Source organism: Scleropages formosus, chromosome 17, assembly GCF_900964775.1.
Source record: "Scleropages formosus chromosome 17, fSclFor1.1, whole genome shotgun sequence".
NCBI classification, from domain to species: domain Eukaryota; kingdom Metazoa; phylum Chordata; class Actinopteri; order Osteoglossiformes; family Osteoglossidae; genus Scleropages; species Scleropages formosus.
Genome location: NC_041822.1, coordinates 17,296,243 through 17,364,897, shown reverse-complemented (window position 1 = coordinate 17,364,897; position 68,655 = coordinate 17,296,243). Strand labels below are relative to the sequence as shown.

The following is a 68,655-nucleotide window of genomic DNA, read 5'->3' as shown; positions in this document are numbered from 1 at the left end:
ACTCCAAGGACTAATTCTTCAAAAAAGGAGTTTAAACACTAACGACGATTCATTCGTTTCACCCGATGCTTCCGAGTCATCCGGTTGTCTTGTCTCTGCGTTTTCGGCAGCTGCTCGCCCATCGTGGAGTCAATCCCAGGTCACATGAGGTGTGAGTTGGGGAACAGCGTAACCAGAATACAGACTGCAGCGGAGCAGTATCGGACACACAAAAAGGCCATTTACAGTCACCAGTCTCCCTCATGTCTTATGGAAGGTGACAAACAGGTATGAACTGAAACGGCACAGAGAGATCTGAGATTGCTTTTCATTCGACGGCTCCAACGTCCTGTTGAGCCGTCACACCACCGCTATTCGCATTCATTCGTATAAATTCCTCCTGCGAATTACTTTCTTTCTGAACCGCTTGTCCCATACGGGGTCACGGGGAACCGGAGCCTACCCGGCAACACAGGGCGTAAGGCCGGAGGGGGAGGGGACACACCCAGGACGGGACGCCAGTCCGTCGCAAGGCACCCCAAGTGGGACTCGAACCGCAGACCCACTGAAGAGCAGGACCCGGCCCAACCCACTGCGCCACCGCGCCCCCCTTCCTGCGAATTACTCTTTCAGAGAATTCTGTTAATAAATAAATATTATTGGGCAGCACTCTTCACCTACAACAATGATTACCTAAATCGGGGACAGCTGGTGGTGCACTGCTTAGATGTGTGTCCGGATCCAAAGGTGGTAGGTTCGATACCCACCTCCAGCTGCAGTACCCTTGAGCAAGGTACGTACCCTAAATTGCTCTAGTAAAATTACCCACCTGTGTAAATGGTTGTAAGTACCTTAACATTGTAAAATGCTGAAGCACAGTTCAATATTAGCCCAGACCTTCCTGGGTAAGCAGCTGATTTCTGTGTCCTATATTAGTCTTTAACTACCGAGTTACAAGCCAGGAGCTGAATTTCACAAGACATCATTCTAGTATAACTGGTGCAGAAAATCTCACCTTTTCTTTTCACTAATGAGCTGGCCAAGCCAGTTAAAGGTTTCTTCGAGAGCAACAATAATCAACTAGGGACAGTTGGTAGTATAGTACTGAGAGCTACTGCCTTCGCACCCAAAGGTTATAGGTTTGATTCCCCCCTCTGGCTGTAGTACCCTTGAGCAAAGTACTTACCCTAAAATTGATCTTGTAAAAATTACCTGGTTGTATAAATGAGTAAATAATTGTAAGTATCTTAACACTGTAAGTCACTTTGGAGAAAAGCATCAGAAAAAATGTAAATCTACTTTTTTGCTCTGCTTCACAAAATACTCACAAGCACAGACACCTAATCTGATATAATTCAGGTGAGCTACCTCTCTCAAAGGTACAGCGGTGATTTTCCCAAGCACTGGCTGTATGCCCTTCTGGGGAAAAGCTCACACAACGGTCCATGATATACCAACCAGATGCACACAGGTCTGACCAGCTCAGCACAACAAAATTACATTAATTCAGGGTGTAAGGAAGGGGATGCGGATCCATTGTAGGACACGCGCATTCACAAATTAAGAGCAACTTTACAGTCACAAACTCATGAAACACAGGGAGATCATACAAATGCCACTGACCGCCACATTCTTTCCTGTAAATCTTCAGTAGGGAGAAGATACCAACCGAGCACCAAGCTGCCTAAAAAATGTAAATAATTGATCATTTAGAAAATATATTGAAGCTGCCTGACACGTCGCAGAGGTGACTGTGTTGTCAGTGTAACTGAAGAGTATTTCATTTACATTTCCATCTACTCCCAGTATGGTGTTTGGTGTGAAAAGATTTTGCCTGAAAGTCTACGGAAGTGTCTACTTAATTTAAAATGACATTAAATGTTTAACAATGTGATAAGTCTTCAATGTGTTATTTAAAACGGACAGCCCATGCACAGTGAGTAGTACTGTTGTCTTACAGCACCCGGGTGGTGCGAGAGAATGTGGGTTCGATCCACACTTAGTCTATATGGAGTTTGAATTTTCTCCCCATGCCTGTGTGGATTCTCTCAGGGTGCTCTGGTTTCTTCCCACAGTCCCAAGAGCTGCTGTTCAGGTTCACCCATTGTGTGAGAGAGAGTGTGTTCCACTGATGTAGGGATGAGTAATGTAGTGTACCTAGCGGTGTAGGTCACCTTGGTGAGTAAAGTGTGTGGGCTGGTGACTCTACATAGAGTTCATCTGGAGAAAAGCATCTGCTAAATAAATAAATGCAAAGTAGAGCAAGTAGTTTCATTGAAAGCTCCTGAGCTGTTCCTTTTTGTCTGAGTTTGACAATAAATGCTTTGAATTTAATATGAAGACATATATGGTATACATATATACATGTCTTCCTAAAGGCACATAGATGAGATAACAATACTTCCAAGTTTATTTTGAACTACATTTTGTCTATTTTCTAAAATTTCTCTGTTGAAGAGCAAAAATGAACTGCAGTTCTGGTTTCTGCCCCTAGGGGCAGCAAAATGCTCTCAGACAGAACCGAAACCGAGAGGCTGGAGGAAAGTGGGGAAGCAGACGGCTTCATGGAGCGCACAGAGTCGGCGCATATTTCACCGATTATCTCTGATTACAGAAACTCCCCAGTGAATAAACGTAAATTAACAGCAAATGTAAATTAACCAGATTCTGGCACACATGTTTATGTAATGCGTTGGTTAGATTGGCTAGATCTGAGGTTATCACGAGACACATGGTCCATAATTAAGTTGTATTGCAAATTTTAAATTAACTTTTAGCTTTATCTGGTGGTTTAATAGCACCTAACCGGTGAATAAATTGAAGAATTAAGCTTTTACTGGCTGTGACACTATAAGCAAACATACGAACAATTCAGAGACACGAACCAACTTCCAGTCCAATTATGTATAGTCGCAGTGGAGGTCAATGGCTGAGGTTCTCTCCCCTTCATCGCTCACAGGTACACCTGAGCTGGACCATGGACCAAAAGGTCTGGGAATGAAACAGGAACAGCTGGTAGAGTCGTGATAAGACCTACTGGCTTTTGACCCAAAAGTCGCAGGTTTGATTCCCACTTCCAGCTGTAGTACCCTTAAGCAAGGAGTTTACCCTAAATTGCTCCAGTAAAAATTGCCCAGATGGGTAAATAACTGTAAGTCCCTTAACATTAATAAGTTGCTTTAGAGAAAAGTGTCAGTTAGATGAATGAATGTAACCAAGTGAATGTTTCTCTCCTCCAAGCTCATCACTCAGTGTGATGATGGTCAAGGATAAAGAAGCAGGAAGCATGTCTGGGTTCCATACTCCAAGGTGGAATTACCAGAGTTGGGTAACTTGCTATTAATACACAAATTGGCAAAAGCTGCTTGTCCCAAGCGGGGGTCGCGGGGAGCCGGAACCTAACCCGGCAACACAGGGTGTAAGGCTTGGGGGGGGGGGGGGTTGGGGACACACCCAGGGTGGGGCGCCAGTCCATCGCAAGGCACCCCAAGCGGGACTCAAACCCCAGGCCCGCCAGAGAGCAGGACCCAGCCAAACCCGCTGCGCCACCGCACCCCCCCCCTTCCTATTAATAACTTGGAAGAAATGGGAACAAACTTCAATAGAGTCCTTAGCCATGGAAAAAACATAAACTACAATACTGGTGCTGAGCCTTAACACCTGGGATCGGGAACATTTAAGGGACTTGTGATCCCTAGATACTCCGAACACCGTTTCAGGCTGTTTGCAGAAGATTCCCACGCGCCTCTCCCTTTGCCGAATGAAAGGACAGAGCGCCCTCGTGTGGCCACATCTGTGGTGTCCTGTCATCCACGTGGTGAAGCCCTTCTAAGCGTTGCTAACTGCACGACGTGTTTGCTTTATTATAATGCTCTGCCTACTAGCCTCGAGCACTAGGAATTCAGCCTGACAAATGGGAGTCAGTCTATCTATACTCCAAGTGCATGCAAATAGAACCAGGACATTAATGCCCAATGCATTTACATGTATTCATTTAGCAGACGCTTTTCTCCAAAGCAACTTCCAATGAACTCTATGCAGTGTTACCAGCCCACACACCTTATTCACTAAGGTGACTTACACTGCTAGCTACACTACTTACAATGGGTCACTCATCCATACATCAGTGGAACACACTCTCTCTGTCACTCACACACTATGGAGGAACCTGAACAGCATGTCTTTGGACTGTGGGAGGAAACCAGAGCACCCGGATGGGAACCCACGCAGACACGGGGAGAACATGCAAACTCCACACAGACTGAGCGGGGATCAAACCCATGTTCTCTTGCACCACCCAAGCCGTCCCTGCAAACATGATTAATATACAAAAGTGTACATAGTTCTTATCATTCAGCTGAGTCTCTAGAAAGATAACTAACATGAAATATCCCACTGATGAACAAAAGAGAACATGCATCATACTAGATAGATGTATATAGACATAGGTGCAGATGTGTTATTTTTAAGTGCAGTTAGTTTCTTTCCATCATATGAAACAATGTTCATCATACAAGTAGCTGCTTAAAACTTTATCAGAATATACTGTACACGAATCCTGATCACCTTCCTCGTAATTTTTTTTTTGAGATATACATAAACATTTACATTACATTACAGGAGAAGCTGCGTAAAGGTTTCTCCAGGCATGATCAAAAAGTTATGGTGCATGAACATTTACACCTTACATGAGCTTAAGAGATCATGGGCAAAGTGAGTCTAGAAGAGGTGAGTTTTCAAACCCTTTTTAAATGTGGACAGAGATTCAGCAGTTCTGAGTGAGAGGGGGAGGTCGTTCCACCAGAATGGATCCAGAACCAAGAACCTCTGTGCTTTACCTTTCGTGCACGGGACCACCAAGTGAGCAGATGTGGAAGAACGTAGCAGTCTGGTTGGCATGTAGCGAATGATCAAGTCTTGTAGATATCTGGGAGCAGTTCTACTGATGCATTTGTAGACAATAACCAGGGTCTTACATTTGATCTGGGCAGCTATAGGAAGCCAGCGCAGAGAAACGAGTAGAGGAGATAATGTGAATGCTTCGGCAAGTCAAACACAACTCGGGCAGCAGCATTCTGTATCAGCTGTGTTGGTTTGATGGCAGTAGCAGATACTACTGTATATCTATATATTTTAAAACCACACACACATTTTCAGAACCGCTTGTCCCATACGGGGTCACGGGGAACCGGAGCCTACCCGGTAACACAGGGCATAAGGCCGGAGGGGGAGGGGACACACCCAGGACGGGACGCCAGTCCGTCGCAAGGCACCCCAAGCGGGACTCGAACCCCAGACCCACTGGAGAGCAGGACCGTGGTCCAACCCACTGCGCCACCGCACCCCCTCTCTATTTTAAAACCAATTATGATATTTATTTTGCTAAGATTTGTTATTTATTTAATTGGTTTAACTGTACACTAGTACACAGTACTTAAATGCCTGGAGGGAAATTCACACACTGTGTCACTTTCAGCTACTGTGTTTGAATTTCCCCGCAGGGATTAAAGTACTATCCTGTCCAATCCTTCCACAAATATTTGTTAAGCAGGTGGTGTAGTAGTTTGAGCTGCTGCCTTTAGACATAGAGGGCACAGGTCTGAATCCCACCTTCTGCTGCAATACCCTCAAGCAAGGCATTTAGTATAAATTGTGACAGTTTAAAAATGAAAACCGCACCTATATAAATTGGTCCAGTCCAGCTTTATAAGCTGCTTTGGAGAAAAAGCATCAGCCAGATAAATACACACACACACACATACACACACACACACAATGTCTACAACCACTTGTCCCAAGCAAGGTCGTGGCAAGCCGGAGCCTAGCTTGGCAGTGCAGGGCAGGACACCCCCCGGGTGGGTCGCCAGCCTGCTGCAAGGCACCCCAAGGGGGACTCAAACCCCAGACCCACCAGGGAGCAGGCACAGGCCAAACCCACCGTGCCATTGCACCCCCCTAAATATAAGTAACAACCAGTTATTCATAGAGGTGTCGGAATTTTGGACACTTTTCCACCCAGCGAATACTATATACATACTGTGTTCCTGTGGTTCCAGCTTGGCATTCTGGTCTTTTGCTGAGAGAGCTATGTTCTGAAAGCCGAAAGAAAAGCGATCACATTTGTCTTGAACTGTGGAGGGCTTTGTTCCACTCTTTATATGCTTACACTCTTTTAGCTCTGCAGATCCTGTCGGAACAACAAGCGCCATTCACCCGTTGTGTCAGTGACAAACTGAGCGTCTGCAGTGGAATTTTGTTAGAGAGGTGAGCCATGTAGGGGGCACAGTTAGTGTGAGAGACACATGCACATGATTTTATGGATTGTCTTTGTGCAAATCAGATTTTACCACAGGGCTTTGTTATTCGTCTTTCCAGCAGCGCCTGAGGTACGTAAACCCCACCCCGGGTGACAGCTTGAATGTGTGTTTTTCTCTAAAAGGCATATTAGTTCTGAGTTTCCCACAAGGCCACATGCTGTATTATTAAACGGTGCCATTCTGATCTCTGACATTTACGACTTCATTGGTGGAATAGCTGAAAGGTTCATGAGTTGCCAACAGGTCAAAATAAGTCAAAATATGCCTTTGAAAAGTTTGAAAACCTAAAGGAATGTGTCAGTTACATGTACATAACGGGTTGGGTGGACTGGGGTCACACCCATGTGCTCAGCCCTGTCTATCAGTCCTGTGTTATCACAGTTAGCCCAATGAGTTCAAGCCCCAAATACTAGAACAATCCAGCTAATAAAACTCATCCCCAGATTCCAGCGTTGATGTCACTGGCCAGCTGTCCTTCACGTGTACAGACTTTAGCAGCTTTACGTTGCTTCATGAGGCGTTGTAGCCCATAAGGGTCTCGACACTAACATTTACCACCGGACTCCTCGTTTCCACACCAAACAAGGTCCCAAAAAGGTTGAGCTGGATTCCAGATACTGCTACAAACCTGACTAGCACAACATCTGGGAACATGGAGAGAAAATAATTATTTTTGGTGAATATACAGTTGGTCCCTGACTTATGAACTTCTAAATAACGAACATTTCACCAATACAAACTTTGCTAAGAATTTTTTTTTTAATTAAAAAGACAGTTGGCATACTAATGTAAAGCACACCCCAAAATGTCATGCAAAGGGCCAAAATATAGTGATAGTAAATGCTTTAAGATTTTCAAGAATGGAACATGTGTGAAGGAAGCAAAGAGATGGTGGGAAAAGCTGTAGATGATCCTCTACCGTCTCCCTCTACCAGTTGTGATCCCTCTGCTAAGTGCCACCTCTCTATCATCCTCCACCTTCATGTAATACTTTTGGCTCCTTTTTCAATATTTTTTTTATTATGCTTTAATTTCCCATTATTACACTTGTATTGGGTATTAGTGAATTTCATGAGATGTGTGGGGTAAAAGAAGGGATCAAGGAGCCATGGGTGAGCACCAAAATGCTGCTCTAGCTCTGCACTACAATTACTTATTGGGTTTACGGTATTCACAGTGTTATAGATACTTCTACCAGGGAACGCTAAATGCGCAGGGTTGCGCACGAGTCATCCTGGCTCACAAAACGGAAGGCAACAGTTTACTTCTCTGTTCCCATCCAAAAAAAAAAAACCCCGTTGTTGTCTCTCTCCTTGCGGAATTCTCCGGGCTTGCTCATGTTTACATTCAGTCATTTAACCAACATTTTTCTTGCAATTGATGTACAACTCAGAGAAAAGAAAATTGCATTTCACCAACAGGCAGAGAGGTATAGATGGAGACACATGATCCTTGAGGTACAGTCAATTAATCCAATAGCATAATTTTTACCAACACACATGCTTGAGCAGCTGCACGTAGGACTGATGACAAGCCACTCGTTCTGTGTCACTTTCGACTTGCGAACTTTGAGTAACGAATCAACTCTCAGTCCCCAGTTGGGTTCGTAAGCAGGGGACCGGCCGTAGCTGCGAATGCCCGGGTAGAAAAGTATTCGCAACTCAGTATTAATAACCACTTGTCCAAGTCAGGGTCCCAGTAGTCTGGAAACCCGCAAACTCCACACACATTGAGCCAAATTCAAACCTGAGGCCCGAAAAGCCTAGGACCTGTGAGTGGCCTATCCACTGCAGCATCATAACAAGCTAAGAAATTAAAAGCATTTATTCACAACAATGAAAAAACGTGCACATGTCACAGGTTGACTGATAAACGACTCATCTAGCTTCCTGTGCTGAATATACTGCATTTATACAAACTGTGCCACATACAATACAGCATCACTGAACATGATCAGGGGATGTCTATCTGCACAGCAAAAACCACCTCAGGAATGACTGAACTAGAAGTTGCTTCGTTAAACAATTGTTTACATTTGAAAAATGTGTATTTGTGACAGACATTTATATGAAAGGGGAATACACGTTAATAATAATAATAATAATAATAATAATAATAATAATAATAATAAAAAAAACAAATCTAGCATACACAGTTCTTTGTAAACACCTAGATTTCTAGCTCGAGCCAGCAGCAGCCGTTCACTGTTGAACTACACTACCCAGAAACTCTTGCACTCCACCAGACACGCGCCTCTTTAATTACTTTCACCGCTGCACGCCGTCGCAGCTGTCGACACACATAGCTGCCTAAAACATCGCATCTGAACTGTTTAACTACAGTGAGCAACGACGATTGGGATTCGACTGGCAACATTCGCCGCGTTTCGGCTGAGACCAAGAGAGCTACGAGCCTTTCTTGTACGCAAGTAATTTCCCGCTCTCCGCGCCGCTGTGAGAAGAGCTGTACGCGGCTGAGCCTTCGTTCGTACGTATCTTTTTCAAACCCTTCTTGCCAACTTATTTCTGATGACGCGGCTCAGTTTGTCACGTGACGCGGTACACGGAACTGGTACTTCACAGTTCGGACCCTTCACGTGATGCGCCCAACACACACGCTCGCTCGCTCACTTACTCACTCACTCACTCACTCACACACACACACACACACACACACACACAAAACCGGTACAGCGCTGGGATCCGACTGGTCACGTGAAGCAGGACGCGGAACTGGTCCCGCTGAGGTCGGGCTGGTCACACGCCGGTGTGTCAGCGCAGTTAGCACGTCGGCTAGCGCGGAGGCGCGAGAGTGGAAAGCCGGAGCCCTGCTCGGCGAACCCGGGCTATTTTTCTAGACTAACGGGCGCGGCGCGGTCATCTGTGCGTAGCACCTTCTCCCCGGTCGCCTGCTGCGTCAGTCGCTTGGGTTTGTTGGAAAACAACGTAAACAGGGGCGAAGTGAGGGGCCGTGCGGGGCGGAAGTGTCAGCGGGACTCAACGACAACGGGAGACTGACTCACTCACGCGTACCGGGGAGGTTTCTGCTCGTAGGGCCGGAGAGCAGGCGCTTCCTCCCCGCACAGCGATCCCGAGCGCGACTCGCCGCTGTGACAGCGCTGTGTTTTGTAAGCGCACCGGAGCGGGCCGAGCGGTGAGGCAGCCCGGCGCCCCGACTGTGTGTGTGTGCGCTGACACAGGACAGGACTCGGGAGCTGGGCTGCAGGTGACCTCCCCAAAGGAGCACTTCGGCTTTTTTTTAGTTAAAAATACCCACGTTGCGATAGATTGCTGCCGGTGTGTGTGATGGTGAAGAGCTGAGGCAGTTTCTCCTGCGAGGGACACATGATGATGATGTTCTGCACTGTCTGCTCCCTTTCTGCCTCTTTTACATCTGTTCGTTTAGCGGACTCTCTTAAAATGTTAAGTTTGCAGTTATTTGCCTGGTTAGCTGGGTAATTTACTGGAGCAATGTGGGGAAGTACCTCACTCAAGGGCACTATAGTTGGAGGTGGGATTCGAACCTGTGACCTTCGGGTCCCAAGGCAGGAGCTCTAACCGCTGTCTTTCTGTTCTTTGTCTGGCTGCGCAGGTGCCGATCCCCGCTCAGGCCGAAGAGCCTTGTGCCAGACACGCGGGACCGCGATGGGATCCGACCCGGTGACCTCCTGTCCTGCCTTGCGCCAACTCTGAGCCCCCTGGTAGCACAAGGACAATGAATCTCCACCAAGTCCTCACAGGGGCGGTCAACCCTGGGGACAACTGCTTCGCTGTGGGGAATATCAATGAGGAGCCCTTCACGGTGAGACCCAAGCTCTTCTTGGTGTGTGTTTTTTTTTCTTTGGTTGAGGAAGAACTGCGCTTGTCAGAATGAGACTGGTTCAGTCCTGCTGGGTCTCTTAAATAAGATGATCATGCAAATACGTGACGATTTGTTGACATGCTAATATTATTTACAGTACCAGTGAAAAAAATGTGAACACACCTCGGTAGTACCTGTATGGCACAAACTGGACGGAGAGCAACACGCAAGTGTACGACATATGTCACCTGCTGCACAACAGCTGGGAAGACGGCTGGTTTCCTGAACAAACTTGCTAAATGCAAACTTCTCCCTGCTACTTTTAGTGTAAAATGAAAGCTTTGATGGAACATGTTTAAATTTTCTTACTTTCCAGCAGAAAGTTTGATACCACTCTCAGGCTGAGAGATACCACTGTCCTAATTGGTTCCAGGATAAAATATGGCATCTTGGGTATAACAGGAAACTAGTTAGTACCCATGAGCAGCACAATGGTGCATCAGGTGATGCTGATGCGTCACAACTTCTAAGCTGCTCGTTTGGATGTAGATTCGAATCTAGCTCAGGGTGTACAGAGCTTGCATATTCTCCCCACATTAGCAGCCCAAAGACGCAAAGAAGATGCAATAGTAAATCACTTCCATGCCTTCCCTTGGCAAGACGATTACAGCAGTGGTCACTAAGATTCTACTTCAACCCAACAGCACTAATCCCCTTACCCTCGTTTTCCTAACTGTACGGGGTTGAGTCCATGGCCTAGAGCACGTTTTCAAATGAGTAATGCAAGACCTTAAACCGTTTTCTATCTGGGAATAAAGAAAGGATTTAAGGTGAGCTTTAACAGGTATGGATATTTAACATTATCTGTAGGTGAAGTGATGGAGGATTCCTGTGTAAAGAATTTTTAAGAGAAGTAAGAAGTGCTCGTCATTTTCGTTTGTACATTTCCGAGGTCTCCATATGGATGTGTCTAACACCTGCTGAGCCTGTTGGGGTTGTGGGGCTGGTGTGTCATTCCACAGCTCGCTCTCTATTGTAAGCATTTGTTGGCTGCCCCCCCCACAGGCCTACGCATCGGGCTGTGACATTGTGGTCCTCGGCAGTGACTTTGAGCGCCTGCAGATCATTCCTGGGGCCAAACATGGCAACATCCAGGTGGGCTGCGTGGATTGTTCCCTGCAGGGAGGCCAGGTAAGAAGCACATTTGCTATCATGGTAACTGGTGTGGTTTTTTTCATGGTCTCCACTGGAGTGACTGCAATGGCTGCTGTGGTTCCAGGCTGCTCTGGGTAGCAGGTTATCTTAAATCAGGCCTGGGGCAGTAGGTAGCGTAGAGATTTCGGTATCCACTCAGAATAAAGTGATTCAGACTTGTTAATCTGCACACCTTCTACAGCCTAGGAGAAAAGATATTCGCCCTAAACTGATTGAGTAAAAATTAACCCACGTATAAATGAGTCAATAATTCTAAGTACGTTGTTACCAGAGTAAGTCAGCAAGTATCCACGATATTAAAAATCTGACCAAATCCAAATTATTACAGATATTTTCACTTTAATTTTTTGACATGCTCTTGTTTATAAACCAAAGTTGCTTTGTAGAAGTGTCAGCCGCAAGAATTATTATTGTTGTTGTTATGTGATGGTTAAGGAAATTAACTCTTGGCACAGAAGTTGCTGGCTCTGACTGTTATCATATCTTTATGCACGGGTTTACCTTGAACAAGTTAAGGCTTTATCAGTAGTTAAAATTTGTGGGAAGAAATTAGCCGCGCGCTGCATATATTGTGTCACAACTGAACCTGAGACCTTTAGGGCTCTTTAAATGCTGCGCAGAAAGGTGCAATAGCTGGGTATGTGGGAGGATATTCTCGAAGGAGAACAATGCAGTTTGTCACCAAGGTGGTTTGAGTGGAGCGGTTTGAACTGGTCTGGAACTGAAACCAACCTGTTGGAGGACAGCTGTGTTAGTCAGTATTGACCCATCATGCTCTACTTTTCAAAAGGTGTTGTCTTAAGGTGTTCTCAACAACCCTCAAGGTGCAGTCGATGGCTAGTGAAGGATGAGTTTGAAAATGTCTTGCAAGAGCTGTCTCTCGTTGTCATGGTACTGTTTAAGGATGAAGATGGTTTTTTTTTTTTTTTTTTTTGCACAGAAACCATTAGCTGGTCATGTGAGGTCTTGCTTTTTATTTTTTAAAAAAAAAAAGGAAAATTAAGATGCTTGAAGGAGTGTTGAAAAATTAATGATTTTGCAAAGGATTGAATTTGTGTGTGAAGTTCTGGAAAGCTCATTGATGTGAAGCTTTTCAGACCACAGTGTGAATTGCAGCACGGCAGTATAGAGCAGCGCTAAGCTAGTGGAGTATGTGCTGTTGGGGGGAGGGTTGACCTCCCGTACGTGATGTAAACTTGCACGTGACAGCGCGCCAAAGTGTCAACGGGTTTCCAGCAGTCATAGGCTGTTTACTGTTTAAACAGCTGGTAACTTTTTTTTTCTTTTTACAACAAATATTATAATGCACTGTGCACACAAACAGCATAATATTTCAGATAATTCTGATAAAATTAAACATTAGTGGTCAGGGTATTCCCCAGTAATCTTTTTGGGGTGGTTTTTTTTTTTTTTTGCTATTAGGAAGTTGAGTTCAGCTAGAGATGATGTCATGATTTACTGATGGGAGTTTTTTTTTTTGTGTGTGTGTGTGTGTGTGATGCAGGGCTTTTCTGAGACTTTACACCTGAATTTGTTACTGGTATGGCAGTGCATATCCTGTTGTACCCTTTCCACCATGCCTTTTGCATTGTCAGGGCTTTGGAGGGGTGCTTGATCAAAATGCGAGCCTTTCTCGTGCATTGTTGTTGAAAAGGGATTTGGGTGTGCCATATGTTTGAATCAATACTGTAAACCTTTTTGAACATGGAAACCAGAGTTTTAATGGATGTACAGATGACAATGTTGTACTTAGGCTACATTGTGCACTGTTCGACAAACTAAACTTACTCGTTTTTCTTGTTACATGAGGCAGCTAAGTGATAATTTAAACCTTCTGGGTGAACAGAAGTGTGAGGCAAAGGAAGTCTTCAAGCATCTCTGTGTTCAGTGTAGCCTAGGTATTGGTTAGCTGAACCGCTCTTATTGTTAGTAGATCATTTAGCAAACAGGTTTTATGGAATGATGATGGTTTTTTTTTTTTCTTTTCTTCTGGTTTGGAATGGGCCACTTGCAGCAGAGACATCAATTGACTTCATCACTAATCTGAGAATTGATGCAAATAAGTTGCCAAAATTGGTTAGCCTTGGAATGCTTCATGGCCAAACTCTCCTGCGCCCCAACACATAACCGTTAACTGGCTGGAATGTTATTTGCATTGGCCGCACATACTGCTGATTATATGTGGAACTGACGTGGGCGCAACTCATTTTATAATCAAACTCGAAGTTGCAAAGCCTTTTGACAGTGTGGAAAATGGGTCTGCATGAGGTGAAACCCATCATTGCAGGCGTTAAATGGAAAATCTTTTTTTCCCTCCACTTTGTACATTCTTTAACTTTCTTTTTGCTTCACTGCCTGTTTTTATGCTAAACACGTTTTGCTCTTTAATACTGCAGGATATTTGACTGTACTTAATTTTAAGTACATCAGTGGTTACAGGAGTAAGCCCCCCCCAGAATCATATCACTGCACTTTATCTCGGAGTGTTTAAGTTCTGTAGCTTGTTATACATTTTTGTAGTAGTGATGGTATATGTTGTCCTCTGTGTTCACACTATGGTCCAGGAGAAATGCATTTTCATTCCTATGTACTGTATGCCCTAACATATTGTAGGAATGACAAAACTGACTTTGCTGTGAACGGGCTACACATCCCTAAGCATAACTCTGCCTATTGCTGTCTATGCTTTTGCGGAAGTTCTATAGCGAAGATCCCCATCAGTAGTGGGTGTTGCTCTTCAGACTGACGTGTGCATCTCGCACGTTCTTCAGAAATCAGAATCATCATGTTGGTGAGTTTCGAAAGGTGTTTGTGGCTTAAATTCCTGCTTGCTCAGTGGGAGAGCATTTAAGTTACCCCAGATCACTGAGGCTCCTGCAAAAGCCTCAGCTGCAGATCTGGGAGGGCGATCGTGCGGAGCACCACTATCTAGGCTGCACTCCACTCTCTCGTCCTCATTGACGACAGTATTAGCGGCTGACTGCCGAGAAAGCTTATTTTAAGCTCAGGTCACCTAGGACGTGCTTCCTTCCACTTGCATCCGCAGATCAGCTTGTGTCATTCGCAATGGAATTCACAATCAAAGGCCCAGCTTGCTTCGGTGGCTGCGGGGAAGATGGGGAAACTTCACACTGTGCGCATGCAAAATAAGGCATGCTCTCCTTTGATCATTCACATAGTTGGTCTATTTTGATCTCTTCAGCCTTGTTAAAAATGGTAGCAAGTATTGAAATCTAATGTGGATGTTTAATAAAGTTCCACAATCATATTTAAATTTTTGAGGCCTGTCTGAAAATAGCCTGTTTTTCGTTTTTGTTCATTATGGCAGGATTTCAAGTAAATCGCAGTTTGAATGCAAGTTACTGATGTTCTTGAATAAATAAAATATCACTGCAAATAGACACCCCATTACACTGCTGATTATATATTATAAAAGGCCACTTGGAGATGTGACTCATACTTTGAACACTCATTGTCAGCAGTGCAGGACCCTTATCTGCTGCAAGTTGCTCCTTTGAGGAAGTTTAAGAACATGTACTCATTTAGCAGGCAGCTTTTTCTCCAAAAACATTAGGTTTGTTTACAGAATGACTTGCAAAGGTCTGCCAGTGTATACATCTGGGTAATTTTTGCTGTATCAGTTTTGGGTACTTTCCTTAAGCCTACTGCAGTAGTGGTAGGGATTCGAACCCAGATCCTTTGATTCCTTGTTGATGTCTCCGAGCACTATGCTAATCGCTACTTCATTGTCCAGCTAAATACACTCGATGAGTAAAGTAATGCTTTGGTATTATTGCTTTCACAGTTTCACTTGCTGGTTTGGTCATAAATTCAGTTCAAGGTGTGTGGAGTTTGCATTTTCTCTCTGTGTCACCAACCCAAAGACCTCCGTGGAGGAAGGTAATGGGACACCACTTCCATACCTTCATTTTACAAAGGAAACTACGCAAGAGGTCGCTATAAAAAGATGCCTGCGGGGCTGCACTTGCTCTGTTGTTGCTTTGCACAAGAGTGTGAACTAAGCAATGTAACAGTTTTCACCTGTTTAAAGAGCTGGGATCCTTAAATTGGACAATTTAAGTGGAGCACCTTGCATAGCAGGATTCAAACAGCAACTTCTTGTGCCTAACCCGTACCTATTGTACTATATAGTTGCACTGAATGGTGTCACTAAGAAGCTGCACACTGAGTGAAAAGTTGCCATTTTAGGAATTTGTGAAAGGCAACCTGTGGGTTGTTGTCATGCTGTCTCAGTATTTTCTCTTGGGCTGTTGACAGATCGCAGCCTCGTATGGGAACGTTGTGTGTGTCTTTGAACCCGTTCCTCTTTCGGACCCGAAGGAAAAGACACCACCGGTATGTTCTTTTTAAGATCAATCATTATATTCCCTATGCATGTTGTTAGCAGGGTTTGTTTGTGTTGCTGGCACTAAAGATATTGCAGAGTTTGTGACTGCCGGTGGATCTGTTACTGATAATTAGTCCATTTGTTTTGATTCAGACATTTCGCTGATTTTTGTCTTGTAGAAGCTGAACTATCAGTGGCAGAAAAGCGGACAGTTCATTTTGGATTCTGCTGCGCTCAACCTAGCATGGGACCCCTCAGGTGGAAACCAATGAGTCCTTTTATCTCTATAAGCACAAATGCAATGAACTCCTGTCTCTTTTCCAAAGTTTCAAAACAAAACTTTTTTTTTTTCCTTTCTTTTTTTTGGATGCAGGTACATATCTTCTGACTGGATCCACTAGTCTCCAGTTGTGGTCCATTGACCGCGCCAGCGTGAATTCTGAAGCAAAGGAGTCCTTGAGTTTTGAAATTCCCCGAAGCTCCTGGAAATGTGTCTGGCAATGCAAGTAAGATACCGACAGAATGGTAGCTTTAGTAAGGGTTAGATAATAGCAAGGGTCCATAAATGATTTCTTGATTTTTCGTTTCATGAGGTTGCTTTCCCTTATGATGCATCACATTTGGCAGTGATGTCACATTAATTCCCACCTGTACTGAACATTGTACCTGCAGAAGCTTCAGATTTTTTGTGCTTGTGTTTGATTTTTACAGTTGTTTGTTTACTTGATTTACCCGCAGCCGTGTGTTTGCTATAACCTTTGTCTACTCTGGCAGGACTGCATCCCCCGTTCATCTGATAAAGTTTTCTCCAGGCGGGGATTTCTTTGCTACAGCTGGGCAGGTGAGCAGCCTTGGTGTTTTGACAGCTTTATGGCTCTGGAACAGCCCCTGCAGGTGCATTAAACCTCATAATAGCTGTAACTGACAGGTTGCACAGTTATGTACATGTTCACATGTAAGATCATGGCATTCTTGTATTTTTAATGTCCCTCACTTATGTAGGTCTTGTAGAGTACACACACTGGAAACCATGTTCATCATAGTTGTTCTTGAGAATCCACAAGAGGGAGGAACAGCATGCAGGGTTCCCCTGCAGGAAAGGATGTGCTGTTCTGCAGACAAAATGCCCATCTAAATGCAAAGTGCTACAAGCTTCAATGCATTCCTGGAATGCAGATACTCTTTAGGTCTAAGTTCAGCAAAACCAAAGATTTTTTTTGTGTGTGTGTTGAAGTTCATGGTAATCCTTGGACTTTCACTTACGGTCTGTGTAAGGGCACAAAAATTTCAAAATCAGATTAAATGTTAAGTTGTATAATCATAAGTCAATTTGTAAGCCAGTGAATTTGCCAGTGTTTGCAAGGGGAAAAAAAAGAGCGTTTTTATGGCTGATTATGAACACTTTATGCCACTGAAGCACGTGCTTCCCGTGAGTGAGGACTCTGAGAGTAGTGCAAAATGGTGACATGGTTTATACTGCATGGACCTGTTTGCTCTTCCAACTGTCTTTAAAGTTACCTTTCCTGAGCTGCGGTCCCTGCAGCCCACGATTAGAACCAGTTCTTTAAATAGTGCTTTTTTTATTCATAGGCCATCCCCTCAAGCCACTTGGCTATTTGGATTAAAAAATTTTGAGATCTTGTCAGCGGGCCAAGATTGGTTTGAGCTGAAACTGTGTTACGGAAAAGTCCCTTAATAACAAGACCCTTATTTCTGCATTTGTGAGAGGGTGGTGAGCCCCCTGAGAACCCTGGCTAATGTTCCTGCAGGACGACTGCTTGGTCAAAGTGTGGTACAGCACCAGCCGGTGGCAGTCAGGCGGAGCCACGTTGTTCACGCCCCCAGAGCCGTTTTCACATGGTGAGATGGACTTCTCCTTCATTTACCTGGCCCATCCACGGTCCGTCACTGGTTTCTCCTGGAGGAAGACGAGCAAATACATGCCAAGGTGAGGATGAAGAAATGCCTGGGTCTTGGTCACACTTGAGGTTTGCCAGCAGAGGGTGTAGTCATAAAGGAACCTAATTTTGGCCTGAATGATTCAAAGCTCCTCTACCTTTGCAAATAGGATTTAAGGCTTGGCTTTCTGTGCAGTTATAAATAAACTTTTTGATATACTGATTATTTTGTGATTTTTTTTTAAATTACTTATCTACAGCCATGTATAACATGATTTTCTCACTGTGGCACGCGCACACACACACACACACACACACACACACACACACACACACACACACACACATTTTCAGAACCGCTTGTCCCTTACGTGGTCACGGGGAACCGGAGCCTACCCGGCAACACAGGGCGTAAGGCCAGAGGGGGAGGGGACACACCCAGGACAGGACGCCAGTCCGCCGCAAGGCACCCCAAGCGGGACTCGAACCCCAGACCCACCGGACAGCAGGACTGCAGTCCAACCCACTGCGCCACCGCGCCCCCCCCCTCACTGTGGCAAATTTACATTATATTGTACTCACAACCTTAAGCTGTATAGTTTGCTGGGTATTTTTTTGTATCAAAAGAGGGATCTGAGAGATCACCTGCTGAGATGAAAGGAGTAACCCCCCCCCCCCCCAAATAGTATAAGCAAGTGCATTGTTTACATAGTACTTGTGTAGCTTAGACTCATTCTTTCTCCGGGGGGGGGTGGGGATGTTACTGTGCGAGATATAGGAATGTGGAAACAGAAGGCTATTGTATGTGTAAACTCTGAGCCTGTCTTGTGCCAAAGAACCTCAGTAATTGCAAGACATTGGCATGCATCATTTAAAGAAAGCATCTGTGTCACAATTAATTGTAACAGCATCTTGCTTAATGCGGAGCTGTGTTAGAATGGGGTCCAGTTGGATGTGAGAAGGATGGAGTGACGCATGTGTCTGAGAGTAGCACTGGTACTTCCAAATTTATACATTAACACCGATTAACATTTCCAGGGGTTTAAGCCACTTTATTATGTTGCAAAAAATAGGCAGCATTTAATCTGAAAACAGCCAGTATTGGGCAAATAATTGTTCAATGATAAAGTAACAAAACCGTTTAATACTTTCCTTTAATCTTTATCAGAAACAAACTATGACAATGTATCATCAGTACGGTTTGTGTAATGTAGAGTTTAGGGAAAATCTGCTACATTTTTTTTCTGTAGTGGTTTTTTGTTGAGCCAGTACGTTGTGGGAAAGGAAGCCGACTGTATTTTAATCTCATTGTGAGTATGTGTTGATGGTGTTTTTTTTTTTTTTTAGTTTTATTTATTATTTAATACTTGTATAAGACCTTGTGAAATACAGCCTGTTGTTTCTTTGGCATGTGCATGGCTGTAAAGCCAAGTTTTGGGGTCAAAAACCAGTGTTAAGGGTCATGTGTGCAAAAGATTCAGTAAGTTGTTTCGGTCTGTTCCAGCTTGAAGAATTGTTGTAGAATTATGGACATAATTGTCACTAATGTCCCATAGCTGCTGGTGGTCATGTATGTTTATTAATTTAGCAGATGCTTTTTCCAAAGCAACATACAGTTCATAGGAAACAAAAGTGTGTTACACTGATAGCAGAGGGATGGAGATGCAGACATGAGATTTGCAAAGTACAATCCCTTCGTCCAGTCCCACCATTTAGCAGATTTAGAACCAGGCTATATAGGGAAGGATACAAGTCTTAGGGACACCTGCATTGGGTTAACATTAATTCTTCTCCGCATCACTTCTGTTTGCAGTATGTTAAACGAACGTGAAATAAGTACATTGGTAAACTCACTGTAACTCACTAGACCTAACACTTTGAAATGAACACCTTGATTGTTTTATAAAGTGGTTTTAAAGACCAGCTTTCACACTCCAAGTGGGGGGAAAATACCCCAGCCCCCCATCCTTTTCATCTTTCCTTTATGTATATGACCGCCTACTACTGCAGTCACCGAGGCAACTTCTTCACAGTTGCCATGGATAAGAATTAAAACCATGAGGACACATCAGCAAACTCCCACCAGACAGAAACCGCCCCCTGTTGTAGGAGGAGAGAGTGAGGATGTGAACAGTTGAATTTTTAAAAAAATTTCACACTTTTTAAAAAAAAAAAAAAATGTAGAAATTTGGTTTCTTCACCAAGGGCCCAGCAGAACCCTCCTCGTGGGTTTAAATCCAGTGCAAAGTCCTATTCTGTGTGGAGCTGCCATGGCTAACTATTCTTCATCACACCTGCAAGGACCTGGACAAGTGCGGAGAATGCATTTCAATACGTCAGTGCACCTTGCTGTTTAAAACATAGCTTTTTTTTTTTTTTTTGTCAGGAGATGGCTAATTGTACCCAGCTTAGCACGATGAAGTAGATAACTTTTGTATGGTGGATAAGTTTTGAACAAGCAGAGAATATGTAGACCTAAAGTTCAAATGCATCAAAGAACAAAGTTAATCAGTTAGGAAAAATATATCTTCCAGGTTTGTACTAGTTTTTAAATGAACCCTGTCACTGGACTCGCTCAGACTGACCTCATGCTGTACTGTTAACCTTCTGCTAACTCTTAATTGACTCTTCAAGGTCGTGGTGCTCTGGTTGGCCCACCTGTCTGTCGTACACGTCACTGACCATCATTCGCTCCCGCAGGGGTTCCGTGTGCAATGTCCTGCTGACCTGTTGCAAGGACAGCGTGTGCCGCCTCTGGGCTGAGACCCTGTTGCCAAGCGATAGCGTGCTGTCACGGCCAACCCGCAGCTATGGCAACAACGCAGGAGTGGAAGCGCATCGATCTGCAGGCATCACCGAAAAGCTGTCCTCCAACATCCAAACGCAGAGCAGGAGCACCCTGGAGGTAAGAGTCACATCTCCCGTCTCAAAACTTGGCTTAATCTCCGCTGGGTTTCTGCACTTGTACTCTTGTTTAACATGAGCAACTTCAGTGAAACATCTGTGTGTATAAGTGGTTCGAAGTGTGTGCTGTGTAAGTCACTTGGGGTGGAAGTGTCAGATATAAGAACAAAAACATCAACAGGAATGGAACTGTAATAAAATGGGTCAGAGCAGCTCTGAAGAGAATCCCTCTAGTGCAACATCAGTATGTTGCCATGCTCGCTTTGACAGGTACGGTCAACCAGGCTCCTGCAGGGCTGACGCAGGAACTGGGCGACTAGTGTCTCCTACAGGCTGGTCACGTCGCAAGATGAAGCCTGCAGCCCTTAGAGAAATAAGCTGGTGGTTGGCATCCTGTCTTCACCACTCACAAGCTGGACAGGTGTCAGGTTTCCAGTTGGAGACATAAAAATTAGGTAACTGACTTCTCTTGAATGGAAGAGAAAGGGATAATACACCATTAATGAACTATTTAAGGAAGGCTAGGCTTCACCTGCTGGTGGTCGGTATTTAAAAAGGGAAAACATGCCATGTCCTTTGGGCTTTTATGTTGTCCTACGTAGGTTATCTGAATTACTCGGCTCATTCAGCGCTCTCCACACTTAAAATCTGCTTTAGTGCAAGTCAAATGTTTCACATTTTCATAACACTTCATCTCCTACTGTTTAATGTATGGTTTTGAGAAAATCTATTGCCCTTCGTGGGATAGCACAGCAGTGATAATGAATGAATTGAGCACTAAAATGCAGGGCGGCTGTCGCAGTTATTATATTGCACCTTTGTCGAAGTAACACCCACACCGTGTCCTCTGACTCACTCTTCCACGGCTGTGCCTGGCTGCCAAGCGAGAGGCTGTGAGGAGGGTTTCGCCCTGAGTGGGAAGAGCCTGCAGGAATGTGAATATATCTTCATCATATGGTTAATTTTTCTCAGAATTCAACAGCAACAAATTCAGTCTTTCTCATAAGAGCTGGTGTGCTTTTTGTTTTTGTTCCCCCCCCCCCCCCCCCTGTTTTTTGGTGGTTTATTTTTGTGCAGCATTTCAGTGACACGATGTTTTCAGCAGGGAGGGTAATAGTTAGAGCCGTTGCCTTTGGACCCAAAGGTCGCAGGTTCGAGCCCCCATATCCGGCTGTAGTTCCCCTGAGCAAAGTATTTACCTAAAATTGCTCTACTAACATTACCCCATGTGCTAAATAATTGTAGGCAGACTAACATTGTGAGTCGCTTCGGAGAAAAGCATCAGCTAAATGAATAAATGTAAATGTAATAATCACACGGATGGTTTCTGAGGGGCATTGGCAAGGGGGTCCGAGTGAGGTACGCTTGAGAAACATGATGTAAGTTGTGATGGGTTGAAGTGTGTGTGTGTCTGTGTTAGGGTTGCCATCTGTCTCGTACAATACGGAATCGTTCCGTATTTAAGGGATAAAAGTTGCGTTCCGTATTAAAACCGTACGGAATGCAGTTTGTTGTCCCATATTTTAACCTTTTGCACCCAAAGACATTTAAAAGTATTTGTTATATACATTTACTGCATACATAAACTTCGCAGTTTGCATAAAAGTGTTAAAAGATTAGGAAAACAAATAGCAAAAATGGATGTGAAACAGAGCTGTGTTGCATGTGTGAGTCCGACTGTTGTTGGGCATTGCTACGTTACCTGGATGCTACATTTGACAATGGGACCCCAAGACGGTCAAGGCAGGTAGCTACTAACTAGATGTCATCATGGCTACTAATAGGCTACATGGAGAGGATATTCTCCATAATGAAAAACAAGTGGAGTGACTCTAGGAACAGATGCTCTGTTGAACTCATGAAAAGTGAGCTGTTTGTGACCATGAACTTTAATAAACCATGTAGTGAATTTTACAAAACTGTACTTCGGGACAAAGAAATTCTTGCTGCTGTGAGAAGTGAGAAGTACTACTCATGGAAAAATAAGGAGGATCTAATAAGAAGGAAAGAGAAGGGCCTTTTTTGATTGCACTTTAACCTGTCAGAATTGCACTTTTGTTCATAAAAATTTGTGAAATGCAGTCTACTTTCAATCAGTTGCTGTGCTTAAAGATGAGTTAAGCTTATCAAAGCATGTGCTTTTCGTTGATGCAAATTTCACTTTTTTTGAATTTGTGTCTGTTCATTAAAGTTTAAAAAAAAAAAAAAAAAAAAAAATCACTCAGAAGGACTGTGAGTCTGTTCCTCATCAGTTGTGTAACAAATATTATAAATGGCCTAGGTAGATGCTATAGTGTTATGTGTGAGACTTTAGCATGACAATTCATTTTTTACAGCTGACATGTCAGTGAGTTAAAAGCTAATTAAATGTGTCTCATTAATTTTAGTATTCAGTCAAGCAGACACTTCTTTTTTGCACATATCCATTTGCTACAAAAAAATTCCAATTGTACCTTATTTTCCTATAAAGAACCCCAAAAGTGTCCTTGTTTTCTTCTGCAGGGTTTGGCAACCCTAGTCTGTATGTGCATGTTTATGCATGCATCTGTGTAACAAGCGTTTGTCGTTTTATCTTGTGATTATAGGTAAATGTTCCAAAGATGCTTATTTGACACCCAGCAAAAATTTTTGGATTCAGATTTTTATGTAGATGTCCAAATCCCATCTCCATACGTGTGGTATCTTTTAAAATCATAGAATGTTCTCTGTTAAGGGAGTTGGGGCTTAGGGTTGAACCTTATAGTTTTGGGCGGTAGATTTAAAAAATGTGTGTGCTCTTCAGTAGACAAGAATGAATGGTTGTGTCTCAAGAGGATATTTGGCCTTGCTTTGAATGCATTCTGTATATTCTGTAGAAATAGAGGTGCCCCTCTAACTTCAAATATAATGACTCTTACATTTAATGTAATAAATACCCATCCGTCCATCCATCTAAGCATTAACGTTATGCCCCCTTCTGCTCTCCATTGATTTCAAGATCTGTGTTTGTTCTCGGCTCCTTAGTTGAACCTGAAGGACACCTGGAGAGGTCCAGAGAGAAGCCTAGGCCAGCCTGCACACACAGGCTTCCTCCCACACCAGCAAGACCGGCACCAAGCCCATCGGGCCAACATGACTCTACATGCCAATGCGCTCTGCCACTTCCACATTGCGGCCAGCATCAACCCTGCCACAGGTGAGTGTGATTTGACATCAACCTCAGCAACAGTTCCACCATAAACTGGTCCATGATGAAGCTCAGCAGTTGTACCATTTTGTTAGGCCAATGGTAAAGCTCCACATCGGTTTTTTGCTGCATTGCGATTTGAACATTTCACTGTGACGAATGTGTATGCATCACGTTAGCCAGATATTTACAAGTAGCCCAAAAAAAAAAACACTGGAAGAGTTGTGACACAGAATCTTAGAGCTAGCGCAATATGACATCCATTCTAGCCATCCATTGCTGTGTTCATGATGAGGAGGACGTTATCAGTTAGCGACATGGCATTGTCATGTGTTGCAGACATTCCGCTTCTCCCATCCATCTCTTCTCTGAGCACGGCAGACGATGATGAGTTGGGTGGACCTTTCACCGTGCATTGGCTTAACAACAAGGAGCTTCACCTGACTCTGGCTATGGAAGTCTTCCTGCATCAGCTGCGCAGTACTGTTGAGCAGCAGAGCCAAGAACAGGCCAGCCAGTCAGATGAGGGTGAGGGAGCAGCACTTGCAGGCAGACAGTTGTTGACACCTGAATGATTGCTACCTTTTTATTCCCTCACTGGGGTCTGCCTGTTAACACTTGTCGAGTGAAGTTTGACAGGTGAGTAACGGCCTGTCTCTGCAGAATTTCGATCTGATGAAGACGAGCTCCCGATTTCCCCTACGAAGGAGAAGAAGGGAAAGGGACAGGGGGCTCTGATGGGCATCCCACTCCCTGCAGCTGCCGTGGACCACCAGATGGCACTCCTGCTGGAGGAATGGAACAAGGGTGCTGACATGCTCTTTAGCATCCACCCCATGGATGGCTCCCTGCTGGTGTGGCACGTGGACTGGCTGGATGAATACCAGCCAGGGATGTTCCGTCAGGTGCAGGTAGGCCAGCTAACTTGTAGCCCGGCTCAGTGGCACCTTGGCAGAAATTTAGTTCATTCCCTGAGTACTTACACAAATGTTTATTCTGGCTCCTCTTGTTACAAGTAGTCAAAATGAGTTTTCAAAGATACAATTAGAAGCTGGAAAATGTGGAAAACTTCTTTGTTGCACTTATCTATTTTCAAAAATATATGCTTGAGTGAAAAGTCAGCTAGCCATAAATTGAGGGACATCTATGCTAATAAACTTTTGATTGAACAGACTTTGGCCCCAATTGCTTGTAAGGTGAGAAGGAAGTGAATGCTGCAAAACTATACTTTGAGCCAGGTTTCAGTCAATTTTCATAGTATGACAAATGTTAAAGTAGTACTCTATTAGTAGTTAAGTGGGTAGACAGAGGTTTGTTAATTTGACATGAAGTTCTGAGACTGTGGAATAAATAGGACAGCACATCTTCTCAGCTATTGCAGTCACTTTCACAGGAAAAGATTGTCCAACTGTATGGCGTCATCTCTCTCTCTCTCTCTCCCTCCCCCCCAGGTGTCATTTGTGTCTCGGATCCCTGTTGCCTTCCCAACGGGTGACGCCAACTCGCTGAGCCGCAGCGTAGTGATGTATGCCTGCAACAAGAACGTAGATCTGGCCATCCAGCAGGGTCGCCAGCAGGGGCGCCATCGGCCCACCCGTCTCCCCCACTCCTCCTCAGCGCTGATCAGCTCTGGCCACAGCAAGAACTCGGGCCTGCGACTCAGCATCTTCACACCCAACGTGCTAATGATCTCCAAACACGCTGATGGCTCACTGAACCAGTGGGCCGTCAGCTTTGCTGAAGAGTCGGCCTTCTCCACCGTGCTCAGTGTCTCCCACAAGTCGCGCTACTGCGGCCACCGCTTCCACCTCAATGGCCTGGCCTGCCACTCGCTGCTGCCCCTGCTCCTCACCACCTCACACCATAACGCGCTGCGCACTCCTGAGGTGGACCATGCCCAGAACGGCTCCTTCCCTGGCTGCCCCAACAGGTCATCTCTGGAGGCCGTCTCCCAGGACCCCAATGCCATCTACAGCGAGCTCATCCTATGGCGGGTGGACCCTGTGGGGCCGCTCTCCTTCTCAGGGGGTGTCTCTGAGCTGGCTAGGATCAACTCATTACATGCCTCTGCCTTCTCTAATGTGGCCTGGCTGCCCATTCTGATCCCTAGCCACTGCCTGGGTAAGACTTTACAGGTGGCGTATGTTATTGTGACTAAGTAGCTTCCTTTGTACCGTTGAACTGCTTTTCAAGTTCCAGTTGTATAGTATAAATTTGTGAGAAGCTGAAAACTGTAAACTAGATGTATCACTAGAATAAATATATAATGATGATAATGTAGGCAATGAATGAACGATCCAGGTGATGAATAGAAGAATTAGTAATGAATGATTGTCAGCAGGTGGCTTCATGGTCGTCTTCTAGGTGTGTATGGAAACTCGCCCAGTGCCTGCTTCATAGCTAGCGATGGCCTCTCCCTGCGGCTGTACCAGGCTGTCATTGAAGCCAAAAAACTGCTGAGTGAGCTTTCCAATCCTGAGATATCGGTAAGCAGAATCACTTCACTGTCCTTTCACATTTATGAATTCAAAAAGTAGCTTTTGCAAAAAATGCAGTCTTGAAAACAAGCTATTTGTCTTTTTAAAAAATATAACGTATACAATTTCTGTATTTTTGCAGTTTTATTAAAATTTTGTCCTGTTTTATTTTAGAAATATGTTGGCGAAGTGTTCAATATCATCAGTCTACAGTCAACTGCTAGGCCTGGATGTATCATCGCACTAGATGCCATTACAGATTTTGTACGTATACATTTCAACATTTAATTTTGGCACAAGGGTTTGAACATCTTTCCCTGTGTATTATTGTACAAAATAGCTTAAGCATATAAATAATTTAGTAAATAATCTTGTGCATATATGACCATTTTCATATATCCGGTATAGTTCGCTAGGGTGCATCTCTGCAGGGATTTTACTGAGCAGGATATTGTCACCAAGCTAAACTGTGTTGCACATACACCTATATCCATGTGAAGTCTGTTTATAGACAAAGTCTTTGTCCTGTCAAAGTCCTCTCCAGTTTGTCATAAATTTAAAACCAGACAACCTGAACAATTCATTCTTTGTGTCTGTCCATTTATACTTAAGACTTTATACTGCAGGTCACAATGATCACATGAACCACGCATGCTTAGTGTGTAAATAATTTTGTTTCTGTGAGGAAAGACACTTATGTTTGGACACTTCTGCATCATTTTGTTACTTTTTTAAATGGCAGCAATGGCAATCTCTGTGTCTTGCTGTCAACATTTTATCTGAGTCTTGCTGTTTTATCTTTAAGTGTCTTTTTGGTTCCTCTGCAGCAAGGGAAGAAGACCCAGCTGCTGCACGTGTTTGAAGAGGACCTAATCTTGAGTAATGAGACCCCTGACCCCAGCATCTCAACTTCAGGCCGCATAGGTATGCTGCTACCGCCTCACCTTTTTGCAACCATTTCTGGGGTGGGTTGTTCTGGGGTCTTGTTGGGGTTAGGTGAGGTTCATTCCAAGATGCGTAACCTTTGTTTCCTGTGTTCTTCCTTTTCCTAGCCTCAGGTCAGTCTGGTTTCTCTGCACGGTTCTTCCTGGTGGTGATGGAGTGTACGCAGAGTGGACGAAGCCTGCTACACATGTGGCACCTGCAGCTGGCTGCACAGCAGGTCATCGTGGGTATGTAGTTGAACCACCACCTATTCCCAGAACTAAGGCTTCCTCTGCTCTGATCAAGGTTTCAGGTTCTTTTTATGTGCCATTTTATTATTTTATGACAATTCCACACTTATAAAAAGTCCAAGAGGGAATGATGAAATGCAGTTACTGCTGAACTGTAGTGCAACAGTACACTTGACGTAATTTCACAAAACAAACGGTTCAGTAACAAATAGTTAGCAGCCAATATAAACCAAGATTTAGGTGGTATAGGTATATTTTGTGCAGATAATGTACTGTTGAGGGGAGGAGGGATGACAGAACTCAAGTGATCATGGTTTAGCTTATGTGAATGTCTGAGACCGTATATCTCATAAGTGTCTCTGGAAAGAAGGTAATGATTAATGATGTCACATGTTGTTGGCACAAAGTCACAATCTTTGTTTTGGTCAAATTCAAAAACCTTGAAAAGCCAAGTCCACTATACTTGGGTAACCCAATACTTCTGCAACTTTTGCAAAAACAGTGCAAGTTTTGATGACTTTATTCACTGATCTTCTGAAGTAAGACATCTAGGCCTCTCTTAAAAATATATTCACGATTTGTCCTGCTATGTTCTAGCACAGCTGAGTAACTTCTTTATTTTCCTATGGTGGCAGATGAACCCCCGGTCTCCTCCAATAGGGATAGCACAAACAGCTCACATTTCAGCTTCTCCCCGGAGAGGCTCAGCACCCTGAAACCTGTGTCTAGCACATCAAACCTGCAGACAGCCTGTCGCCTCCAGCTGGTCTCCCACAGGGTGTACAGTCAGGAGCTGGAGCTACCAGAGGGCGTGGAGGTCATCCAGGTCACCCCCTCGGCAGGTCAGAGGAATTTGCTGAGCGAGGCAGCGCATCTCTGTTTTTGACACTTTTGCTGTTGTAGCACAGGTGTGCGCAGTTTAAAAATGTTTGATTGGGACTTCTCATTCCGTTGATTACAGGGCATCTGAGCTCTTCCTCCTTACAGCCTTCGAGCCGTGCTCCTTACCTACTTGCAACTTCCTGCTCAGACCACAAGGTGAGGTTTTGGCGATGCCGAGTGGAGCTTGGCGACCCAGCGTATGTATGGGAGGAGTGGCCTCTCCTGGTGCAAGCAGGCTTGGACAGCGGCAGTGCCCTTAATGTGCCGGGGCGGCCTCTTCACGTGAGCTGCTGCCATACCGGCCGTGTGGCGGTGGCTTACCGAAGGGATCCTTCCACATCGCTGGGCCTCAGGGACTCTTCAACATTGGTGAGCATCTTTCAGTGTGAGTCTACTGGCGGGTCGCAGTGGCTGCTGGAGCAAACACTGAGCTTGGAGGACACAACTCCAGTGCATCCTGACAAGGTGACAAATAGGCACGGGGTCCCGGTGCTGCACAGTAACCAAGAGATGATCATGCAGACAGAGGTAAGCCCTGAGTCCAACACCAGGAGTCTGGTCCACCTGGACTGGGTCTCCAGGGAGGATGGATCACACATCTTAACAGTGGGCAATGGGTCCAAGCTGCAGATGTATGGACTGCTGTCTGGAAAGCCTCCGGAGCTGGGGCTGAGAGAAGGATGGAGGGAGGGCTCCTCACAGCAGAACTCCTCCCGACTGGTGCTTTTACGTTGCGTGGACTTGGTGTCCTCGGTAGAGGGGGCCCTGCCCATCCCTGTTTCACTGTCCTGGGTGAGGAACGGCATCCTGGTGGTGGGCATGGACTGTGAGATGCACGTCTATTCCCAGTGGCAGCCCCCAGCACTCGCCAAGCCCCCATCGGTGGCAGGTGATGTGGACACAGGTAGTGTGATCTCCCTCATAGCTGCAGTGCGCCAGGGTCCAGAGGAGGCGCAAACTGCCCCACCACCCAGACGGAACCTGACCCGGTCCATGACTAGCCTCGCCCAGAAGCTGAGTGGAAAGAGAACGGCATACGACCTCCCACCGGAGATGGAGGATTGCGGGTTGTTTGAGGCAGCACACCACCTGTTCCCAACCCTCCCACAGTACCATCCTGTGCAGCTAATGGAGCTGATGGACCTGGGCAAGGTACGCCGGGCCAAAGCCATTCTCTCTCACCTGGTCAAGTGCATCGCGGGTGAGATCGTGCCGCTTCAGGACAACTCAACTAGCCAGGAGCGTCGGCTTCGCTCGCTCTCCATCAGTGCAAGCGGCAGCACTGCGCGTGACCCCAAGCTCTTCAACAACACTGAAAACCCCGACTACACTGAGATTGACTCTATCCCACCCCTGCCCCTCTATGCCTTACTGGCAGCTGATGAGGACAGCTCTTCTAAACCTAAGGACAAGGCACCCGTCACCTCTATGGGAAGCACAGCTCGCGGCTCGTCAGAGCAGACTGACACTTACAATGAGCTCTTCCAAGACAACAGTGTGGTGAGCGAACTGGATCCCCTGGACAGTGACCAGGAAGACAGCGGACCCAAAGTAATCGACCTCTCTCAGTACGGTCCCACATTCTTTGGGCCAGAACACACCCAAGTTCTGTCCAGCCATCTCCTGCACTCCAGCTTGCCGGGCTTAACCCGCATGGAGCAGATGTCCCTCATGGCCCTGGCCGACACCATCGCCACCACCAGCACTGACATTGAGGAGAGCCGAGAGAAACACAAAGGTGAAAACTTTGCCATCACACGTTGGTCCTTCCGGTGGATGTTTGTGCTCATTTCTTGCTAAGCATCAGAGTCTGTTTGTCCATTTGGTAGGTGGAGAGACCCTGGATGAATGTGGACTGAAGTTCCTCCTGGCCGTGCGCTTACACACCTTTCTGCTCACATCCTTACCGCCAGCCCACCGCGCACGACTCCTTCGTCAAGGTGGGCCACAAGGCAGCTGCTCACGGCAGGCTCCCACTTTAAGCAGGATGTGGTTCACTTCCCATTTCAGAACACTCACCATGATTTCTCTTTGACTTATGAATTGACTTGCTTTTAAAATCCAAATTTGGCCTCTCTATGACCTTCCTGTGACCCTGCAGGCCTATCCACGTGTCACTTTGCCTGGGCCTTTCACTCCGAAGCTGAGGAGGAGCTCCTCAATATGCTGCCAGCCCTGCAGAAGGGTGAGCCCACCTGGCCGGAGCTGCGGGCCATGGGTGTCGGCTGGTGGCTACGCAGCACCAGCAAGCTGCGCAGGTGCATCGAGAAGGTCCGTCTACACACTGCCCAGCTCCTCTAACACCACTGGCTCAAACGCTTGCATTGATACCTATAGAAACAACCTTAGTGTCATTTGTGGTCATAGTGAGCATATTTTGGGTCATTCCCACAGTAATTTCACCTCGCTTTGTGCAAATTTTTTCATTTGAACTGCTCCTATTTGCTTATTTCAGATGAGAACTGAAGTGACCAACATCTACTTGATCTTGTTTTTCATGTGTGTTTTGCACCACAGGGTGCAACTTTATAAGTGTTTTTTTTTTTTTTTTTTTTTTTTTAAATCCGTTTCTTGCAGTTTAATTTTAATATTTGTAGAAAGTATAAAAGGTGCCCCGTACTTCAGATGTGATTTCAGAGTAAGCAGCATAGCCTTGAGACTATGTCCTCCTTTAATACAGGTAGCAAAGGCAACTTTTCAAAGGAACAACGATCCCCTGGATGCAGCCATCTTCTATCTGGCGCTGAAGAAGAAAGCAGTGGTCTGGGGATTATATCGGTGTGTGCTGGAGAATGTTAATTGCAAAATTTTTTTTTTTTTTTTTGTTATCTGTTGCATGTAAACTCAAATAGCACACATGGCAAAAAGACATTTCCCAGTGTGTTTCCCAGCTCATCTTTTGATGAGAAGTTTAATAAGAGTCCATCTCACTGCATGCAGGTCCCAGAAGAACGCCAAGATGACAGCATTCTTCAGCAATGACTTCAACGAGGACAGGTGGAGGAGGGCAGCCTTGAAGAATGCCTTCGCCCTTTTGGGGAAACAGCGGTTCCAGCACTCAGCTGCCTTCTTCTTGCTGGCTGGCTCCCTGAAGGATGCCGTGGAGGTGAGTGCCACCACGGAGTCACGACTCCAGCAGCCGCAGGCTGCAGAGCTGTCCAGCTTGGCTTGACCAGAGATACCACTCCTATCAGCACACTGCTTGTACTTGACCAAAATCAAAAAAGGAAGTTTCTTCAAAAAATATTTTTGACTGTTTCCAGAGGAATGGTTGGTCATGCTTTTCCATGAGTGCTGATTTTCCTTGTTACCCTTCAGTGTAAACTACATAATAGGCTCTCAGTGCTTGGTCACAAGTGGTAGTCCACTGCAATAACTCATCCAGCTAAGATGTGATGTGTTTTGAGGGAAACAAAAACCACAAACATTTTCCTTGATTGCATAACCCTCAGTGTTACAGGCACCCTGCCTGTTGTACTTGCTGCCTAATGAAGCACATAAGAGTACCATAGTCATTAGAACTTCTCAGTTGAAGGACCTAGGTTATAATGCCACTTCCCACTATAGTATCCTTGATCATGGTATTTACCTTAAATTGTTCCAGTAAAAATTAATAAATGATTGTAAATTCCAAAATTGGGTCACAATTCAACAGGTCTGTCTGGAGAAGATGCATGACCTCCAATTGGCACTGGTGATCTCCCGACTCTACGAGTCAGAGTTTGAGGCCTCCTCCACCTACAAGCTCATTCTGCAGAGGCACGTTCTGGGTCGTGAGGCCCCTACTGAGATCCACCAGGACCCTTTCTTGCGCAGTATGGCCCATTGGATTCTGGAAGACTATGGCTTGGCCCTGGACACCCTGCTGGTGCAGCCAAGCCCACAATCTGACATGATCCCAGGTGAGTGGCATGAAAATTCTCTCATCTGACAGCAGTGTTCAAAGTCACTCTGATATCTGTGGTGCAAGCAAAAAGTAGGCATTAGCGCTAAGGGCCTGATGATCATTTTCTTTGAGTTACAGGTCATTTCTGATGATGTAACTTGTGGCTTTGTTGATAGTTATGGTCCATTGTGAATCTTTTATTCTTTTAAGACATTCTTCACTGTTGATCCAAGTAACACACCAATTCTTCCTCTTCCCATTTCTTTAGGTAGCATAGCCATTCTGTCTCCAGGTCACCCTGAGGTCTTCAACTTCTACACCTACCTACGTACACATCCTTTGCTGCTGCGGCGGCACTTCCAGTCCTCTGAGTCAAAGTCATCCTCCAGGGTTGGCCTGAGTGCGGAGGGCAGGCTTGCTGACTCAATCAGCCTGGTGGAACGTAGACTATTTTTCACAGCCGCCTATGCCCATTTTCAGGCTGGCTGCCCTATGCTGGCCCTTGAGGTCCTCTCCAAGATGCCCAAGGTGGTAAGAAAGTCCAAGCTGCCACTGAGCCAGGAGGACCCAGTTGTTTCACCCGGTACCAGAGACTCCCTGCTATCTGCAGATGCCAGGCAGGATCGGGCCTCGGACTTGGACTGGTCCCACCCAGTGGTCAACGGGTACGAGTCAGTCTCAGACGGCCTGTCCAACAGCCAGTCTGACTCGGCACTCAGTTTTGACTGGAGCCAGCCCTCGTTGACTATGCAGGATGGGCCCTTGGAGCTCAAGTGGGACAGCGAGTCGGAGGACGAGGAGTCTGGGCTGGCCATGAAGAACATCCACATGGAGACCGCTATCGCTTCCAAAGACATGACAGATTCCTCTTCGCCAGCGGAAACAGGCAGTGGTTTCACGGACGCTGATATCGTCGCTCCCTCAGAAGACATCCTGACGGCTCAGCTGAAGTTCATGGCTTGCCTAAAAATTCTTACAACTGAATTACGGACGCTGTCAACGGGCTATGAGCTGGACGGCGGCAAGCTGCGCTACCAGCTGTGTCACTGGCTGGAACGCGAGGTGGCAGCACTCCAGAGCAGCTGCGGCTATAACGCCGATCTGCAGGGGGTGACAGAGGGAATAGTAGGCGACTCAAGTTGCGACGGGCCAGTGGAGGAAATGGAGAGTGGGACAGGAACAGCAGGCGGATTTGCAGAGCTACAGAGGCGGCGGCGACACTGGCTTCGTCAGAACCAGCCACTGCTGCGCATGTTCCTTAGCTACTGCAGCTTGCACGGCTCGCACGGTGGCGGCCTGGCCTCCGTCCAGATGGAGCTCATCCTGCTCCTGCAGGAGTCACAACAGGTCAGCCTTGTGACGGACTGAGATGCCCCTGATCGCACTCGCTCCTATCACACACGCCCACTGAAGGACACATTGCTCATTCATGCCCATATGCACCTCATGCAGGATTATTGTGGTTTATTTATGAAAGGGAATTGAAGTGTTTTGGGATGGTTGTTTGTTTTATATATGTAGGTCTTTGAGTAGAGTAGAAATGTACTCAGAGTTTTTTCAACCAAAAAATACCAAGGGGATCTTGTTTGATCAGAGCCCTATGGCCAAAAGTGCTTGAACAGAGGGAATTGGAATAGTAACCTCAAAATGTCAAAAATTCACGAGATATGTTTATAAACATGGAATACCGTTTAAAGCCAAATACTTTGGAAATTGCTCATATGTGCAGAGTTGCTTTTCCTGAGTTTTAATCCACAGAGATACCTTGCAAAGTACCTTTTTCTGTAATTTTTTTTTTAGTTTTTTAACCTAGTTCTTGACCACTTGCGTGTGTATGTATGCATGCCCAGTTTCAGAGTAACTGACTAGCGGACCTGCTGTGTTCTGCGCTCCACAGGAAGATCCACCAAAGTCAGCTGCTTTCAGCCTGCTCCAGCCTAAGTCCTCCATCCCTCTCCTGCTAGCCTGCACAGCCAGCGCCAAGACAGTGGTGGCCAATCCCATCGTGCACCTGAGCAACCTCACCCATGACATCCTGCACACAATCAATGCCCTGGACTCACCCCCCCACCCCAGCATCATCAACAACAAGGTCAGCCACAGTTTGAGCTTCTGCCTCTTCATGTGGGAGGATGGGAAACGCATATCTCCAAGGTCACAGGGCCTGCAAGTCTTTAAAGTCCCAAATCACCTCCAAAGTGCGTAACGGAAGTTATTTCAGCTGGTTGCGATCAGCAGAAACGGCCATCCTGGTGCTCTGGATTTCTCCCACACTGATAGTCAGACCTGTACTTGAAGTAACATGAACAGATTTGAGTCACTGTCGTGAACATGCAACGGCAGGAAAGGCTGTGATGTTGTGGACAGAAGGAGATTTTCATTGACAGCCAACGTCTCTCTCTTCCAGATCTACGTGATGCACACCCTAGCAGCATCTTTGTCCGCTTGCATTTACCAGTGTTTGTGTGATGGGCGCAGCTTCAGGTAGGTCTGTGCGCTGACCTTCCCCCATGTCCCAGGGCCCTACAGCACAATGCAGTCAGTGTTCCTGAGCTGAAGGCTCTACCTCAGTATGGTACACACGTAGAACTGCACACCTCTGTGGTATTTCACTCCTTTGTCTAGGAAGGTGTTCATCAGACCAGCTGAGATTCCATTCATTTTTTCCATTCATGTATTGTTTTACTGAGCCGTTTTATTGCAGGTATTACAGGTCATGCATGCATGGTAGTCATTATTGTAATTGTGTTTTAAAAAAAAAAAAAGGTGGAATATATGTTCCAACAGCATAAATTAGGTTTTATTTGACTGCAGATATTGATTTAACACCTGTTAGCAGTTGCAGTCTATTTTTTAAAAAAAAACAACTCTTCTGTTATGTCTAAAGTGAAGGTAGTTTGTGCTAATAAATCAAAATAGATTGCAATTGAATTTAGATCATTTTACTTGTACCTTATTGTCATCAAAAGGACACCATATCACCAAAAAAAAAAAAAAAAACCTCTTGTGATATCTGTAAGTAGCTTATCATTGTAAGTCACTTTGGAGAAAAGAAAGAATGAATAAAAAATAATGAAACTGGCCAAAGCCATTGCACAACTCTGCAAGCTGAGAGTACTGATGCTGTACCCGCAGCACATGCCCCTCGTGAGCTATGTTCCACTGCACTCCGCATGTCAACACGTGCCGTACCACGCAGCTGCCGGCGGCGATGCTGCAGTGTGTGTCACAGGTTATTGTTGTGATGATGTGGCCTCATGAGCCCGCCTTCCTAAGCAATTCCACGGAGGCTAGCTGCAGAATGAATCACTGCGTGTCTTTGCATGTCTTGTGGCTCCATTCTGCGTTGGGTTTTCTTTTATTGAGTTTCTGCATTCTCTCAGCCATTGTAATAACTCTTCTTCATGCCCTCTGGGCATCTGAGTTTACATGCCACATTTTGTATATGTTATTAGGCTGACAGTTCTGTTTTTCTGTCATGCAGTGCGGTGCTTTGTATACGTTTGTGCTGCGAAGTGCTCTGTATCAAATCTTCTGAAATGGAGCGCATACAAAAATACACTCATCTCATTGGTGTTCATCCCCTCTAATGGGAGCTTTGTTGTGATGGTCAGACAAGCCAACCATTTCACCGGGACCGTGTACCAGAGCTTCCTGCTCTCCCAGCAGCACCCGGCACGAACCGTGAGCATGGACGAGGCCGTCCTTCCGAACACGTCCCCAGCACAGTGGCCAGGTATGTGTACACTCATTACTTTGCACATGTGTGCATATACACAGACTGGACTTGTATGTACACATACATACTCATTGACAAAATGTAAAGCAGTTATGATAATCCTCCCGCTGTGCCCCCATACTGCCATTCTAGTTTGCCAACTGGGTAGCTGTAACTCCAAGGGCCATATTTGGGTCGCTGACCTGTCATTGAGATGGAAGAAAGCATGTATGTTTTTGTAAGCCCTTAATCTCCAGCCTGTACTGGGTAGGATTATATTGCAGATGTGTAAATACTGAGGGGCATTAAATCATACCACTTTCACTGTCTGCTCGATTAAGAGCAGATACTGTGTGCATTCACCAGCTTTTTTTTTTTTTTTTTTTAAAGAAAATAAATCTGCTTGTCTTTGTTTTGGGAACTTAGATGCACTCTATTCATTTTCTGATAACCGCATGAATTCTCAAATCCCTAAGGAGCCACATAACTCCTAAATAAAAAGGGTCTTGGACTGATGGGTTCCTTGATGAATAATGTGGTGGCTTTGGACCCTCCAGGTATATTGACACTGGTGCGACTGCTGAGCTCGGCGGGGGAGGAGACGCAGCCGGGCCTCACAGTCCTGCTGTGCGAGGTGCTCACAGCCGTGTACCTCAGCCTGTTTGTGCACGGCCTTGCCACGCACTCCAGCAACGAGCTCTTCCGCATCGTGGCCCACCCACTCAACAGCAAGTTGTGGGCCGCTGTATTCGGGGGCGGAGCCCGTGTGCCCATTGCAGACAAGCGCAGCCCCTTCAGGCTGCCATCTGGTGGGTGTGTCTCCCGCTTCTAAGCTGTTACTCCATTTTTGCTTCATGTGCTGTGTCTGCCCAAAGCCCCCTCAGGTGGGTGGGTACAGCTCTACGTCCAAAACTGTAGCGATATTTAACTTAATATGAGATGAGATGTGCTGAGCCCCAGGGTGCGTTTTGTCTAGCAGTCCAAAATAGAATTATGTAATTACATTTAACTTACTATATGTCTGTGCTAGGCCCCTAGCAGTGTGTCTCACAGTCCGAAACTGGGACTGGTTGTTGTGTAATTTAACTTGCTAAATGTCTGGATGCAGCCCTTGGGGGTGTGTGTGTGTGTCTCTCTCACAGTTGCAGCTGCTCTGAATGTGAATTTGTGTTTAACCTCAGGAGAATCTGGTGCAATTCAACAGTGCATTTGTTGGCATGGTCACCTAAAGTCATTACTGCCAAGGCATTTACAGAGTACATTGTATTTGAGATTTGGTACTTGGTTATATCATTTTGCCTGCATTAAACATTAAAGACTGGTGATTTTTTTTTTTTTTTTTTTTTTGGATACGGTTTTTAATGTAATGGTATAATAATTGTCGTCATAGCAGGAAGCTGGCACAGTAGCGCTGGTGCTTTACAGCTCCTGTGCTCTGGACTTGGGCACTGGTTCAAATCTAGCTGGGCCTGTATGGAGTTTGCATGTTGTCGCTACGTTTGTGTGGGTTTCCTCTGCATGCTCTGGTTCCCAGCCACAGTTCAGACATGTGTTTTGGGTGAACTGGCAATTCTAGATTGCTTGTACTGTGCAAGAATGTTTTTTTTTTTTTTTTTCCCCTCCCTCCCCCCCCCCCCCCTTCTCTGACGGATTGGTGACCCATATGGTGTCTGCCCTGCCTCAATCTATGCTTCCAACCCTATATTGGACAAGAGGTTCCTCAGTGGATAACAGTGAGAAGTAACAATAGTAATAATAACTGGATAATACCATGAATCAGAGGATACAGCTATGGCTATCTGTTTCAGGCACCAGGTTTCAATCTCTATAGCTCAACTGTCTTAAGTTTGAATATTTTCCTGTGTACAGAATATTGTGTTTTATGGCCTTGCTGATAAGACACTGACATAAGCATTACTGGAAATGAACAGTAACTCCTTTAATATAAGAAGATGCACATTCATGGCATGGTGTTTTGCATAATTAATCTTTGTCCTCAGCAGGCGACGACTTGGACAGGAAGTCCAAGCGCTTCCACTTGCGTTCATCGAGGAGCACCTCCGCAGAGAGTCCCCAGGGTCCCCCAAGCCCTGTTGTGGAGCAGGAGACCTCCATCTTCAAGGAGGAATTTGTGCCCCCTGAGCTCAGCATCTGGGATTACTTCATTGCAAAGGTACCGTCTCAGATAATCTCGTCGTGCAAATCTCAGAGCCTTCCTCAAATTCCAGAGGACATGTCCTTTATCTGCCAGACTCTGTGTTGTTATTGTAGTGGGAAATGCATCACAGTGGTTACTCCCTCAGTTTGAAGTGTTCCTGTTTGAAGGTGCTTGTTATGAGCCCTGGGGCTGCCGCTACCCTTGTATTTTTCACTTTTTTTGACTCCCATCCAAGTGACTAACAGGACTGCCAGGGCCAAAATATAGTAAATTAAGACATTGACATTAGGCAATAAACAATATCATAATCTGTGTTGTCATAACAATAGCTAGGTGTCAAGTCATTCAGTTGATGATCTTTTTTTTTCTGCACTCGTTTTAGTGTTTCTGTTAGTGTTGGATCTCTCCTTTGTGGGAGTTCTGTCATCTCTCGTGTCCTCGGCTTCATTTGTAGGGTCTTCAGACCTCATATCTCTCTCTTTCTTGGCATATTCATGTTTCTTTTTTGTTTCCCTGCCCCATTCTTTTTTACCTAAAGCCGTTCCTTCCGCCCTCCGAGAGCAGGGTAGAGTATGATTCTGAGGAGAGTCAGGGCAGTGAAGGTGAGGAAGAGGAAGAAGATATTTTTGATTCCAATGCTCTGCTTCAAGAACATTCCAACCCCAACTCATACAGGTACAGAGTTTTTACTGGCAGCATTCCCTTGCGCTGATCTGGTTCACCAGTGAACCAAAAGCTTCAAGCTTGAAATGCATAGAGATGACCTCTCCTGCAGTCCTCGGAAAATATGAGTTTTACATAAAGCTTTATTACTGGTGCTTATTTATTTAAATGTAATGATGCACTGCATTGAGTCATTTGTGAGTTGTCCTTTTTCTCCAGCTGGTGTCTAATGCGATTGGCCATGGTGCAGTTGGTGTTGGTCAACCTGAAGTCCTTCTACCCCATGGCAGGTCACGACCTTTTAGGTAATTCAACTCACGTGTGGTTGTTGAGATTGCATTTAGACCTGAAATAGGTTTTAACTGGGACGTGGTTAAGAGAGAACAAGTGAGAGATCATTTCTGTTATAACGTGTCAATCTCTAAAAGAGTTGTTGGACCATATTATATGATGATGGCTTAACTGCTGGCCTGTGTGACCTCACATCTGGACACGAGATCTGCTGGATCCATGTAGTGACAGTGATTCAGATACATACAATGTGTAGCCGAGAGGAAACAAGTTGGCAGCAAAAAAGTTGTCTGCTGTTGCTGGTTCCATTGGATTATTACTCATGGCCATTGGATTCGAGATCAATGGTTCTAATGTTGTTGTTGTTGTTGGCCTGCAGACCTGCCAGTATGCTCCCCACTGTGCCACAACGTGCTCAAGACTCTCCAACGTTGGGAACAGTTGCTGCAGAAGAGGCTAGAGATCTTTGGTGGCCCACCACTTAAGTACATCTCGACACACCCTCTGGATGAAACTCCAGCAGCGGGTCCTGCCCTCCTCCGCCACAAAGCCCTTTTTGAGCCAACTAACACCCCATTCAGGTAGTCCTCATATGAGCTCAGAAAACACATTTACATTTATTCATTTAGCTAACTCATAAATTATACATAATGTACATACATGCACATTTATCTTGAAAATTGCTTAAAATTCTCACCCTCTGCAATCACTAATATATTTGATTAAAATACCTGTGGTACACACACACACAAATGTACACAAGTCCTTTCAAGTATAATGAACATCCTGCATCTCTGATGCTTGCTGGTTCAGTCTTACAGTAGCCAAGCTTAGCCACGTCACAAAATCTGTTCTGCTGACGAGTACGATGCGGACAGGGTAGTATCCGTACAATTACATGATTATGGCTGATTGACCAGAGCATGTGTGCCCCACGTGTGCAGGTCAAGTCACCATTCGGCACTGGCAGTCCGGAGGCTGTGGCAGTATTTGGTCAAGCAGGAGGAGGTGCAGGAGACGTTCATCCGCAACATATTCACCAAGAAGCGGGATCCGAACGAGGTACATGCCGAGTGTCCTCAGCAGGACGGACACCTAGACACGGGCAGAGTGCTTAAACACACCTTATTTCAGCCTATTATGAGTGGCAGTTTGGCAAGTTGAACTGGTCCGAGTGAGTAGCTTTGGGCTCATACACACTAGTAGCATGCAAATGCCAGTGACATGTACCATTAGCACAAGCACTGCCTGCAAAATTGGGTTTTGGTGAAAGGAGGTGGTGATGTTTTTCCCTTTCGGCAACCTGACTAATCCTTGCCATTCTGCCATGTTGCATGGATGTCCCTTTTCATATTTAATTGTTCTAATTTCTGTGCAGTTCACGTGATTAGTATGTTTTTTCAGTTTAGTAATTGTTTCAACAGTAAGCTGTTGCTCTGAAGGTTCCACTGGAACGTTTATGAAGCACTTTAAGGTGCCCTTTTAAACAACACCTGGACTGTATAGGTGCTACTTAAAGGGGAAGTTGACATTATTATTATTATTATTATTATTATTACTTTGTAAATATAAATCTAAGTGCTCTTACTTGTCACTTAGTTACTATAACTCTTACTTTGACATACCGGTACCCCAGGCCACTTTTTTTTTTCTCTGATTCTCATAAAGATGCTTAATAACCTTACCCCCCATGGTGAGACAACTCTATAACCCATTTTGCATTCCTTTAAATGCTTTTTTTTTTCTTATACCTCTTTATTTTGCTCTCAGTAATGGATTGTTAGTGTCGTTTTTAAATCCAAATGGAGACCTTATGTCAGTATATGAAAGTTATCCCAAAAAGTACCACCACAAACAAGAAAATGGAAAAATAAGGGAAAAAAAAAGAGCCTAATCTGACTTAGGTATGTACTGAAAATGTTTTGACAGTCTTTATGAAAATATTTGTAATATGTGTAATTGTAGCACATTCTGGCTCCTTTTGAGATTAAGCATTTTTCATTAACAATGCTAAGATAATTAAAAATGAAAGTGACTAATCAAAACATCAGGGGTACACACAGCACGGTAAAACGCCATGCTATTCCTCTTAAAGAGAACCCCAACCTGATTTCTATGGCAGATCGGATTAGTCAATGAAATTTCCTTTGGCTATGACAGGAGCTGTGTTATTGACCATATTTGAGTAGGTGTCTAAGGACAAATCTTTGTGCGGGAACTTGCGCATTATTGAACGTCTCCCTCGTCCTGTTTCGACTCGGACGCTTGATCAACTTTGGCTGTACCTGATTTCCACTTATGGGTTTACGCTGCTGTCTAATTGTGTATTAACAGTCTGACTTTGCATTTTACATGATCTACTGACTTGCATGATTCACTCCATTTCTCTGTCTGTCTCGTGGCAACTTGATTGGTTAAGTCGGGTGAGGAGCACAGTGAAAGTAACAAAAATTTGGAGGAGCCTAGCTTCAATCAGGTACTGCTTTCCTCACACCCAGCAGGGGGGAGGACGTCGACTCGGCGCCATTACTGTAAAACCATGCAGTTCAGGTCCCCTGTGGTAACTGTCTTTTGGCTGGAACATCTGACACACATCATTTTTGCTTTTTCTAACCCGTTTCAAGACCTGAAGTTCAAAAAAAATACATGTGTACATTTTGAATGATCAAAACCACTGCATGGTTTTATTGAAAAAGCTGCTTAGCTGTGGCATACGGTCATGTTCACATGAGGTTATAATTTAATACCTTGACAAGACAGGTTTCAGTTTTAAAGAAAAATCTTATAGATCCCGAAAAATTCATAGGATCAAATTGGCACAAGCGATTTGTGAATTTCAAACCGCACTTAAAACAATTTTAGTTTCAGAAAATGCTAAATTTATTTAAAAATGAATTTTAAAACTGTTCCTGCATAACTCATAGCTATAAATACATACACCATTCATGCAGTCTTGATTAAAATTTTAAGCTTCTTTTATTATAATTGAATTAAACTCTGCTTCTGTTATTGAAAGTTTTTGAACACTTGTGGGTTTTTTTTATTGTAAGCAGTTAGTCTTGAAGAATGCATACCCACCAGGCCGTTTTTCCCGCAGAAGCAAGGTCACGTCCCCAGCACTGTTACGTGGCAGTAACTGGAGTCCAGGTCTTCAGAGGCCAGATTGTACTCCAGTACAAATAGATTCTGACTGACATTGTTTCATATGTCACTTTGAATTTCCAAATCAGGGACACTGACTTGCATGAACATAGTGAATTGCCACAAATAAGCCCATTGTTTTTGTGTGTTGTTGTTCTTTATATTCCATGTGCAGTAGATTGCCTTTTCCGTCCCATCAGACCCGGTGTTTCCCTGTGTAAATGCAGCTTCATGCTCAATCAAGCTCTGAATGCTTTGTGGCTCATTCTGTATTTATTTGCTGTCTGTATGCTGGTGCTTCGCTCTCTGTGTGCCATTGTACATACTAACATTTAGCACTGATTTTTTTTTTTTTTTTTGGAAAAAAAACTTCTTTGTGTAATTGTCGCTTGTTGAATTGAGGCTGCGTCCATCAGAATGAGTATTTTCGGAGGATGCTCCTCAGTCTGTGTAACATGACAGTACTTGAGCGAGATTGTGAGTGATCCTGGTGCCTTTTCTGCCATACAGGTGGAGACTGATCTGGGATACCCTGGGGGCAAGGCTAGAATTATCCACAAAGAGTCCGACATCATCACGGCCTTTGCAATCAACAAGGTACCGCTGAAAACTCTTGACTCAAGGGTTGGGAGGATTAGTGTCAGTCTCAGAGCTGTTTATATACTCGTTTGTTTGTTTGTTTTTCATGCAGGCTAACCGCAACTGCCTGGTGATTGCCTCGAGTCATGACATCCAGGAGCTGGATGTGTCCTCCATTCTGGCTACCCAGATACTCACTTGGGTGGATGATGAAGCTGAGGCAAAAGGGTAGGTGGATGGGTGGGATGATGATTGAGGGAATCAGGGGCTCTATTACATACACACACTAAATCCTCACCTCAACCAGTGAGGGAATGGGTGATCCAATGTCTGATCATGTCCAAATGGCCCTTTCCTCCCCCCTAAACACTTGCACATCAGAGGAAAAACTGCTTTACTGAAATTTATAAAATACATAATGCGTAAATAAGAATATACGAATGAACAAATGGTTCTTGTGTATCTAGTGAGTATTATAGCGTTCTATGCATTGATGCACAGCTTTCTCATTATGTACAGTGGCTGTTCAACTTAGGAACGCCATTGGAACCGGATGTCTTTTCATTTTGCTCATTACACCAAAGTCACAGGTGTAGGATGAGCTGCCTTGAGTTTCACTCTTTTTAATCTTCTTCCTAGAAGTGAGGACTTCCTGGTTATCCACGCTCGGGAGGACTTTGGTACCCTGCAAGGCACCACCCCATACACTCACAGCAGCCCCGGCACCCCCATCAACATGCCCTGGCTGGGCAGCATGCAGACGGGCCGCGGAGCCTCTGTGGTGAGGGGTCCAACGTTAACGCTCGTTCCTCTGTCCTCTTCATTCTTTATTCACACTCATCACATTTTAAGGTTAGGGTTATTCACTTGGCATTGTAATTCAGAGTGAGTGTTTTGGCTGGGTCATTGTTACTCTGGACTTTGCTGTTCTGGGTCCAATATCTGCATCTCGTTCCCGAATACTTTAAATGCGTCACTCCTGCTTTTATTCTTCACAGCTGATAAAAAGAAACATAAACAATGTGAGACGGATGACCTCCCATCCAACCTTACCATACTGTAAGTACATATATAATTTTTCTGCTCAAGCAACAAAATCAAGTCCTCCAAGCCACGGATATTGTTTGCGATGTTTTATCATGCTCCCTCTATATCTTTGTTCACAACTTTTATTGTAGTAATACTGTTGTCTTTGTCAAGTAACTAATAAATTCCATAGATTTATTGTACTTTTTTAAAAAAAAAAAAAAAATTTTCTTAAGTAGAATTTCAATACATTCTGATTAGAGATTCTTTGGAATTCTGAACTTAAGTTTCTTGAATTCCAAACAACTGGATGGTTATGCTATGCTGGAGGAATGAATGTAATGGGGAGAATGCAGAGGAGACTAATGGAGGACACACACATTTCCCACGTCGCCCCAGATCTCACAGGTGCCCAGGATGGCAGCGTGCGGATGTTCGAATGGGGTCATTCTCAGCAGATCATCTGCTACCGGAGTCCAGGCAACTCCAGGGTCACACGCATCAGGTTCAATCACCAAGGAAACAAAGTAAGTTTTTGTTTAACAAGTCAGCAGGGGTGCACACCAACCAGGAGTGTTTGTTTAAAAAAAATTCAGTAGCTCTCTGTGCCTTTGTATGCATGCATGAATTGTGTAAGTGACTACTGCTCTCCATCTGACGTGACCGGTCCTGTGCCACGTTTCGTGCTTTGCAGTTCGGCATTGTAGACGCAGATGGAGTCCTCAGCTTGTGGCAGACCAACATGACAGGGAACACACCTAAACCATATCTGGTGAGCAGGCAAATTCTGTCGTCTTCACCTCATCCTCCTTTTCCTCATCGCCAAAGGCCCACCGAACTCCCGCTTGAAATCTGACAAGTGTCTGCTCTCCGACAGACCCTGCAGTGCCACAACAAGACGGCTCATGATTTTGTCTTTGTGGGTTCTTCATCCCTGATTGCTACTGCTGGACTCTCCTCGGACAACAGGTGTGTGGAGAAGAGTTCGGTCAAGCAGAGGCGCCATTTGGTCGATTCCTCAAATGGCAGCATTTTGACATTGCTGAATACCTTACTAGCCCCCCACCTGCAGCAGGACCATCAGTCTCTATATATCTTCTTGCTACTATGTAGAGTTACATGTTGGTGGAGTAGGTAGTGCTGGGGCCTCACAGCTCCTGGGCTCTATATTCACATATAGGGTTGAATCTCTGTGTGGAGTATGTATGTTCTCCCTGTGTTCATGAGTTTCCTCCTGCCGCTCTGATTTCTTCCCACAGACGTGTTTGAGAGGGAGTGAGAGAGTGAGAGAGAGAGACCTTTGTTGGACTGTAGATGATGGATGAGAATTGTTATACATCTGCCAAAATGAAGGTGATCTGTGTTCCCACAGAAACGTGTGCCTTTGGGATACCCTGGTCACACCTGTCAACAGCCTGGTTCACGGTGAGTCAACCCTTCAATTCTGGAAGGATGTTTTATGCTTCTAATAATTTTTAGAAACTTTATTTTTTGTTCCTTTGCTATCAGTGAATAGTAGCTGTGTGTCAGATTTGACTCGGCGGCACTTTCTCCCTACAAGTTCTAAAATGTACTGACCTCCTGTTCACTAGTTTGTGCAGCTATGAATCCATATAAAACGAATCTTCCCCTCCTGCTCTCCCCCCCCCCAGCCTTCACCTGCCATGAGTCGGGGGCCACCGTTTTGTCTCTGGCCTCCAGGCAGCAGCTGCTGATCTCAGGAGGCCGGAAGGGTTGGATCTGCGTGATGGACCTGCGGCTGCGCAGCCCCCGGCAGAGCTTCCAGGCTCACGACTCGCCCATCAAGGCACTGGCGGTGGACCCCACGGAGGACTGCTTCATCAGCGGCTCTGCAGAGGGCAACATCAAGGTAAATCCGTCTTCCCGGAGAGTCGGTCAGGTTGGTTTCCACCTTATCAGTATAACATGCCGAGGTCCCTTTTACACCACACCAGATCGGACCTTCCCATTTCTTCTCACTTGAGTACCATGTAAAATCATATCATCAAGATTAGAAAACCAAAATTAGCTGAATATCTAGTCAAGTCTTTTCAAAATCCATTTGCTCATCCTTGTTAAACTGTCTGTTTCCATGTGATGCTTTGCTCTGCAGATCTGGAGCCTGACCACCCAGGGCCTGCTGCACACTTTCTCCAGCGAACATACTCGGCAGTCCCTCTTCCGGAACCTGGGCACGGGCGTGATGCAGATAGAGTCCGGTCCTGCTAACCACATCTTCTCCTGCGGTGCCGATGGCACCATGAAGATGCGCATCCTCCCTGACCGTTATGGCACTGGCAACAGCAACCCAAAGAACGATATTAAGTTCATTATGTAGTGCATTTGTGCCGTGGGCCGTCTTGCCCACCCCCTCCAGCTGTAGCCCTTGGGTGGTGGCATGCGATTGGCTGCCTGGACCACAACTGTGCTGTTTACGTGACTGCCGAGGTTTCCAGTGAAATGGACCTTTCTAACAGAACTGTGCTCTTAACAGTCATTCTCATTCTAGCAAAATGATCAATTATAGATTCAGCGAATATATAACAACTTTTTTGGAACTTGTATATAAAATATGTATAAAAATCTATATATTTTTCCCCCTCAGTAAAAGAATGAGAACAGGTACAGGCCTGGGTGGCTCACAGAAGCACACATCACAGAAGAAGGAAGTTTGTACAGTGTATATGTATAGAGAACAGAGGTCCGGAGGTATTGCTCCATTTCTGCCATTGTTCAGCATATGCCAATGCGTGTACCCTTCCTGCCATGGCCGCAGCACTGTGTGGGAGGTGGAGAGCAGCTCTTGTCCCAGAGGCAGGGGCTGTGAAGGGTCCCTGCTCTCTGAAAGGTGCCCACGCTGCTGTCACGTGCTCTGGACACCCCACACACTGTGGTGTAAAATTAATGTAAATAAATGACAGAGCAACTAGAACTGCAGACCTGCTTCATTGGGTATTCATGTAAAGGTAAGAATTTTAATAGCATTTGTGTGAAATACCAGTGATATTTATTGTCATAAGCATAGGAGGTGTTATCTTCAGTAATTATAGAGGCAGCATGCTTTAGTCCTCAGAGTTCAGAAATCTGAATTTCCCCCCCCCATCCTTTGTTGGATTCAATGACCTTGTGCCATCTGAATAAGTTGCACATTTTTGATGTGCTTGAGATTAAATTGTTTCAACATTTAATTTTTTTGTGAGCATTTTCAAATGTAGAAGGCTAATAGCCACAAAGGGTTAATCTGTAGTGAATTAATCTGCAGGACCTTGTACTGCACTGTATTACTCATTATTATGCCCTTCCTGACTGTTCTGGGACGTGACTTGGTGAGGTTCAAAACAAAAAACATCCAAGCAGAACAATCAGCATTAGTTTTCAGTGCTTTTAGCCTTTAATCTATGAATACAGTATGTGCATAGATGAGTCTTTTATAATGGATATATGGAAACCTTGTAAATCAAATTGTATTATAAAGAAAGGATTACAAATTGCTTTGATGTAACAACTGCTGCTGTTATTAAAATACTGGTATTTTGTGAGTAGCACATGTAGATTGTGGCCTTCTGAGTTCAGTTTACATCTTGTTCTGAATTACTGTCAAGTTCCTAGAATGAACTAGATATCAGGGCAGCATTGTTATGGATTTGCTGTGAAAGTGAAAATAATAATGTAATTCAGAATTACATTGTCATTAGTGTGGTTAACCATACATGCTAAAGCTACTATAGAGGTTAGTCCATTCATCTGTCCCATGCAAGGTCACAGTGGTCAGGAGCCTCTTGTAGAAGTACATCACAAGACCATTTTGCCACCAGTTCACCTGAAAACATGGCTTTAAACGATGGGATGAAATAGCTGAACTAGATTCAAGCCAACTAAACATCAGTGCTATCTGTTGTACCATACTGAAGTGAATAGTAGGAAAACCCAACTTTCAGAATACCATTTAATTAATTGATTGCTAGGGTGGCTTTCACTCAAGAGTGGGCCCTATTGTACTCTGTGTGTGTCCTGGGGGGCAGGGGGTGCGGTAGCGCAGCGGGTTTGGCCAGGGCCTGCTCTGTGGTGCCTTGCAGCAGATGACCCTGCTCGGGACAAGTGGTTATAGACATTATGTCCTCCCTCACTGCGAGAAGAGGCTGTTAATCCAGTCACCACTAAATATCAAGCAATTGAAGGCATGGGCCTTGAACTTTTACCATCTCTTATCCCCTTCTCAATTTTAAAAGCAAAACAGGTTCTCTGAAAAATGGTGAAATGCTGATTTATTTAGGTCCTCTAGCAGTATTACTTACATTAGTGCAGCAGTAAGTACACAGATCACAATAGTCCATTTTTCAATGCATAGTGAAAAGTATAACTCTTCAACTGAATCAGTAGTTTATTGTTGGAAACTTGGAAATTAATCAAACAAAACCATAAATGAAAGCAGTTATGTGCACTTTCATTTTATCCATATCAAGTACAGCCTCCTGATGTTTCATCTCAGAGCTGGATAGAACATGACATGATCATTTGTAGCCAAGAGCTCTTAGCTGCTTGTTTTACAACCTCAGAACTTGGCATAGTCCTTCAGAATGGTCTCCAGCTTCTGGCTCAGCATGATGTTGCCCTTTGCCTTCAGCTTGCCAGCAAAAAAGGCCTGAGGCAAGAACAGAGAACAAGATTAACAACCGACTAATTTGGGCAACCATTTAAATCGCAGCATGGAATACATATTTAACTACAAAAATGGCCTCTACTAAACAACCTTGTAAAATTGAAGTCTGATCTCTGAGGTTCCCCAACACCCACAGCAAACTCATCATGCAAGATTAACCTATGAAGATTCTACCCTTCATTTAACCTCAGTGGTCTTATCTACTCCCTTAATATCCCTGCAAGGAATCAGTGACCAAGAATTATTAATTCATATAGATCACACTTTGCTCCAAAGTTACTTAAAATGTTAGGTTTGTTATTAAGCTACTTACAATTATTTACCCAGCAGGGTATTTTTAATCAGATTAATTTTGGGTAAAAATCCTAGCTCAAGGGTGCTACAGCAGAGTGAGGATTCGAACCTCGTTTTTTTTCTTTACCTCAAGGTAGTAGCTCTAACCACTACACTACCTGATGGCCCTTTCTACTAAAATTTTAATTCTTTAAAGGCTGAACTTTATTCTCAGTCCAATCAAATGAAGATTTTATGTGAACAGTGAAAAACGGCAGACTGCCACCACTGTACCTTCTGTGGGTCCAACTTTCCCTGAACCACCTTCATGAAGTCTTCATCAGAAAGGGTGAAGGTAACGTCTGGCTTGCCGCTGTACGGACCCTTTTGCAGGGACCCAGTCCCGCTTTTTAAATTAATAGCTGAACAGCAGGGAGAGCACATGTCACTGTGGTTTTGCGAGCTCGGATCAGATATTCACACACCAAGAATGAAATGAGTTGGCACCAAACTGATGGGCAGATGGTGTACGGCATGTGAATGCTCATTGCAGTCGCTGTGCAGTTGTTTCGGTGCGAGAACCTGCTGTGCAGTGGCCTAAACTGAAATGCTCTTTACGTTTACTGCAGGGTCATCTGACCTGTGAATACTGTACATGCGTCTGATGGACAGACTTCCAAAGTGTAAGTCCTGGTGCGTGTATGTTGCCCAGCTGTCAGGATGCATATTATCCCCCCAGTGTGTGTGCTGTGCCCACTCACTCCACTGCGCTGCGGTGCGTCCCCCTTGGGTGATCTCCCACTGGAAGACTGCGTTGACCTTCCTCACCAGCTCTGGCCCAAAGTCTTTGATGCGGTGCCCGATCTCTGCAAACACAAGGTCGCTCTGCAGGCCCCTTGTCTGAAGGACATTTTAAACAAAAATAAGATACCGAACACACTTGTTTCTTAGTGTGAATTAAGCGGTTGCTTCTTTTAGTCAACATGATGTTAACAGAGCTATGTGTTTTTGTGGGGGTTTCCAGCACCATGTGGGCATTACCTCTGGGAGTCTGTCCAAAGGTGCCGCATCTGTGATGTCCTGAAGATCTACATATGCACTTGTTAAAACCACATCTCCAGTCTCTTTGATCTGGGGAAAACACTGCATGATTAGAAAGTGTTTCATATTACATGAGCAGGATGTGAGTGCAGCTCCTACTAACAAGCCCTTTAGCCAGACAAATATCCAGATCAAACTGGGAGGAAGAACAGAAGAACAACCCCAGCGCTTTCAGGCATCCCAGTCCACCCAGAAACGCTCTTTCTGCAGAAGAATGGCATTCCCCACCCTGCACTGAAGGTGGATTCGGCTGCCCTCCTTCCACATCTCCGTCTGCAGGGTCTGACCAGGTAACACCGGCTTCACGAAGCGCACCTGCAGGAACGAGGAGAGCAGCGTTAGACCGCGCAACAAAAGCAACCGCAGTTCACCTGTTACGCAAATCCAGCTTTAGCATCTTGCTTTTGGGGCAATAGTGGAGTAGCTTAGAGAAGTGGGTTCCCAAATGTTCTTTCAAATCAGTTCCACAACCTACTGTTGCACAGTTCAATTGTGGTTGAGGTTTAGTCCCAGGCAGGTGATAGACCCCCTGATATAATTTACAATTCTCACTGATCAGACCTGTTCATCTGGGAAAAATGATAGACTCCATGTTTAGAGACCATGAGGTCACCTACTGGTTCATTTCTCTGGTATATATTTACATGCTTTTATTCACATTTTAAATCAGTGTGCAGTACAGGTCTTAGCATGAATTCAACCTTTGAACAGGTGACCAGTCTCACTTCAGACAAATAGCACTGAAACTGTCTACTTTTATTTGCATTAGTTACAAAAACCAATAGTAAATACAAGTTTTGTATTAATATGTTGATGCTGATCCTCGCAATACTGCCTCCTCAGTTTAGTAAAATGGTTTACACACAAATGCCGATATTTTTATGTACACTGGCACCTCAAATGAAGGTGCAGATGTGACAGTTTTTCCAAAGTCAGTTTTACCTCCAAGCCACATTCAATAATAAAATGTTTGCTTCAATTTATTCAACAGTGAGGTTCTTCAAGAAATTAAGAAATTCCAAGACTTTTTAAAACTAACTTCAAGCTACAGTAAAAATAAATTTAAAAAGGAGTGAAAACCATTTGTCTCCAATTTGCATCCTATTCATTTCACCTCATCAGGACCTGTAACATCCATCATCAACAGAATACGTAAACACTGTGCAACAAAGCTGAATTAAAGCAGTCCCACACTCCTATTTTGTTTGGGTACACTTCGCTAATAGGATGGGAAAGTAAATACAGGTCAAGTTCATTCCACAATAAGCAGAAATTTTAGAAAACAGGTTAGTTTTTTAAAAAAAAAAAAAAAAATATTTGCACCTTTGAAAACTCAACTTTACTTCCTGTACCTTGGCTGCTTGTGTTACAGAATTTTTGCCATGTCTGCTCCTTTTCAATAAGGGAATAAGCCACAGAAATGCATGCAGATGTACCCTTGCATGACACAGCTCAGAGAAATCAGGCTGCAGTAGCATATGCAAGCCTCACCTTGATGGACTTGAACTTAGACACATCATTGTTCGCATAATGCTTCAAAACATGGCGAGCGGCGAAACCAAAGGAGCAGAGCCCATGAAGAATGGGTGTTTTGTAGCCTTTATTAAAAAAAAAAAAAAAAAAAAAAAATGTATTAGACATATTCACATTCATCCAAAATCTCTGATATATAAAAAAAAAGAAACAAATAAGCTTTTTTTTTTTTTTTAAATTTAAATTCCTTCACTACCAAAATTTAAAAAAAAGACAATGTTAGGGGTGTTTAACGTGTATAATCTGTGTAAGCAAGAAAAGTTAAATATGAACAGTTATCTTAACCCTGAAGCAAGGTCTGAAAGACACTGATAGAGGTCTGGGTTTCGATGGAGCAACAGAGAGAGAGGCAGAGTGCTCACCTCCCAGAGCTGCAAAGCTGGGATCTATGTGCAGTGGGTTAAAATCGCCACTCAGACGATACAATGCAGCCTGGAAAAGACAAAGTGCTGGTCTACACAAAAACCACAGCTCTCTGCATCAAGTGCAGCAGCACGTTTGGAGGATGCAGTTCTTTGCTACTATGTGGAAGATGCTTGTTGCAGTGCTGCTGACACACACACACATTTCCAATTTGAATAGAACAGAAATGCCGGAAATGTTTAAAACGCTAATTAGAAGCCAAATGTTTTCTGGATGGAGTCACGAGTAACTAGGTTAAAGTGACACGGGTGGTCTGTTGGACATCCCATTGCTTCCCTGATGCATTACAATCTGATCTTTGCATTTCTGAAATGTGTATGCCATATCCTCATGATTATATAATAAATACATGAAAAAAGCTCCATGCAAATACAAACGGAAACTCACATGAAACATCTGAAGTGTTTTTAAATTGTTGCATAAAATGAACTTTCTACGAATAGTGTCAAACAAAGGAGAGTGAACATGACTGAAAAACCTAGGTCTACCAACACAGTATGACTAAATCAGGTATGGCATCCCCAAGGGGTCCAACAGTACCTGGTCTCTGGTGGTCTGGTCCGTCACCACTGCATCTGGGGCGCGATTTGGGATTGCCACTATGTTCTGCAGGACAGGACAGTTAATACTTTAACTTGGTGGGATGAGGATGGAGAGGTTTGCAATGCTGACGATGGTGTTACTTTGGTGATGCACTGATCTGGCAGTCGGCGTGCTTGTCGACAGCAGGGGGCTACCTTTGCTTTATCGGATGTCTTCTTCCCAAAGCCGCCCATACCCACGAGGAACAGGGTGAACTGATTGTAGCACACGAGCTCCTGGCCATTATATGTGTGAGCTGCACAGGGAGGGAAATGTTAAGGTGCAACCATGGAAACCAAAATAGAGAGAAGTTGAAGCATTCTGACACTGCAGGGTTCAGTCTGCTCCAACACGAACAGCATTTTCCTCAAAACTTCATAAATAATAATCACCATCCACGAGGACGACCATTCCAGATCCTTTGTCCAGAACATCAGCAATCATTCCCCGTGAGGTCAGTTTCCCTAGGAAAGAATATTAAAAACTCCTGCAATTTCTAAAAATGAAATTAAAAACCAGGCACTGATACACATTAACATGCCATGGGATCAGCAGCATTTTTGTTCATGTGCAACAATCGCATGTCCTCAGGCAGGGGAGCAGGGGTTCACTGCCAGTTGGACAGACAAGCAGTTAACAAATGGACCATCTGTGACTGTGCTACTAATGCCACTTGTTTCATGTCTCCTTGCACTTTTTTGCAGTCTTGATAGATTGTCAATGCTGTGAGAAAACCGTGTCTGCAAGGGGCTACATAAAATGCAATACAATGAATATAGCTGAACTTCCAACAAAAAAAAAAAATCTCTAAAAAGCTTACCTGAGGTGGGGAGTGGTTTATAGAGCTCAAGATAATGCTCTCCATGCAGAAGCTGGGTAAGTGACATAAGAAATGTGAGATGTTTCAAAGACTGCTCTCTACTCCACACGCAGTTCAAAAAGGAAGGTTATATTTCAATTCCCAATAAATTTTGTTGAGTGCAGACTTACCTACAAACAGATTTTGAGCAAAGCTAGTTATGGTTTACCGGACTGAAAACTTACACATTTTTTACTGACACAGACCACAAAGAAAGGCAATGTCTCTCTGGGACTCGAACACATGCTCACCCGGGTGTAGTCGATATTGAGGCCCTTGATGGTGCTCAAGCCCCCGTGTGCTAGGACGGATTGGGAGGGAATGACGCCGAAGGTGGGCAGGCAGCTGAATTCCGAGTCACCCTCATACAAGAATTTGAGGTGGTCAGGCTCCTTGGTGGACATGCCAACTCCCAGGGCATAAAGGATGGTCTGCATGTTTGAATAACTGAACTCCACCTCTGCAAGTTTCTGCCCCACAGCCGATAGCTGAGAGGGAGAAAGGGATACAAGTCTGTACTCTTCTACAATTCATTTATTCAATGAAACAACACTCACAGCAGAGTACATCATTAGCCCATATGGTTCGGCAAGAATGAAGTAGAGATTCAAAGTTCCTCAGAGAAGACAATTACTGTGGTAGGCATGTGTGAGACAGGGGGACGAAGGAAGGGAAGTGAGAGACTTAACACCTACACACTGCAGCTACTGGCCAGCTGATGATGCACTTGTTCACAAGTTTTCTTCCTGTTTTAATAAGCAGTAACGTGCATCCTACCACTTTAGAGATATCTGCATATTTAAATAAAATTTTTAAAAAAAATTGAAATTGATTTGAATGTCACTGCACTGTATATACATTTTGACTGCAAAAGTCAGTCAATTATTTAACAAAAAAAAAAAAAAAAGGGGGAAGCGGGGGCAATACAGTGCTGGCAGTCAGCAGAATCACCCCGTTTACTGCTGTACTCACAGGAATACCCAACTCAGTGGAGGCCACAGCACTAGTTGGATTGCCTGCCAGCCCTGTGTCAATGTCCACAGCTGAGAGCACCTCCAGCAACTGGTTCATCGCCTCTTCAGTACAGCACAGAGAAAACAGAAATAAATCCCCGTAAGACTTGACAAAAATGTGGGCAATCTAGATTATGTAAAATAAATCAAAATCGACTGTGTTCAGTTTCTTGATCAGCAGCTCCATATCGACACTCCTATTCTTTAAAAAAGCATGCAAGAGTGGTCTGGGTCCTGGGACCACTGGCATTGGCAGGGTGCAGCACTGTCGTATTTCCATTCTCCCCTCATTTTTATCAACAACTTGTGCAATGCAAGGTCAACATGGTCTGGAGCTTATCCCAGGAGCACAGGGCAGGAGGAACGCTACACCCTAGACAGGACACTAGTCCACGTTGCGGCAATAACGGAGATACACATACTGGCTCACCCAGAGTTAGACTCCGCTGGAGCAGAGAAAGTTGTTTTTAACTCATTGCATGAGCCTTAGACATTTACATAAGCAAGCACTTGCACATGAAGGATGCCAGGTACAGTGTGCTATGTTGCTAATTTGATGTGACATGTGGGTCACCATGGACACTGGCAGGTTTGGTGGCATTCTGAAAGTTGCAGATCTTATCCCAGTGGTCCCGCACGGCCTCAGGGCTCATAGACTGGTTCTGGTGCCTCAGGATGGCGCCCTGGGTTCGCTCCCAGCGCACTGTGGGGACACACATTCAAAACACTCCCTCACTGCAGAGATTTTTCCCAGGACCAGAAGTCATTGCTTATATTAGTCCACAATATTTTACTACATATTAAGTAGACCCGTCTTACTACATGAAAACATAATATTTGACAGCCTATCAAGAGCAACTGCATAATATGTTCATCTACATTTATGCAGAAAGTTATGTGAAGTTCACTTACATTTAGCAATCCAGCCTCCTCCAACCTGTAAGGATAAAAACAAGAAAGGTGCAAGGGGTGTATTTAGGTTTTATAGATTCAGCACCATGTAAAACATCAAGTAGGTATGAGTAGAGATCTCAAAGGACTGGACTTGGTAACTGGGGACCACAACCTTACCTCAAAAAGACTCCCATTCTCCTCACATTGCTCATGACACAGCCAAAGTACCAGGGGGGACACATACTCCACTTTAAAGAAATCCAGCAAATCTGAAAACACACAGACACAAAAACAAGAATATTGTAGTCATCTGTTTTATAACACTGACCAAAACAGACTTACATTTTCAAATGGAGGTGTGAGAGAATTCAGGTTAAATTCTGCAATGAAGCGCATTTCAATCTGCAACCCTATGGTCAAAACCACCGCACTGGCCTCCAAGAGATTGTGCCAACAGACAACTGGAAGGAGACGGCACCGTATTATTCATGTCACCTCCATATCCCCATGCCTCCCATCATAAGCCGCTATGAGGGCATATGCTTAATTTGCGTGTTGGACGACAGCATCGGACAGGCCGGCAGCTGGGACTCTGGCTGCAGGGCAGCGCACACAATACAGCATAAGGCTATGTCAGCGAGCGGCACATCCACAGATGAAAGAGTGTCAGATGCTCGCTGCCACAACACAGACCCCTCAGTTCAGATGCCAGAGAGCTGGAAAGAGGAGCCAACATTTCAGAATTATATAATAAAACTAAAAAAAAAAAAAAAAAGCATGCCCAGCAGCACACTCTGAAGACACATGCGTCTGCATGGGAGCATCCCAACCTGCCTCACGTTGTGCAGAGCTACTTGTGCCTCAAACGAACAATGGTTTCCAGAGAAGACCTGCTCAAAGAGCGTGCGGAGAGCCTATAGTGCCTGATCACCGCAGTAAAGAAAGTCAGTGAATGTTACCACAAAGGGTACATTGCAAAACAAAGGAGGATTAAGATCTGTTTTTTTGCTTTTAATAGTTGAGGAGTGCCCATGGTAACACCACCAATCTTTCTGTGTACGGCAGAAGTGGGCCATGACAAGAACAATGGTTTGGATTTTGGGTGAAGTTCTAAACAAGTGTGAAAAAAGTATCCTGCAGGCCAGTGTATGTTAAGGTTTCAGCCTCAACTCCTTAATTAAACCAATAGTTTTTGGCATTCTGATGGAAAAGAAATTAACAATAGACAACAATAAACTGGGCCACTTGCGCAGGGGAAAATGGGTTAGGATTAAAGAAACAAACAAATGCAAACATGCAGGCCAGCAGGACTAGTATTTGAGGGCCCTGGCTTTACAAGATGGGATTCGACCTTGGGCCATGACGGTCTGTGTGAGACGAGAGCCTGCAGTGGGGGCAATGGTGTTGCAGTAGATGTTGTACTTCTGTCCCTCTATGGCCAATGTGTTGGAGAAGCCCAGCAGCCCAAGCTTGGCCGTGCTGTAGTTTGCCTGGCCGAAGTTCCCATAGATGCCTGCGGCCGATGAGGTCATGATGATCCTGCCCACAAAAAAACATTGCCGTTTATATCGAAATGATCAGAACCAAATTTGGAACAATACTCTGAGAAATCCTGGTTGGAAAACAAACAAGTAAACATCATAGATGGTGCTTGAATACAACAAAAGCCCAAGTGCTTCCAACCCTTAAATGTTTTGGACACGCTTCCAAATAGCCACCCATCACCATTTCACAGATCCCTAACCATCGCCTCAGGTACTGCCAACTGGAAGCCACAGGATTAGTAGATATAAATCAGTGTATTATGATCTCCATTTAGCAACAAAAAGACCATAATCATTAAAAGTTCTCCATTAGACCCGAACAGCACCAGGTGGCTTCTGTGTGCTTGAGATCCAACTTATAAGCTAAGGTGCTGTTTACTAGCTGGGTGGGAGAAGAGTAAGAGGGCTTCAAATCGTACCTTCCAAACTTCTGCTTCTTCATGTGATCCCAAGCGGCCCTGGTAACCAAAAAGGAGCCCCGCAGGTGCACTCTGTTAATGAGGTCTGCCATGAAACAATGAAGGGGGGGGGACACCTTAGTAACATGAGAGGCCCGTTGCTGTTGAAAGTAGAGACTAGTTAATGCTGTATGAAGATAGCCTGTTTGCCCAGTCCTTCAACTCTTTCATTTCTGGAGGAGAGAACACACTCTTGGATGTGCCTTGCACTTTTACAGCTGAATGGACATTCCAAAAAGCTGCAATGACAAAACAAGGTCATCACTGCTGAGGAATATTATCACTTACCCCAATCCAATTCACTCATCCTGCTAAAGGAGCGATCTCGCAGAATCCTAACAACCCCAAAGAAAAAATTTTGCATCAATCCAGATAAGAGGTGAAGTATTAAAGAAAAATTTTAAGAACAAAACAAATGCATGAAATACGTACATACCCTGCATTGTTTATCACAATATCTGTAAAAGCAAAGAATTAACCATGTTAACTGTGGAGGTTTCACAAAGTAACCGATGTACACAGATTTATACACTGTTAAATTTGCTTTCATTCTCTTTGAATGCATTCTTATTTACCTGAAGGAACTTGTGTTTTGTGAATTATGTTCTTCTCAAAAAGCTTCACCCCAGAGAAAGACAACTTAAGGTAACCCAGTAAAGTTTTGCTTCCATATTTTTTCTATGACTAAAAATATTTTTGATGCTCTCTCGGACAGAGGTATGACACGGTACAATACCTATTCTGCCAAAAGTGTCCAAGGCCGTCTGGACCAGCTTCTCTCCATTCTCAACAGAGTCTGTTAAGATAAGAATTTTAGATATTCATGTTCAGGCCCACTTTTCTGTCATCATCAGCCTTCTGACTTTCTACCACCTCCTGAAGACCCATTTCTTCACTGATCTTGGAACCATACAAAAAGCACGTACTATATCTTATGATCTTTCTCATACTACCATTTCACCACATTCTTAGGCCTGGTGTCTCTGTAATAACCTGACTTTGTATTGTATAACTGGTTTGTTCTTGCATCAATTTAAAATTTTCTTTTATTTACTCCTGACAGTTTTGTCTAGTCCTAGACTGATTTTTATTTAAGCTGCAGCTTCTCTTGGATTGTTATGTTTCATACAAACCTATCTGTATAAGGCACCTTGGACAAAGGAATTAGCAAAGAGAAAACCTGCATCACTAGAATTGTGCATGTTACAACTATGGGTCTGAATTATACATGATAAACTGCTCATGAACATTTACAGTGCCCTCCACTAATATTGGCACCCTTGGTAAATATGAGCAAAGAAGGCTGTGAAAAAATCGTCTTAATTATTTAACATTTTGATCTTTTGTTCCAAAATTCACAAAAATACTCTGCTCTCATGGATATCAAACAATTGCAAACACGGGTTTATCCAACAAAAAAAAATAATCTTTGTTAAATATATGCGTGCCACAATTACTGGCACCCTTTTAGTCAATACTTTGTGCTACCTCCCTTTGCCAAGATAACAGCTCTGAGTCTTCTCCTACAATGCCTGATGAGGTTGGAGAATACATAGCAAGGGATGAGACCATTCCCTCCATATAGAATCTCTCCAGAGCCTTCAAATTTCAAGGTCGACGCTGGCAGACTCCTCTCTTCAGTTCATCCCACAGGTTTTCTATGGGGTTCAGGGCAGGGGACGGGGATGGTCATGGCAGGACCTTGATTTGGTGGTCAGTAAACCATTTTTGTGTTGATTTTGTTGTATGTTTTGGATCATTATCCTGCTGGAAGATTCAACCACGGCCCATTTTAAGCTTTCTGGCAGAAGCAGTCAGGTTTTCATTTAATATCTGTTGATATTTGATAGGATATAGGGCATCATGGACCCTAACAAAATGTCCAGGCAGAAAAACAGCCCCAAAACATTAAAGGGCCACCACCATATTTAACTGGGGGCATGAGGTACTTTTCCATATGGCTACCTCTCTCTGTGCGCCAAACCAACCCCTGGTGTTTATTGCCAAAAAGCTCTATTTTGGGTTCATCTGACCATAGCACCCGCTCCCATTTGAAGTTCCTGTAGTGTCTGGCAAACAAGATGCTTGAGTTTGTTTTTGGATGAAAGTAGAGGCTTTTTTTCTTAAACTTGTGGGGATGTAGGATTGTACTTTTGGAGACTTTCTGACGACAAACACACAACTAACTTCCGCAATTCTCCACCTGTGACCCTCAGAGATTTTTTGGCTACTCAAACCATCCTCTTCACAGTGCATTGAGACAATATAGACACACGTCCTTTTGCAGGTTTATTCACAACATTGCCAGTTGCCTGGAACTTCTTAATTATTGCCCTGATAGTGGAAATGGGCATTTTCAATGCTTTTGCTATTTCCTTATAACCACTTCCCATTTTCTGAAGCTCACCAACCTTTTGCCGCACATCATAGCTATAGTCCTTAGTCTTACCCACTGTGATAAATGACTTAGGGAATTTGGCCTATATGTTACCTCATATTTATACCCCTGTGTAAAAATGTAATCGATGGGAATATAATTCCAATATATTTTTCTTATATAAATTCACAGGGGTGCCAATAATTGTGGCACACATATTTAAAAGATTTTTTTTGTTGGATGAACCTGTGTTGTGTTCACAATTGTTTGATATCCATGAGAGCAAAGTATTTTTGTGAATTTTTTGAACCGAAGATCAAAACGTTAAACAATAAAGACAATTCTTCACAGCTTTCTTTGCTCATATTTACTAAGGGTGCCAATATTAGTGGAGGGCACTGTAACCTACACCTATACTTTACTGCTAATACAGCTACTTTAAACAATGCTAAATTAAATAAAAAAAAATATACATACATATATATATACATACATACATACATATATACATACATACACATATATATATATACATACATATACATATATACATACATATATATATATATACACACACACACACACACACACACACACACACACACACACACACACACACAGCAAGATATGTTAACTTCAAAGCACAGGTTACAAAATTCACACCGCTGTGTGATAATCAGCATCATGTGTGCATGGAAATAAAAATTGCAGGTCCATCATGGAAGTACCCACATTCCTCCTCTTCACTGTCTACTTTCACAAACCACATGTTAGACTTACAGAATTATTTTTCACTTACACTTTTAAAGTACAGGATTGAAACAAACAATTACAGGGAGCTGCATATAAAAACTTCATCCAGAGCTGAAACTGTAAATGTTAAATACAACACAAAATTTGAAAATCGCTCCAAATGAGACTCCAGCACTGACAACACTAGGAGATATGTAAAGTTCACCCAATTATTACAGTACCTGCAGGCACAGTACTAACAAACCAGGTAATAGAGTACCAATTTATTGCCATACTACAAACAAATCTGAGATGATGTACCTACCATAGTTTGCCACTGCTGTGCCACCTTTGGCCTTTATTTCTGCCACCACTTTGTCTGCAGCAGTTGAACTCTTCCCACCCCCCTTGATGTCTCCACCAAGGTCATTCACTGGGTACAAGAGAAAAGAAAAAATCTCCACAATGACTAGAGAGGAAAAAGTAGCCAAAGATTAAGCACTAAAAAAAGTTGAAGAAATAACATTGACAAAAGGAAACAGTGCAAAATACTGTCAAAAATTGTCAGAAGCCAATGACTATTCATTATGACAAAACAAAAATGTTATTATATAGGTTACAGTTGCATTATACTTCCTAAGTGACACAGTGGTCAGACATCTACTTGTTAACATGAAGCTTGTTTATAGCCACACTAGTCAGTGCTGGTATAGCACTTAACATGAATTGCTCCAGGGAAGATACTGTGTAAGTGGATCAAACGTTGTAAGTTCATTTGAATCAAACATATGCTAAGCAAAGAATTAGTCAACTGCCCATATATGCTTCATCGATGTCAGCTGAATTCTTGCTATCTAACAGAGGTCTGAAATTATCTAATACACACAACAGACCTTGAGATCTGACCCGCTTGCAGACTTTGGTACTTTTTATATGCTCAATAAAGACAAAGTTGAAATTCCACCTCACCCACAACAAAGGCACCTCTCTCAGCAAAGGCCAAAGCATACTCCCTCCCGAGTCCTGAAAGAGATTTAAAAAAAAAATGTTTTCTTAAAAGACAATAAAAAAAATGTCTTTAAAAGACTTTTGGCAAGATACAGGTAGCAGAGGAGCACAGTCACTAGTATTGTGTTTCAATCCAACTTAGTCTGGGAGGAGTTTCCCCATGTTCACGTGGGTTTCTTATTGGTGTGCCAGCTTGCTCCCCCATATTGTGTGAATGCGAGTGACTACATGTGTGTTTAGCTACTCTTTATTGGACTTATGTCCTATCCAGGGTGTTCCCTGACTGGTCCAAAAAGATCAGTATGACAAGAAAGTAGCGAAGAGTGGGACTTTTACAAAATGTCTATACTGGCGACACATCTGCACAAGCACAGAGGCAAAAGGGTCTGTGTACATTGCAGTCATTCATTTGTCGATTCGAAATTGAAGAATAAAATGCAAATTACAATGGCTTCACTTTTTGTTTTAAAAATTAACAAATTATGACCTATCAATAATTAAAAATCATTTATTGTTCAAAATGTAAAATATTTACAATATGCCTCATTTATAGTTTCTTGCTTTCTTTTTGACTTTGTTTTATTTTGTTTTGTGGTATTCCTGAGAAGTCCAGGTGTAAAGTAATTGAAAGGGCGCAAAATCCATCAGTGTGGCTTTGTCAAACATGCTATTCACTCCGAGTTATTGATCATAAGTTAATATGGATCACTAGGTGTTTTTCAAAAGGGAGAATGACTTGTCCACTGAGAAATCCTGCTGATTTTCTCAAGTACTGCTTAAGAATCTTATTACTAATTAAGCACAGGTGTTAAAAGCACTGAAGTTCTAGTTTAGATTTATTTAGCAGACACTTTTCTCCAAAGCAACTTCCAATAAACTATGTAGTGTTATCAGCCCACCCACCTTATTCACCGTGGTGACTTACACTGCATCATTCATCCATACATCAGTGGAACACATTCTTTCTGTCACACACTATGGGGGAACCTGAACAGCATGTCTTTGGACAGTGGGAGGAAAAGAGATCACGCAGAGGAAGCTCCACACAGACACAGGGAGAACATGCAAACTGAGCGGAGAACGAACCCCCATCCTCTCGCACCACCCAGGCGCTGTAAGACAGCGGCGCTACTCACTGTAGCGGATTCTAGGTTAGGCTACTCGTTAGACTGGAAATGTTGTGCACTTCAGGGCATTCATCATATTTGGTATTAGGAGATTTCATACACTTTGTATGATTAAACAAAGAGAAAATTAAACAAGTCCTTTTCTTTTGTGTGTGCTCAGAAACAATAAGAAGCCGTTTCTCATTTTTCTGCTTCCAACAATAAATAAAACACAAACGAAGGCATCATACATACTTGGCATTGTGTTTCCAATTTTGAATAAAAGAACAAATGAACGCAACATACACGGACCCAAAAGCATTAGCATTTTCCAACGTTCGCAGCAAACAGAGTTGCTTTTGTGCTACAAGAGAAGAGTCAAGAGAGGATCTGCAGCACCAACCCTGCACAGCCCATCACACTCCATCTGCTACAACTGTAAGAATGCAGAGAAATGGACCCAGAACCAGAAGGTTGCTGGTTTGAATTCCACCCCAAATTTAGAACAGGAGTGGAATTCAAACCAACAACCTTCTGGCCTTAGTTAGTACTACTGTAAATTCATTGTTTAGTAACTTACATAGTTTATTATTGCGAATATGTTCAGGTAACTGTCATTGTGCACATTGCAGGTCAGTGATTCAAAGTGTTTAGGTCAATGCAACGTTAAGTTTAAATTTTTTTTTTTTTTTTTTTTTTTATAAAAAGTGACGAGAGAATTATATCGACATATGCAAGCTGCAGGATGATTTCTTCGTCATAACTCTACTGCTGTTCTCAGTCAGAGCGCATATAAGTTAGAATTTCATATATTGAGGAAAAACTATGTTTTCCTTTTTTTTTTAACAAAAAAAAGGGAAACGCACCAACCTCCTCCAGCTCCAGTTATTAAAACAACTTTTCCATCAAACCTCAGCGGAGCGAACATGATTAGTCACCAGCTTTTTACCGGTCAACAGCACAGAGCGAGACCTTCCTCACTGTTTTATCCTACCCGTCTTCCGTCTCGTTTCCGCCTTCGCTGTCCTGGGGGCGGAAGAAGTGACAACACGAGAGCCAATCAGATCCAGCACTGCCGCAGACCGACCAATTGAAATATTTTGTATGTCAATTTAGGAAGTGACGTAAAACGTTTCGGACTTTGTTAATGCAGTGGAATCGTTTCTTCTGGGTTTCTCAGAGAGAGGGGTTTGGTGTCAGTGTTAGGCAATTAATTACGCACATTATCAACTTTGAGGGTTCTTATTTGTAAAATATTTAAGAAACTGAACTTGAAAATGGACCGAAAGAGAGAATGTCAAAGGGGTCTGGTTAAATACGTAGGTGACAGTTAATAAAGATCAATTTATTATTAACCCTCAGCTGACGTCTCAGTGTCAGTGTAACCTTTGGAGTGTGTGTGTCTGTGGTACTTTGTGTTCTGGACGTGGCAACATTGAATTTTAGCCAGTTTGTTTTTTTCTATTTGTCTCTTTCTCATTTTACAGACGAAAGGCCTTTTACTCCGTTAATAATTTACTGTGATTAAATACGCGAAAGAAAAATAAATTTCCCAAGGCTGACAATTCACGTCACGTGACGTGGTCACTTCCCTGGGGTGACAGGCAGCTGCATGCTGCAATAGTATTGTTAGTTACAAGAATATCTATTTAAAACTTGTCCTTTTGATTATCTGTCTTGGCTGGGTCACTGCAATAACACATTCTGTTACATGTAGCATACCTTTTTTTCAAAATGTAGGAGTAAAAATGTCCTGTTATCTTAACTAGAAAGTGATGCACTCTGGGAAATTCAAACCAGGCAGCTTAACATGGCCAGTATTTTCATCATCTGCAACACAAGGTTTTGGCAAATGAATCACATGATGCCATGCAGTATAATTACCTGTATTTAAAAGCTGTTTGCTACAGGCTGTTGTAAACAAAGTGCTCACGTTTGAAACTGTAAATGATGAATACGAGGGCCATTTTTCCGGATATAATACATACTGCATGGGAACTCAGATTATAGCATGAGATGGAGAGCATGGTGATGCAGAAGGATGCACGCATGCCTCGGTGACAGACCTGGGATACGTGTTCAAATGTGAGTTTGAATATGGCGCGATCTGTGTGGAGTTTGCATGTTGTCAGAGGTTGGCTTGGATTGCTTGCGGACGCTCTGGTTTCCTCCTGCAATTCAAAAACATTCGTTTTCGGTGAATTGGTGACGCTAAATTGTCCTTTGTGTGTACGTGTGAGTGAATGAGTATGTGTGTCATTCCCCTATGGACCTCCATTCCAAAGTGTACCCTGCCTCACATCCTGTGCTTCTGCAACAATCTCCAGACCACTGTGGCCCTGCACCAGATCTTCGGTCATCACCTATTGCACTGTACTCTGGTCAGTATACTCTGCACTTGAGTTCACCACAGTTCATTTCTTTGTGTGATCATGATAGATGGATGTTATAGCTTAAGATGTTTAACAATGTTTTAATTACCAGGGCCATGGATGGATGGATGGATGATGTCACAACCCCTGGGAGCAATTCCCCCAGTGACCACCAGATGCCCTTGTTTGGGGCTACCCAACATAACCCTGCAAACCTGGTTCTAATAATTTTATTAGGCAATCAGGCAATCATGCAACTACCCAGGTCTTTAAAGGAAAGAGTCTAAGAGTTCTTTGGTTGTCCATTTTTAAGCACTGCCTATAGTGTGCTTGTCTGAGAGAGTAGAGGAGCTGAGTATGGTCTGCTTTGGTGTTCTTCTCCATTGCTGTAAGTTCATGTTTGTCGTATGCGGTGTTCTCCAAGTCTCCATGTCCCAGCATCAGCCAAGCTCTTTGGACACCACACCACCAAGCCTCTGTGTTTTCACAATACCAGATCTTCGGTCATCACCTATTGCACTAGTAAACAAACTCCCCACTTGAGTTCACCACAATTCATCTCTGCTTCATGCATCATGACAGATGGATGTTATAGCCTAAGATGTTTAGCAATGTTTTAATTGCCAGGAGCATTTTCACAAGCCCTCCAACAGTGTCAATTGATTGTCTATATTTACATGTCACTCTATGTCAAGTTATCAAAGTCCCTCATCTTTTCCTTGCTCTTCCTACCCACCCTTAGGATAAGAAGATTATTGCATGCATTTGTTTCAGTTTTACACACTCCACCTCCAAACAACACATTTTGTGCAGGGAAAAATCTACAGAGAGCATAAATGTTTAAAAACATATTCTTTAGTGCTGCTGTAAATAAAAGGCTCGGTTTTGACTCCATCAGGATGATTGACATATCCTTGTTTTTATTTATTTAAAAATGTCTCATCTGTATGAATACTTTATTACTCAACCCACTTTTTAACCACTTGAGATTATACCTAATACCTAAAAGTTTTCTGTCTGAGTTATTAGCTTGGGGGCTGTGGGTTTAAATTGGGCCCTCTTCTGCATGGACTTTGCATGTCTTCCCAGTTAAAAAGAACAGTCAATTCTGTAACTGCTGTGTCCTGCAGTTTGCTCCAGGCCACCACAGTCTTAAGTGTATAGATGTCACATGTATTTTAAATTACTTAGCAGTTTTGTAACTTTTTTTGTATTTTCCTATAAAAATAAGGCGTAGAGGAGCAATGGGGGTAGAACGGTGGCATGGCGAGTAGTGCTGCTGTCTCGCAGTGCCTGGGTGGTGCGAGAGGGTGTGTATTCGGTCCTCGCTCAGTGTGTGTGGCGTTTGCATGTTCTCCTGGTGTCTGCATAGGTTTCCTCTCATAGTCCTAAGACATGCCGTTCAGGTTTGCCCATAGTGTGAGTGTGTGGGCTGATAACACTACACAGAGTTAATTGAAAGTTGCTTTGGAGAAAAGTGTCTGCTAAAAAATAAATGTAAACAATGATATTGCTCTGAAAATATTTTGCTAACTTCCAAAGGCTCTAATGAAAAATATATATAATGTGAGCAAGTGTCAAGACGTAATGGTTTTTTTTGTCCAGGGCATAACCTGGATTTGTGAGGAGCAAAGTAGAGCAACATTACATACTGCACAGAACAGATAAAAGAGCCGGAAAATGGTCGTCTTCCAGCTGTTGTTGCCGCATAGAATTATGCCAATCTGTGTCTCGGTTGAGGTGTAATCTGTTTAAAGCACTGTGATGATGCTTACTTTTCTATAAGAACATTTTTACAGTTTTGTTTCGAAACACCATGTGAGAAACTGGACAGGCATATGAAATGCATTTTGGAAAGCGCATTCCAATACTTTTTGCAGAATAGATGATGTATCACATAGTACATCATATATCATTACATAAATATTACACTGATTCTGAAAAATACCTATATGAAAATAAAACAAACCCACCAATACATGTAATTTGTATTAACATTTTATTTTATTTTTTCCCCAGTCATCATTTGCAACAGAGCTTCTGTTTTGACAATGTATTCATTCTTCACTTTATTCTTATACTTCTTATGATGTATGGGATTGGGGTATGTTACCAGTTCTCCAATATTACAGTAATGTGTTATACAAGAATGAAGCCATGCATATAGCACGCAGTTAATCACTCGGACTTAGTTGAAGCCTACAGTGGTTTTAATTGCCCGGAAACTATTGGAGAGCATTTGATGATGCCCTGCTGTTGTATAACATCTCTCTGGCATTTCTTTTTTTTTTTAAATCTGGGAATCCCCAAAGCTCCTTTGCTCAGTAGTGTGCACTCCACAGCCTCCATGGTTTGCAGCAAAACACTGTTGTTGTTTAACCAAATACTGGAAAATCAGTATGAATATTTAGATAAATGGATATATTTATATATAAATAAATAAATGTAAGATCACACATGCTAGCTGAAACTGCTTGTCCCAAGCGGGGTTGCGGTGAACCAGAGCGTAACCCGGCAATGTAGGGCACAGGACCAGAGGGGGAGGGGACACACCCAGAACGGGACGCCAGTCCATCACAAGGTACCCCAAGCGGGACTCGAACCCCAAACCCACCAGAGAGCAGGACCCGGCCAAACCCGTTGCGCCACCACACCCCCTATAATACAAGATCGAAGAGACACAGTTGATAAAATCAAATTTCATCGTGGGACACTTGCCAGATACTTAGACAGGGCAAGAGGAGAAGGTTAGACCGAATGAATTTATTTAATCCAGTGTATTCCACCCTGCACGCAGCGAACCAGGAGCAGCCACACTTTTTCTGCCAAAGCTCGGTCATCCTTATGAACCTGTTCGCGGGCCACGTGTGAAAAAGAAGAGTAAGTGACATACTGAATGTTGATGCGTAAACTGGGGGAAGAAAAAATATTTTCTTAAGGTGCAATGTGTGTTCAGGTATGTCCAACTCCGAGCTATCATGTGATTCAGCCCAATCTGTGCACTGTTTACGGTGGGTGCAGTATACACTGTGTATTGATGTGACAAAGTCACATCAATACACAGTGTATACTGCACCTACCGTACATTTATCAAAGCTTCTTGCGAACACACACACTCAGTGTCCCTTCAACAGCCCTGTTCTGAACATGAGCACAAGCCAACAGCCGCTTTGTTTGTGCTTCACGGCCCCGATTTTGCGAGCCGTGCGTAATATGAACGATCGATGATGTGTTGTTTGTGCGCGCGCGTACGGCCGCGTGCCCCGACGAATTCCGTCTGGAATGACAGAGAGAGGAAGGAGCGGAGCCGTGCAGGATTTGCATCAGACGGATGCCCTGCAGTCGCCACGGACGCCATCCGATGACGGATGTGCTATTATTACCGCAGTCGTGGTGGTCCTGGTGGTCGTGGGGGTCCGCTCTCTCTCTCTCTCTCTCTCTCTCTCTCTCTCTCTCACCGAGCCTGCTCGTCTGGACGCGAGGAGGATGCGCTTCAGCGCTGAATGTGCGCGCAACTGCCTGAGGAATATCATGATCTAGTATAATAATTAGAATTATTATTATGTTATTATAATATAAGAGACAAGAAGTGTGCAACTCCAAGTGGAGGCAGTGTAAGCCTGGGATGCGTTTGTATTTTGCTGAGTGGACTTGAAGGAGCTGGAGAGATGAAATTGCTCTCGTTTACCTCCTGTTTCTCGGTGTTTTTCTGTTTGTTTGTTTTGTAACTCTTGAGGCTTTGTGAGAGCGGCGATGTGAAGGAACACGCTTCGTCAATGGAGAGAAATGCGGCTGTTCGCCTCGGCAAACGCACACCGGAGCCCTTGTTCGCAGAGCAAACAGCCTGCCGTCGCACCTTGACTGACTCCACTTCACCGACGTTCGGTTTTTGACTGTTTCTTTGTATTTTTGTGTTGTTTTTTTTTTTTTTTTTTTTTTCCCTTGAATTACCTCGGTGCCTGTGAGATGGAGCGTCGCGCGGGCGGGCAGCCCGCCGCCGCGCGCCGCCACGTCCTTCTGCTGCAGCAGCGCGCGCAGGAGACGGAGGGAAACGCAGCAGCGCGCGGAGCGCTCGGGCACGCGACCACCACCGCCG

At 44.0% G+C, this 68,655-nt stretch overlaps 3 protein-coding genes across 11 annotated transcripts in view; 2 read left to right on the top strand and 1 right to left on the bottom strand.

Annotated features, from left to right (window-relative positions):
- Positions 1–8,566: 8,566 nt before the first annotated feature.
- Positions 8,567–47,425, top strand: dmxl1 (Dmx like 1). Of its 7 annotated transcripts, none has more exons than XM_029259417.1 (45): positions 8,567–8,716; positions 9,888–10,097; positions 11,163–11,288; positions 15,591–15,668; positions 15,840–15,918; positions 16,034–16,166; positions 16,435–16,501; positions 17,430–17,608; positions 20,259–20,463; positions 23,466–23,637; positions 23,968–24,156; positions 24,292–24,539; positions 25,080–25,749; positions 25,993–26,114; positions 26,280–26,369; positions 26,933–27,029; positions 27,158–27,277; positions 27,916–28,122; positions 28,242–29,900; positions 29,992–30,102; positions 30,264–30,433; positions 30,843–30,940; positions 31,103–31,268; positions 31,818–32,064; positions 32,317–33,395; positions 33,946–34,140; positions 34,456–34,532; positions 35,663–35,784; positions 36,324–36,575; positions 37,770–37,939; positions 38,463–38,599; positions 38,807–38,892; positions 39,258–39,459; positions 39,823–39,940; positions 41,298–41,354; positions 42,530–42,616; positions 42,711–42,826; positions 43,238–43,379; positions 43,597–43,657; positions 44,024–44,151; positions 44,319–44,396; positions 44,502–44,593; positions 44,997–45,049; positions 45,277–45,494; positions 45,738–47,425. In XM_029259417.1, exons 2-45 carry the CDS (start codon positions 10,011–10,013, stop codon positions 45,960–45,962), a joined length of 9,015 nt encoding a protein of 3,004 aa, XP_029115250.1. In that variant the 5' UTR covers positions 8,567–8,716; positions 9,888–10,010; the 3' UTR covers positions 45,963–47,425. The 7 variants fall into 7 exon arrangements, with proteins under 7 accessions (XP_029115250.1, XP_029115248.1, XP_029115251.1 ...); XM_029259415.1 differs by having other exon boundaries at positions 8,567–8,783; XM_029259418.1 differs by lacking the exon at positions 8,567–8,716 and adding an exon at positions 8,893–9,042.
- Positions 47,426–47,872: 447 nt separating this feature from the next.
- On the bottom strand, positions 47,873–63,196 carry hsd17b4 (hydroxysteroid (17-beta) dehydrogenase 4). The gene is made up of 24 exons (XM_018758489.1): positions 63,058–63,196; positions 61,043–61,096; positions 60,399–60,506; positions 57,701–57,760; positions 57,401–57,422; positions 57,253–57,299; positions 56,926–57,010; positions 56,314–56,501; positions 55,140–55,231; positions 54,981–55,005; positions 54,643–54,771; positions 54,028–54,131; positions 53,307–53,543; positions 53,017–53,068; positions 52,589–52,660; positions 52,352–52,452; positions 52,155–52,220; positions 51,554–51,623; positions 51,150–51,256; positions 49,887–49,973; positions 49,599–49,688; positions 49,319–49,457; positions 48,852–48,979; positions 47,873–48,266 (listed from the first exon to the last, which is right to left on the bottom strand). Exons 1-24 carry the CDS (start codon positions 63,113–63,115, stop codon positions 48,177–48,179), a joined length of 2,211 nt encoding a protein of 736 aa, XP_018614005.1. The 5' UTR covers positions 63,116–63,196; the 3' UTR covers positions 47,873–48,176.
- Positions 63,197–68,525: 5,329 nt separating this feature from the next.
- The window catches only part of prr16 (proline rich 16), a 13,110-nt gene continuing 12,980 nt past the window's right edge, over positions 68,526–68,655 (top strand). For all 3 annotated transcript variants that reach the window (XM_018758323.2, XM_018758325.2, XM_018758324.2), the window contains exon 1: positions 68,526–68,655. This exon is cut by the window's right edge and continues 226 nt beyond it. The gene's annotated coding sequence lies outside the window, so the exon portion shown is untranslated.

What these genes read in the sequence shown, in the direction of transcription:
- dmxl1 (XM_029259417.1), top strand. Translation starts at nt 10,011, where the DNA reads ATGAATCTCCACCAAGTCCTCACAGGGGCGGTCAACCCTGGGGACAAC. An exon ending in GGCCAGCCAGTCAGATGAGG is followed by an intron (nt 24,157 to 24,291) that starts GTGAGGGAGCAG and finishes CTGTCTCTGCAG; the next exon opens with AATTTCGATCTGATGAAGAC. An exon ending in GATCCCTAGCCACTGCCTGG is followed by an intron (nt 25,750 to 25,992) that starts GTAAGACTTTAC and finishes GTCGTCTTCTAG; the next exon opens with GTGTGTATGGAAACTCGCCC.
- hsd17b4 (XM_018758489.1), bottom strand. Translation starts at nt 63,115, where the DNA reads ATGTTCGCTCCGCTGAGGTTTGATGGAAAAGTTGTTTTAATAACTGGA. An exon ending in AATGGTCGTCCTCGTGGATG is followed by an intron (nt 52,453 to 52,588) that starts GTGATTATTATT and finishes CTCCCTGTGCAG; the next exon opens with CTCACACATATAATGGCCAG. An exon ending in ACGCACCGCAGCGCAGTGGA is followed by an intron (nt 48,980 to 49,318) that starts GTGAGTGGGCAC and finishes CCTGCTGTTCAG; the next exon opens with CTATTAATTTAAAAAGCGGG.